This window comes from Malaclemys terrapin, chromosome 16 (genome assembly GCF_027887155.1).
Source record: "Malaclemys terrapin pileata isolate rMalTer1 chromosome 16, rMalTer1.hap1, whole genome shotgun sequence".
In the NCBI taxonomy this organism is placed as follows: domain Eukaryota; kingdom Metazoa; phylum Chordata; order Testudines; family Emydidae; genus Malaclemys; species Malaclemys terrapin.
In genome coordinates, this window is record NC_071520.1 from 6222681 (window position 1) to 6277096 (window position 54416).

The 54416-nt window shown below is 47.2% G+C and overlaps 2 protein-coding genes across 2 annotated transcripts; both read right to left on the bottom strand.

Moving 5' to 3' along the window:
- Positions 1-10470: 10470 nt before the first annotated feature.
- On the bottom strand, positions 10471-38396 carry LRRC74B (leucine rich repeat containing 74B). Its single transcript, XM_054007003.1, has 12 exons — positions 38283-38396; positions 36053-36212; positions 34850-34885; positions 33689-33831; positions 31337-31469; positions 26786-26992; positions 23420-23529; positions 20513-20628; positions 18769-18847; positions 17407-17502; positions 14479-14595; positions 10471-11188 (listed from the first exon to the last, which is right to left on the bottom strand). Exons 1-12 carry the CDS (start codon positions 38394-38396, stop codon positions 11168-11170), a joined length of 1332 nt encoding a protein of 443 aa, XP_053862978.1. The 3' UTR covers positions 10471-11167.
- Positions 38397-42241: 3845 nt separating this feature from the next.
- Positions 42242-52539, bottom strand: LOC128824801 (transmembrane protein 17B-like). Its single transcript, XM_054006713.1, has 4 exons — positions 52434-52539; positions 51229-51332; positions 49586-49699; positions 42242-42556 (listed from the first exon to the last, which is right to left on the bottom strand). Exons 1-4 carry the CDS (start codon positions 52537-52539, stop codon positions 42242-42244), a joined length of 639 nt encoding a protein of 212 aa, XP_053862688.1.
- Between the last annotated feature and the right edge of the window lie 1877 nt (positions 52540-54416).

Genomic DNA, 54416 nt, shown 5'->3' on the forward strand with positions numbered 1-54416 from the left:
ATCTCCACATCCCCAACAGTTATTCTGTGGTCCGGGAAGTAAATACCTTCCTGCAGTCGTCTAAACAGACCAGAGTTCCTGAAAACACGAGCGTCATGAACCTTGCCCAGCCATCCGACTTTGATGTTTGTAAAACGTCCCCTATGGTCCACCAGTGCTTGCAGCACCATTGAAAAGTAGCCCTTTCGGTTAATGTACTGGCTGGCCTGGTGGTCCGGTCCCAGGATAGGGATGTGAGTTCCATCTATAGCCCTACCGCAGTTTGGGAATCCCATCGCGGCGAAGCCATCTATGATGACCTGCACGTTTCCAAGGATCACTACCTTTGACAGCAGTAGCTCAACGATTGCGTTGGCTACTTGCATCACAGCAACCCCCATGGTAGATTTGCCCATGCCAAAGTAGTTCGCGACTGACTGGTAGCTGTCTGGCGTTGCAAGCTTCCAGAGGGCTATGGCCACTTGCTTCTGGACAGTCAGGGCTGCTCGCATCCGGGTGTCCTTGAGCTTCAGGGTAGGGGACAGCAACTCACAAAGTTCCAGGAAAGTTCCCTTCCGCATACGAAAGTTTCGCAGCCACTGTGATTCATCCCAGACCTGCAGCACTATGCGGTCCCACCAGTCTGTGCTTGTTTCCCAGGCCCAGAATTGCCGTTCCACAGCATCAACATGACCCATTGCCACCATGATGTTCACGGCGCAGGGTCCCATGCTATGTGAGAGGTCTGTGCCCCTCTCAGACTTAATGTCCTCACCGCGCTGCCGTAGCCGCCTCGCCCGATTTCTCAGCATCTGCCTCTGGAAAAGGTGGATGATAAGGTGCGAGGTGTTGACAACGGCCATAACTGCAGCGATGGTCGCAGCGGGCTCCATGTTCGCAGTGCTGTGGCGTCCGCGCTGTCACTCACCAGAAAAGTGCGCGAACTGATTTTCCGCTGGCGCTTTCAGGGAGGGAGGGAGGGCGGGAATGATGGTTGGATGACGACAGTTACCCAAAACCACCCTCGACACATTTTTTGCCCCAGCAGGCATTGGGGGCTCAACCCAGAATTCCAATGGGCAGCGGGAACTGTGGGATAGCTGCCCAGTGCACCGCTTTCAATGTCGACGCTTGCCCCATTAGTGTGGACTCACAAAGTCGAATTACTGTCCTTAGTGTGGATACACACGTTTGACTTTGTAATATCGGTTCCACAAATTCGATTTAAGTAAAATCGAACTATTCTCATAGTGTAGACATACCCTAAGGGTAACTAATAAACTACTAACTATATACAACTATATTACAGGTTTTCAAAGTTTGCAAGAACAGAGAATGAAACAATGCTAGTCGACGCAGCAGATATTCCAGCACCGTCACTGGCGGCAAGAATGAACTGAGGCTGGGGGGAGCCAGCGGTGCCCCTTATACTGTGCCATGTGGGCACCACTCCAGAGGGCACCAGAGCCAGTCCCCTACAGGGGACTTCCGGAACCTGTGCATGTGGCGAGCACACACACCTAATATGGAATGGACATGAGCAAGCACTCGAAGTTTTAATGGAAAATTTTCAACCAGCCCTAACTAAAATGCATCTAGAAACAAAGAATGTAGGTCACACTTAAACAATGGGGTACTGTATCCTGGAAAGCAGTGACTCTGCAAAGATCTTAGAGGATAAACAACTAAACATGTGCTCTCATGGTAACACAGTAGTTGAGAGGGCTAATGTGATCCTTAGAGGTATAAGCAGGGATTATCAGGAAGGAGTAGGAGGTGTTTGTACCTCTGCATATGGCATTAATGAGACCAGGACTGGAGACGGTGTCCACACTTTAAAATGGAAAACTGAAAAATTGGAAAGGGCTCAGAAAAGAGTTACAACGATTGAGTCTGGAAAACCCACTTTATAGTAGCAGCAAAGAGACCTGTGGCACCTTATAGACTAACAGACGTATTGGAGCATGAGCTTTCGTGGGTGAATACCCACTTTGTCGGATGCATGTCACGGCTTTATAGTGACAGACTAAAGAAGCTCAATCTATTTAGTTTATCAAAGAGAAGGTTAAGAGCTGACTTGATCATAATCTACAAATACCTATGCGGGGAGGTTTCCGATATTGGGTGGTTCTGATCTAGGAGACAAAAGCAGAACAAAAGCGAATGGTTGGAAGCTGAAACCAGACAAATTCAGCCTAGAAATCAGGTATAGATTTTGACCAGTGAGTGTAATTAACCACTGGAACAATGTACCTAGCCATGTGGTAGATTCTGTCACATCTCATCTTTAAATCAAGACTAATAAAACTCTCTAAAAGATGCTGTAGCCAAAACAGAAGTTATGGGCTTGATGCAGAAATTACTGGCTAAGTTCCTATGGCCATAACAGCCCCTTCAGATCTAAGCATCTCTATAACGGAGTGGTACCCACCTCTCGCAAGTGCCTCCTGGTCGAGTGTGTGCGTGCCTGCAGTTGTTCTTAATGTCTCAGCTTATGATGCCCCCTGTAGGCCACTGTGGTTGTCAGGCGGGTCTTCAGTGACTCAGCCCTCCAATCACGTCACACACAGTCCATGTGCAAACAAATAAACCCCTTCTGGGTTATGAGTCCAAAATGTCTTGCAGCCTTCCCCAGGCTCAGTCCTTTAACAATCCAACCGGGCCCATCATGGTACCCCTCCATTGGCAACATCTCTGTAGCTCTTCATGGGCTCCCTGCCTCAGTCTGATCAGCAGGGCCTATCTCGGTAACCTAGTTGGCCAGCTTATATGCGAAGGTTCCTGCTCTGGGATGGAGCAGTACCCCCAGGGATGCCTCCCCAGAGACTCTTCACCTGCCTTTTAGTCCTCTGACCCTTGCTCTGCAGATGGGTCAGTCTCAGTTCAACCCCCTTCTGGGGGGCTAACAGGTCCATGTACAGCCCCTTCCCTGGGCCTGTCTAAACTCCCTTCTCTCAGTCACAGTCACTTCCCCAATGGCTGTTGGGGGAACCTGGACCTACCCAGCCAAGGGACCCTCTAAGTAGCAACCATGTGCCACATCCCTTTAACTAACTGCATTTCCCTGGGCCACTTCCTGGTAGCCCATCTTAATTGAGTCCTGGCAGCCAGCCAGAAATTATTCCCTCACTTCCTCATCAGCAAATACCCGCCTTAGCCCTCACAGCTCACCAGGCAGACCTCTTGCTTCCCCAGTCACTGCTAGCAGACTGGTCTAGTAAGGCCTTTCAGCTTCTTTTATATGAGCCTGCTGGGCCCTGATTGGCTGCTCCCTGCAGCCGCTCTCATTGGCTGTGTCCCACAAGCTGCTTTACACAGCTTGGAGGACCTCTCTATTGCTCTTTTCTGGGGAGGGGTGAGGCAGGGCAGTGAGGCCTCCAGCAGGGAGCCTCCGGACCTAGTCTAATCTGTCACAATTTCCTATTTAAAATGTTAGTTTTCAAAAAACAGTGTCACTGTACTCATCAGACATGTATTTAATCAGCAGTTACTCTAATAGCAAATAATCCAGTTATGTAACAATACAAGCTCTGAAATCAGGCTTCGGTGGACACCAAGATCAGGTCAGACTAGAGAGGATCATAGAATCAGAAATGTAGGACTAGAAGGGACCTTGATAGGTCATCTAAGTACAGTCTCCTGCACCGAGGCAGGACTAAGTATTATCTAGGTCACCCCTGACAGGTGTTTGTCTAACCTGATCTTAAAAACCTCCTCTGATGGAGATTTTATAATCTCCCTAGAGATAATTTGTTCTGGTGCTTAACTACCCTGCCTCGGCCCCTGAGTACAGCCCAGCTGCGGCTCTGCACCCAGCCCCAGTCTTGGCCCCAGCCCCTGGGCACGGCTCTGTTCCTGTTTATTCCCTACTTCGTGCATTAATACACAGACATCTAAGATGTAAGTTAGATTTCCCCTCTATATTCCCTCATGTCTCCTCTTTGTGCCTGCTATGATTGCCCACTTTCCAACCCTTCACCCGAGACTCCATGTTCTGGGCCTACCTGTGGGCTTTTGTCTCCTGCCCAGGTCAAACCTCGTTTAAAGCCCTCCTCACTAGGTTAGCCAGTCTGTATCTGAAGCTACCCTTCTTCTTCCTTGATACGTGGACCCCATCTCTGCTCAGCAATCCTTTTTCTCAGAAGACCAGCCCATGTTCAAGGATGCTGAAGCCCCCCTGGTGACACCATCCGCACAGCCATGCATTCACCTCCACCATGTGTCTGTCTCTGCCTGGCCCCCTACCAGTGCCATAACAAGGGCGAGGGGAGTGAGGCACTTGCCTCAGGCACACAAAGCGGGCGGGGGGGGGGGCGCAGAAAGAGGTGGAGAGGGAAAAAAAAAAAGCTGCTGGCACAGAGATATTCATAACCCAGGTGATCTCTCCCCCCCTGTTCTCCCCCAGTGTCTCCTGGCCTGACTTGCCCCCCTTCCCTGGTCCGGGAGCAGAGAGTCCCTGTCTTTCCCCTGCAGCAACTGCTGCCACAGGGTCCTAGTGCCCCTGATCTCCCCTTATCGGAGATCGATATATCTCATCTTGTCTAGACGCGATATATCAATCCCCGAACGCGCTCCCGTCGACTCTGGAACTCCACCAGGGCAAGCGGCGGTAGTGGAGTCGACGGGGGAGCCGCGGCTGTCGATCCCGCGCCGTGAGGACGGGAGGTAAGTCGAAATAAGATACGTCGACTTCAGTTACGCTATTCCCGTAGCTGAAGTTGTGCATCTTACATCGACCCCCCTCCCCAGTGTAGACCAGGCCTGAGACATTTCCTTCACTTTCCCCTCATTAAGCCCATGTCAGCAGTCAGGTGGCAGACAATCTCCACAGCAGGAAGCCATCTTTGCTGACACGACCCACAGAACTCAGGGCTCAAATGAAACATCATCTTTCATGGTACAGTAACTCCTCACTTAAAGTCATCCCGGTTAATGTTGTTTCGTTGCTACGTTGCTGATCAATTAGGGAACATGCTCGTTTAAAGTTGTGCAATGCTCCCTTCTAACGTCATTTGGCAGCCGCCTGCTTTGTCCATTGCTTGCAGGAAGAGCAGCCCGTTGCAGCTAGCTGGTGGGTGGTTGGAACCAGGGTGGACCGGCAGCCCCCCTATCAATCAGCTCCCCGCTCCCCTAAGTTCCCTGCCTGCAGTTCAGCTGTCCCTCCCCCCGCCGCCATGTGCTGCTCCTGCCCTCTGCCTTGGAGCTGCTCCCCGAGACTCCTGCTTGGTGTGCGGGAGGGAGGGAAGGAAGAGGGGAGGACTTATGTCAGGGTGTCCCCCTCCCCCCTGCTTCTGCACCCCGCTTACCCCATCTTCCATAGAGCAGGGGGGACACACCAGGGCTCAGGACAGGGAGCTTGCAGCAGCTGCGGTCTCAGCAAGCCGATCTAATTACCAAGGCAGTGTAATTAAAGGGGAAATGCGCATCTCTCTCTCTCACACATAGGGTGTGTGTCTCTGTCTGCCATGTCTCCCCTCCCTCCATTCCTGCTGCCTTGTAGAGTGAGAGAGTTAACCCTTGAGGGCTCAGCCAATTGCTAGTTCATCATTTAGCAGTAAGGGAACTATCCCACCCTCTGACTCCTCCACCTCAACCAAGCTTCACAATCATCATCACTGTGTACCAGTATTAAATTGTTTGTTTAAAACTTATACTGTGTGTGTATATATATAAAATCTAGTCTTTTGTCTGGTGAAAAAAATTTCCCTGGAACCTAACCCCCCGTTTACATTAATTCTTATGGGGAAATTGGATTCGCTTAACATCGTTTCGCTTAAAGTCGCATTTTTCAGGAACAGAACTACAACATTAAGTGAGGAGTCACTGTACATAAACACCTTTCCTTGTATCACAGCAACAACTCTAGCAACTTGCTCCAACTAATCCCTCCACCACTGAATACAGCGATACCCAAAACAGTGACCACAGCTGGAGTGCATGTACTTAAATGCTGGAACACAAACAACATGTACTCTTAGTGCTTCCTCATGTCCACTTATTGCGCTACGCTGCTTCCTGTACTATTGCCAGCTCCAGGGGGCAAAGTTAAGGTTTTGTTGCGGGGACAGCAAATACCTTTGTGACAGAGTGTGTCCCAAAGCAACACCCTGGCACCCCTGTATTCACCATTGTCATAAATTATATGTTTTGTACAAAGTATGCCTTGTGAGGTATCATTTGAAAAGTCTTGGTATGCTGAACATTAATATCCTGTTGGATTGTATGTGCTGTCATTGTATATGTTTTGCTATGTGTGTGTTTCTGAAAGATGTGAAGTTGGAAACACCCACAACTAGTCTTTTGGGTACAACAATAAAGATGCTAGACAGTGCTAATGGCCCATCAACAAAAACAACAGGCCATGGAGATCTTTCCTGTGGACACGTCAGTCAGGGTATGAGTAATGGCTGCTAGGATTCAGCAAAGCATGCAAGGGCATGTGACTAGAATCATAGAATATCAGAGTTGGAAGGGACCTCAAGAGGTCATCTAGTCCAACCCCCTGCTCAAAGCAGGACCAATTCCCAGCTAAATCATCCCAGCCAGGGCTTTGTCAAGCCGGGCCTTAAAAACCTCCAAGGAAGGAGACTCCACCACCTCCCTAGGTAACGCATTCCAGTGTTTCACCACCCTCCTAGTGAAATAGTTTTTCCTGATATCCAACCTGGACCTCCCCCACCGCAACTTGAGACCATTGCTCCTTGTTCTGTCATCTGCCACCACTGAGAACAGCCGAGCTCCATCCTCTTTGGAACTCCCCTTCAGGTAGTTGAAGGCTGCTATCAAATCCCCCCTCATTCTTCTCTTCTGGAGACTAAACAATCCCAGTTCCCTCAGCCTCTCCTCATAAGTCATGTGCTCCAGACCCCTAATCATTTTTGTTGCCCTCCGCTGGACTCTTTCCAATTTTTCCACATCCTTCTTGTAGTGTGGGGCCCAAAACTGGACACAGTATTCCAGATGAGGCCTCACCAATGTCGAATAAAGGGGAACGATCACGTTCCTCAATCTGCTGGCAATGCCCCTACTTATACAGCCCAAAATGCCGTTAGCCTTCTTGGCAACAAGGGCACACTGTTGACTCATATCAAGCTTCTCATCCACCGTAACACCTAGGTCCTTTTCTGCAGAACTGCTGCCTAGCCACTCGGTCCCTAGTCTGTAGCAGTGCATGGGATTCTTCCGTCCTAAGTGCAGGACTCTGCACTTGTCCTTGTTGAACCTCATCAGGTTTTTTTCTGCCCAATCCTCTAATTTGTCTAGGTCTCTCTGTATCCGATCCCTACCCTCTAGTGTATCTACCACGCCTCCTAGTTTAGTGTCATCTGCAAACTTGCTGAGAGTGCAGTCCACACCATCCTCCAGATCATTAATAAAGATATTAAACAAAACCGGCCCCAGGACCGACCCTTGGGGCACTCCACTTGAAACCGGCTGCCAACTAGACATGGAGCCATTGATCACTACCCGTTGAGCCCGACGATCTAGCCAGCTTTCTATCCACCTTACAGTCCATTCATCCAGCCCATACTTCTTTAACTTGGTGGCAAGAATACTGTGGGAGACAGTATCAAAAGCTTTGCTAAAGTCAAGAAATAACACATCCACTGCTTTCCCCTCATCCACAGAGCCAGTTATCTCATCATAGAAGGCAATTAGGTTAGTCAGGCACGACTTCCCCTTCGTGAATCCATGCTGACTGTTCCTGATCACTTTCCTTTCCTCTAAATGTTTCATAATTGATTCCTTGAGGACCTGCTCCATAATTTTTCCAGGGACTGAGGTGAGGCTGACTGGCCTGTAGTTCCCCGGATCCTCCTTCTTCCCTTTTTTAAAGATGGGCACTACATTAGCCTTTTTCCAGTCATCTGGGACCTCCCCCGATCGCCATGAGTTTTCAAAAATAATGGCTAATGGCTCTGCAATCTCACCCGCCAACTCCTTTAGCACCCTCGGATGCAGCGCATCCGGCCCCATGGACTTGTGCACGTCCAGTTTTTCTAAATAGTCCCGAACCACTTCTTTCTCTACAGAGGGCTGGTCACCTTCTCCCCATGCTGTACTGCCCAGTGCAGCAATCTGGGAGCTGACCTTGTGCGTGAAGACAGAGGCAAAAAAATCATTGAGTACATTAGCTTTTTCCACATCCTCGGTCACTAGGTTGCCTCCCTCATTCAGTAAGGGGCCCACACTTTCCTTGATTTTCTTCTTGTTGCTAACATACCTGAAGAAACTCTTCTTGTTACTCTTAACATCTCTTGCTAACTGCAACTCCAAGTGTGATTTGGCCTTCCTGATTTCACTCCTGCATGCCTGAGCAATATTTTTATACTCCTCCCTGGTCATTTGTCCAATCTTCCACTTCTTATAAGCCTCTTTTTTGCGTTTAAGATCAGCAAGGATTTCACTGTTTAGCCAAGCTGGTCGCCTGCCATATTTACTATTCTTTCTACACATCGGGATGGTTTGTTCCTGCAACCTCAATAAGGATTCTTTAAAATACAGCCAGCTCTCCTGGACCCCTTTGCCCTTCATGTTATTCTCCCAGGGGATCCTGCCCATCTGTTCCCTGAGGGAGTCAAAGTCTGCTTTTCTGAAGTCCAGGGTCCATATTCTGCTGCTCTCCTTTCTTCCTTGTGTCAGGATCCTGAACTCGACCATCTCATGGTCACTGCCTCCCAGGTTCCCATCCACTTTTGCTTCCCCTACTAGTTCTTCCCTGTTTGTGAGCAGCAGGTCAAGAAAAGCTTTGCCCCTAGTTGGTTCCTCCAGCACTTGCACCAGGAAATTGTCCCCTACGCTTTCCAAAAATTTCCTGGATTGCCTAACTAGATCATGTGCTACTGGACTCCATCTTGTTGCTTGTACTTTTCCACAAACTGTGCTGGGGGCTTGGCTTGAAACAAAAGTTCCCTCCACATGTAAGAAACTATAAAAGGGGGGAATGACAGCATCACTTGGCCTCACTCCCCCAACACCATGACACCTCAGGAACAAAGACTGAACAGGGAAAAGGAAGTCCCAGGTGAGAAAGAAGGAAGCCTGCCTGTGTATGAAAGCTGGGTGGATTGTGTTATATCTTTGGGGGCAACAGTTTTAGGAAGAAATCACTGGAGACACAGAGAGCTGTGAACCTTGGAGCAGCCATTTATTGCTGCACACTGAACTAACCAACCGCCAGCCCAAACAGGCTGGGCTATCCCCTAATAACCTAACTCAGTTGCCATAGCAACACAAGATTCTATTACCACGACAACCAAATACACAACAGATTGTTTGTACTATTAACAGGGAGAGACACCACTTGATTCAAATCCTTATCTAGTTTATAAGGTTTATAAAGAATTGTGGGAGATGCTGGGGTGCAGAAACAGAAAAATGAATAAATAAGTGATTTAAAATACAGTTTTTACATGAGAAAGTTCCACCAATTTAATTTAAACTGGTTTTTAAACCAAATTAACTACATTGGTGCAAATCCCTGTGTGGACACACTTGTTTTGGTTTAGATCTATTTCCCATGGCCTCAGAGTCTGGAGATCAACCCATGAAATTTTCATATATTAAAGAGGTCAGGAAACAAGATGTCTTCAAAGATATCAAATTTAACCAATATGTTCATCATTCCTAACTAGGGTTGCCAACTTTCTAATTGCACAAAACTTAATATCCTTGCCCCGCCCCTTACCTGAGGACTTGCCCCACCCCTTCTGAGGCTCCACCCCCACTCACTCCAGACCCCCTCCCTCAGTCTCCCCCACCCTCACTCACTTTCACTGGGCCGAGGCAGGGGGTTGGGGTGCGGGAGGGGGTGAGGGCTCCAGCTGAGGGTGCAGGCTCCAGGGTGGGGCCAGAATGAGGGGTTCAGGGTGCGGGAGAGGGTTCCAGGCTGGGGCAGGGAGTTGGGGTGTGGGAGGAGGTGAGGGCTCCAGCTGGGGGTGCAGGCTCTGGGATGGGGCTGGGGATGAGGGGTTTGGAGTGTGGGAGGGGGTTTAGGGCTGGGGTAGGGGGGTTGGGGTGCAGGAGGGGGCACGGGCTCCAGGAGAGGGCTCAGGGCTGGGGTGCAGGAGCGGGTTCAGGGTCTGGGCTCCAGCCAGGCAGCGCTTACCTCAGGCGGCTCCTGGTTGGTGGCTCAGCAGGGCTAAGGCAGGCTTCCTGCCTGCCCTGGCTCTGCCTTGCTCCCGGCGAATAGGAGCTGTGGAGCCGGCACTGGGGGCAGCATGTGGAGCTATCTTGATCGCCCCTGCACCTAGGGGCCACAGGGACATGCCGGCTGCTTCCAGGAGCTGTCAGGAGCCAGGGCAGGCAGGGAGCCTGCCTTAGCCCCGCTGCGCCGCCAACCAGACTTTTAATGGCCCGGTCAGCAGTGCTGACCGGAGCTGCCAGGGTCCCTTTTTGACTGGGCATGCCGACTGAAAACCAGACACCAGGCAACCCTATTGCTAATTCACACTCATTTGATGGACTAGAAATAGACCAGATAGACAAAAGTGAGTTTAAATGACAGTAAATATTTATTAGATATAAAAATCTGAAACCATTCTCACAATTACAGGACAAATTTCATTTAGCTACACAGAATTTTATCAAGCAGTTATATCGCTTATTTAAAAATATCATTATTTGCTGAAAAGTGATAGTAAACAAAATCTCAGAGAATCTCAGGGTTGGAAGGGACGTCAGGAGGTTATCTAGTCCAACCCCCTGCTCAGAGCAGAACCAATCCCCAGACAGATTTTTACCCCAATTCCCTAAATGGCCCACTCAAGGATTGAACTCACAACCCTGGGTTTAGCAGGCCAATGCTCAAACTACTGAGCTATCCTCCCCATGGCACAGATGATACAACCAGATTTCCCCACAACACTGAACAAGACAAACACATTCATTCTGTACCAATAGTGAAGCTTCAACAAAATACAGAATATCAAGAACCTGTTTTACCAGGACAATGGTAGGGGCAGTCTCATACTTTGGCACATTCAACAAGGTGCCTCTTGGAGAAAATGTCATTGTTTGGGGACTGGGGAGGGGCAATTTATAGATGGTAACTGCCCCCACCATTCAATGTAAGATAGATCAAATGAAGGAATAATCAAAGGGTCACATATTTTGGGGTGTCCAAGGCTCATCCAGTTCCAGTCACAAATAAAAGGAAGACCTTTGATTCCACTGAGCACATGTAGTGTTACGAAAATTCCTGGGAAACCTACAGAATAGAAAAAGACCATTTATTCACACTCAGCCCAAACTTTGTTAAGGTGAAGTTAAGGTTGCTATTGTACAGCTGGGCTCGCCATGACCCCAGTTTTTGCGGGATTGTTAGAAAAATTGGACAATGAATCAATGGTTCTACACAAAGCACCATATGGGTCCATAGAACTTTATGCTGATGTGAAGCTGTGATGGGCACAGAGAAATGGTCAGGGAGGGGTAAGGTACTGTTACATTCCCAGTTGCTATTGTTATCAAACGGAGGGAAGAGTTAAGGTTGTGTGCCTGTACTGTTTTATGATTTCCAGGCATTTTGATACCTCCTGGTGCTACAATTTTAATACAGCCAAATGCAAGGTGCAATGGATCTAGGAACCAAAAACATAGCTCACAATTACAGGATGGGGACTGTATCCTGAAAAGCAGAGACTCAGAAAAGGACTTAAGGAATCATGGCAGAAACTAACTGAACACGAGCTCCCAGTGTGATGTGATGGCTAAGAGTGAAGGCACTCCTTGGATGTATAAACCGGAGAATATTGAATAGGAGAAAGGAGGTTACTGGTGAGACTATTACTGGATACTATATCCAGTTCTGGGGTCCACACTTTAAAAATGATGTTGATAAATTTGGGAGAGTTCAGAAAAGAGTTGCAAGAATGATCTGAGATTTGGAAAACCTACCTTATAGCGAGAGACTAAATAAGCTCTATTTAGTTTATTCAAAGAAAGGTTAAGGCTGGGTCTACACTACCCGCCTGAATCGGCGGGTAGAAATCGATCTCTCAGGGATTGAATTATCGCGTCTCGTCGGGACGCGACAATCGATCCCTGAATTGACGCTCTTACTCCACCAGCGGAGGTGGGAGTAAGCGCCGTCGACGGGGAGCCGCGGAGGTTGATTTTGCTGCCGTCCTCACAGCGGGGTAAGTCGGCTCCGATAAGTCGAATTCAGCTACGCTATTCACGTAGCTGAATTTGCGTATCTTAAAATCGACCCCCCCCGTAGTGAAGACCTGCCCTAAGAGATGATGATCACAGCCTACAAGGACCTACAGAGGGAAAAGAATTCTGATAGCAGAGCTCTTATCTCAGAGAAAAAGGAAGAATGAGATCCAACCGCTGGGATCTGAAGCTGGATAAATACAGACTGGAAATAATCTACTTACCTAGGTATTTATACATCCCCCCTCAACAGCATCTGAGCACCTCACACTCATTAATGAAGCCCCTACCCTCCTGTGGGGGTATCCCATCCCTTTTTCAGAGATGGGGAACCAAGACACAGTGTAGAGTAAGGACTGGTTTACATGGGAAAGTTAAACTCTTGCCATAAGCAAGTGTAACCAGGTTAGTTAAGCTGGTGCAAAAAGGTTTTGTGGACACTTATTTTGGTATAAATCAGATTTATTTTGGTTCATCTTAAATCAATTAGGGACAGGTTTAACCTAAGCAAAACCTAAACCAAAACAAGTGTGTCCACACAGGGATTTGCAACAATGTAGTTAATTTGGTTTAAAAACCAGTTTAAGTTAAATTGGTGGAACTTTCTCATGTAGACAAGGCCTAAGTGATTTCCTCAACGTCACACAAGAAATCTCTTCCTCAGCTGGAAACTGAAGCCGGGTCTCCTGAGTCCCAGTCTAGTGCCCTGCTCACTATGCTATCGGTTGGGTCTTTTGTTCTTTACAAAACAAACAAAATATGAAGAATCTGCACAAACACAGCTGAGTCCCAAATAACCATGTTTACTGAATATACACAAACATTCCAGGTCTAGCTACCTATACTGCTTCTCTGGTTAGAAGCTGCCGGAAACCAAAACGCAGAACACTGAGTACACTAGAAGGCCCACAAACTATTTAAAGGGATACTGTCCTATTCCATACACTACACCAGTCTTTTTCTCCAAATAAGGTGTGAGGGCTATTAGCTACTGGGACAACTTACCTAGGGTGTGGTGGATTCTCAAAGCCTTAAGATTGGAGGCTCTTTCTAAGGGCTGGTCTACACTACGGGGGGTGTCGATGTAAGATACGCAACTTCAGCTATGGGAATAGCGTAGCTGAAGTCAACATATCTTATTTCGACTTCCCTCCCATCCTCACGGTGCGGGATCAATGGCCGCGGCTCCCCCGTTGACTCTGCTTCCGCTTCTCGCACTGGTGGAGTTCTGGAGTCGATGGGAGCGCATTTGGGGATCGATATATCGCGTCTAGATGAGACTCGATACATCGATCCCTGATAGATCGATTGCTACCCCCCGATCCGGCGGGTAGTCTGGACGTACTCTAGAAGATCTGCTCTTGCTCGAGCAGAAGATATGAGCTGAATGCAAGAATCACGGAGTGAAATACTAGGGCCTGGGTTATGCAGGAGGTCAGACTAGATTATCACAATGGTTCCTATTGGCTTTACAATCTATGAAAAGTAGTTGCCTGTGGCTCCCTGAATTGGGGTCTGGCTCTATGGTAGTCACGGCCCCAGCATAGATTAATACAGTCTTCAGGCTGCCCTAGTCTATGGCAGCAGGCTGTGGCCCCAAGCAGAAGGTGTAGCTGGGCACTGAGTATTCCAGTCAAGCCCCCTCCCTGCCCTGACAAAGGCCCTGTGCAGAAGGCTGAAGGAGAAAGGTAGTATAAGGAGCTAATTATGCTGGCTCTGTACCCACTGGGGACTGTCCTGCACCAGGAGAACGCCCTGCTGGTGAGATCCAGCACCAGGTCACAACAGCGAATCTAGTCCAATTAATGTAAAGCTACAGCAAGGAGCAGCTTTTAACAACAACATCACTGAGTGAATGGCAAATGTTTCCATGGGAGGCACTTGTAGCACTGCTGCTAGAAATCCTCATGTCAAGGCTTGGAGATGGTCAGTGATATTAGGAGTTTGCCACAGTGCAGGGGCGTAGACTAAGAGTATGTCTACACAGGCAGCCTGGGGAAGAGACTCCCAGCCTGGGTAGACAGACTTGGGTTTGTGGGGCTCCACCTAGTGCTCTAGAAATAGTGGCACAGACAGCACTTTGATGTTGCGGCTCAGGAGGGAGGTAGGTAGGGCTTCAGAGCCGGAGCTCCCAGCCAAGTCGCAACATCAAAGTGCTGTTTACGCAGCTATTTTTAGAGCACTGGCGTGAGCCCTGCACACCCAAGTCTGTCTACCCAGGCTGGGAGTGTCTCTTCCGCAGGCTGTGTAGACACACCCAAAGTGACCTTGAAGAGGTTCCTTTTAGGCCAAGGGATTTTATGAATCACCCTCCACACTGAACCAAGATTGGACCTCAACCTTTGGTTGGTCTTTTTTGTGCAGTGTTGCATTTCCACCATGTCTGATCTGAAGATTTGGGAAAAGCATTTTCACAGCATCACACAGGTCTGCAAAGTCTTTGTTCACAGGGATCTCCTAGAGGGAGAAAGTATCACAGATCAGTGTACAGTACGATTTACCTTCTCTCAAAAGGTAACAGCAAAGGTACGCAATGCATCACAACATGTTCTTGCTCTCAGGCATCCATGCAACTAATGCAACCTCTGACAAAGTTCCTTCAGTTCAATAACCTGAGCCATCGACCAGTTCACCAGCAAGTGGCAATACCACAGCTCTGGTGGATATAAAATAAAACATGAAACCAACTAGCTCCAACTGTCCGGAGAAGAACTGGAAACACAGAGAAGACGAGGAAAAGGGTCAAGAGCAGCTGACAAGTCAAAAAGGGAGGACATGAGATTCCAAGCAAGCAACTCACAACTCTGTTGAGGGCCGTGTCTCTAGAATGATCAGAGCACAAAGTGGCTGAAATGCATAAAACATGGCATAAGGGTGAGGTAGAAAATGCAATACGCAGCCTGTCTGCAGAGTTCACACAAAGCCTGAGGAGGGAGTCAGGAAAGTGCTGGAACAGGAGAAGGGTTTGTAAGAACATGAGGAATAGCATTTGAAAGGGGGTACTGGGACAGGCAGGATAGTCAGGTCTCTCTTTGGCTGAAGAATACATTTCGTCTGTTCTCAGCCAGTCAGAATGCAACAGGTCACTAAATAACAGGGAGCAACTGTTGCTCTATTATTAATAATTAAGAGAGCATTATAACCTGTGTTTTTCCTTTATAAATTAAAAATAAGCCATCAACAAAAACATTTGAAAAAAGGCAGTTTTACAATATCCGCGACAGCATTCACCAGGTGAAGGGGTCTGTCACTTTTTGGCAAAACTTAAACATTAAATAGAAGGAGACCCTCTGTTAAAACCAGATGGTGGTTTATGATGTAACTACACAAGTCAGACAGCTAAGTTATGGGTACCACAATCACAATAGGTCTAACTACAAACATTTGGTCTTTGTTCAATGTGTTATTATGCCATGCTGCATAGATGCAATGCGGTGGAACTATGCTATTTGCAGAAACAATCATTCTGAATGTTCTGACTTTGGGGCCTTCATAATCCACCCTCCTTTTTCAGTAACACATACCTTTGCGATTTCATTTCCCTGTATTTTTACAGGCAAAAATAGAGAAAGATAGAAAGGTGCCACAGTGTCTGTTTCAAATCTGTGTCTGACTTGTTAGTAAATATTAACTTATTATTTTTGTATGGTAAATTGTAATTTTTATATACTAAAAGTCTTTATTTTATGTATCTATGTATTTATTGCCCTATATATAATTGAAAATAAAAAGTTCTTTGCCCTTCAATTGAACCTAATGGGTGAAAGGAAAATGAACTCAATAACAGAGTGCATGTAATCTTTTAACCCTACTTTTTACCCAGACTTTACTAATATAGTCCAGGTATCCAGGGAAGAGACCTCTCAACCTAATGAACACTGTCTACAAAAATATATGAGAAACAAAACCGAGTGGGTTCTGTAATGGACAAAATAATGATGCATTGAAAGATGTTTTTAACTCATTAAGAACTGTTGGTGTCATAGCTGTTAGTAATAATGATTGGATAAGAGATTCCTTTTTACTCTTCAATCAGGTAAATTGAGGATCATAAAAGAAATTCCATCAGCAATTAGGAAAACAGAACATATAGTAAAATTAATTGTGGGAAAGTACTTTTCCCTCCCAAAAAGGAGTTTCATCTCACACCCAATAAAAGGAAAGAGGGTTGGAAAGTTAGTTTGGGAATGAACACTATCAGCATTCCACCAGGTATAGAGGAAGGGACCAAACCACCTTCACTTCACCACCTTCCTTCTGTATTAATCTTTGATTAAATAATTCCATTTGAGTCTGCTATCTGACAATATCAAATCATTATTAAATTCACACATGGAACAGACAGTGCACACTCCCAGTCTAGACAGCACATTCAGATCAACACCCTGCCTTGCAGATGGTCTCGGAAGGCACCCAGCAGCTCTGGTAGCCCAGAGTGCCAATGGACTCTTTTAGCCTTAGGTCACTGTTTGAATGCATCCCAGGTCACTTGTGACTAGAAGTTGTTACTGAATGGTCAAAACTGGCATGGACCAGCTGCCAAACCTTAGGAGAGAGGCTCTGGATGGAATGGACCACAGACTGAAGTCCCATCTCACCTAGTTACAGGGGTGAGGCACATGGACAGGGTACTGTGAGGAAGCTTGCACCAACACTGCCCATGCCATATCCGTGGGCAAAGGCCTGCCTTCCTCAGAGCTGTCAGTTTGGCACTTTTCACCAGTGGGAGAATGTATTCTCAGTTTAAGTTCTTTGAGCCTCAACATCCTCCAGGATTATGAGCGGAGGGCCACTTAGTTTTAACGAAAATGGGACACAAATCTTTATAAAACTATTTGGTTCTTCACAGACCAGGTGCGACAGATTTTTCCAGAGGTTTCAGGATGTGCAGTAGCTCAAATTCCCTCCAGCTTCTGCTGTTTTAGTAGAACAAGGCCAAGTATAGTGTGTAAAGGGCAATGCCTATGCACCTTAACTGGACATCCATATCCTAGAGCTGGACACTCAAAATTGGCATGTAGGCATATGAATCAGGCATTTATGCACCTACGTGCCACTGAGAACATCCAAGGGTGATGTTTGGACCTGTATTTAGGTGCCCATGGTTTCAAGTTGGGGGCCCACCCAGATATGGTCCTTTAGCTCACAGTGGCCTGCAATGATAGCGCTGCAGTAATTCACGTGGATAGCACTGTGTTATTTACAGTTCAGACCAGTCTCCTTTGGAAGGGCAAAACTTGCCCCTGCCCCCCGCTGTTTAACACTTACTGAGAAGTCCAGGATTTCTACCACGGCCCCGGAATTTGCTTGTATAGATTTGAGAATCCCAAAGCAGCCTTCACTCTGCATGGGATTTCTGGCCATCTAAAGGCAGACACAGGAAACAACAATAGGAACAATACAGTTTGCATGTTCTTTTCATTAATGCGCCTTTCTTTGATATCTGGAACTCACACCACAAACTGCAGCTGTCTTACAGAGCAAAACTGTCCCTTTCAAGTGTCTTCAGGCACATGCCATGGGCATGGAACAAAAGCAGGAACTCACAGTGAGAAGAATGGATGGTGATGACTATTTGAAAATCTCATGTCTACAGGAACCAAACTTATTAAAAAAAGGTAGCTTTTTGGGATCATCAGGATGTGCCTAGGCCTCACTAAAGCAACCACATAACCTTATTCTGGTCCTCTTGTCCTCCCTCAGCATCCACAACTCCACTCTCTCCTGGTTCTTCTCCTCCCCGTCCCATCTTTCAATGGGGGTTCCCACAAGGCTCCAGCCTTGCCTTTCTTCCTTTTCTCCCTTTACACACCATCACTGGCTGACTTTACCTATGTGTGTCTTAGGTTCAAGGATGTGTAACTGACCTCGACTGTGTGTTTTACACCAGCACAAGATTCTTTGCCCAGCGGAAGCTGGATGCAGCAATGTGGAAAAAGGGATAAGCTGTCAGGGAACGGGTTATGGAGTCGTAATTCTCTGCTTGACCGTGGAGGCCATTCTACCATAGGATAGCTGCCAGTGGTCCCCAAAGGGCAACACACCAGCTGGGAATATCTAAAATGCAGTACACCTGGTCATACCCACTCTCCACCACTCCATGACCTACTTCACCTGAGCGTCAGGAGCTCCCTTGTGCTGTCTGGGGAATGGAAAGGAAGAAGAACAGAGCAGAGTGTCTTCCCTACTGTGCTGAGCTGAGGGACAGGTCAGACACCCAATGGCCATTAACCACGTCTCCCTCCAGCTCCCAGATATGTGCAGCAAACGTGGCTACCATGTAAGGAGTTGACAGCAGAGGCCAGTAAGATCACCCTCCATATTGAAAGGCGAGGTGCTAGACAGCAGGGCAGAACAGGGAGCAGCAGGCTGCAGGCTCTGGTTCACGTAGGGGGAGGGGTATAAAATACTTGAATTCAAAAGACTGTTGAATACAAGCACTCCTTGTCTACATGAGAACATCTGCACGCCACATTTCACAGGCGCGGCCGGAGACTGACGCTAAAGGCTCCCCTGCTGTTGCTGCAGAATGGCTCATGCAGAATCTGATTCAATGAGCCCTCATGCCAGTGACAGTTTAAATATCTACTTTATTGCCGTTTCCAATGTCTGCTTAAAAAAGCTACTCACATTAAGGCTCTTCAGAGTCCGGTTTTCTTTCAGGCCTACTGCAAAGCGCAGAGCTCCTTCCAGTGAAATGCGGTTATTGCTTAGAACAACAGAGAAAAGGTAGACTTCTTACATTTTTCATTCCGTGTCCCCCCCCAGCCAGGGCCACACTGTCATAGATTCATAGATTATAGGACTGGAAGGGACCTCGAGAGGTCATCGAGTCCAGTCCCCTGCCCGCATGGCAGGACCAAATACTGGACCAAATACTGTCATGGAGACACTTACTACAGTATGGGCAACAGGAGGACAACATGCTTTACAAACTCATGTAAAGGTACAGGGAACCACTTCTCCCACCACTGACACGTGGACACATCTGGAGGGGCATTAATAGCAGCAGGTTAACAGCTCTCTACACACAATTTGAAGGAGAGGAAGTGACAAAGAATCCCATCTCCAGTTGAAGTTGCAGGGAGGAGACGTATCTGTCTGGGACACCTGTGTTAATGTACCTACTCTCACGGAAAGTGCTGTGAGGTCTTTCGTGACCCTGAATGCTCACGGCCTTGGTTTTAAATCTCATCTGGAGAACAAGCGCCAGCAGCCCAGCATTCCGCAGCTACACCACTTCCTGAAGTGCACAAGTTTTCCCTGAAGGTCTCCCATCCAAATACTGACTCGGACTGGCCCTGCTTAGTTCATGTCTATTTCGGAGCATTTGCTTTTATTGTTAGTGTGACAATTAAAACCTCAGTGTTTGTTCCCTGAAATGTTAGTTTCGTAAGTATATCCAGGTAGCCCCTGGCATAGCTGCAGCCACTGCCTGCTCTTCCAGAGCTTAGGTCCCACTGGCACCTAATGCACTGGGATGGGAGGGTCATTGCCAGCTCGCCTGTGGGATTTTACACTGCAGGGAGTACTTGGCACTACCCCCTTGCTCACTGCCTGTCTCATGACCATTTCTGGTTATGTTCATGGTCTCCATAACGGCATCTCTCTGAAAATTACCCGATCTCGGGGCTCTCCCACTAACTTCACCAGCCTCTGTTGTTTTCTTGACTCTCCCTTTGCTGAACCAATCAGCCTCCTCTTTGAATCGGTTCCTAGCATAACATGTCCACTGTACGCCTGATCAAATCGACAGTACGTCTCACACCTAACTATCCTTAGTATATAGGCCAGTCCCAGGCCTCCAAGTACATAGGCCAGTGCTTTGAAGAACAAAGGAACTTGTCCAGTTCTCATTGTGAGCACAAACATGAGATTTCTCTCTCATGCTGCACAAGGTGCTCTCTAAGCTCTGAAGTCCCATTTCACTTTTCTTCTCATTTCCAGAGGTGCTAGTAACCCTGGATCCTTATCACTAGATTTCGTTCCATCCATCCTCCCCAGCCAGATGGAATCAATTTATTTCCTTCCCAATTTAAGATTGTAACGATGTCACCTTGACCCCAGTAATCCTCCTCACTCCTTTACGCCATCGCTTTTTCTGGGGCCACCAGGCTGACTACAGAGCTGGGGACCTGGCAGCCACGACTGAGGGCAGGGCAGTAAATAACAGATGCCAACAGATCTTACCCAGCTAGAAATTTCATGGACAAACTCCCATTACATGGCATTCCTTTTGTCATCTTAGCGCCAGCAAGACCGTCCCTCTTTACACATAAAACTGAGATCAATGGCTGCTCAGGGTTTCAGCACTAGGGGGTGCTCTCACTTTCAAGTGTGGGACGTATTACATCATGACCTGAACCTGACTCACCTAATGTTGAGCTCCTCCAGCACATTGTTGACTTTAAGGGCCTCCCCCAGGGCAGCTGCGCCATTGTTACTGAAGCCATTGTAGGAAAGGTCCAGAACTCTGAGGAATACGTTTGCCTATGGAACAAGCCAGAATTACTGTAAAAAAACCTCACCGTAGCTTGGGACAGAAACAGCTATCTGCATCGCCCTGGCGGAATGACCTTCCATGACCCATGCTTCCAAAACACAGTTAAAAATAAACGCAGAGGGAAAGTGAGCGAGAGGAAGAGAATGAGCAAAGGACATTTCATACCAACAACTAGTGGTGGGTGAACCTCAGAAAAATTCCTTCTCCCTACATGACCCTCCTAAAGTGCCAGGCTTCCCTCTTCCTTCAACCCCTCTCCTCTCCCTTGGAAGATCCCACCTGTAGCTCACAGGTCTGGCAGCTTCTTGACTTAACCGCAGCTGCGGTTTGATCTGAATATCACATGCAAGTAGTTTGTGAGTCTCACGGAGAACAGCACAAAGGATTAGCGCCTGCTAGAGCCCAGTAGCTGGGCCCAGAAAGACTCTCACAAGTGGGGGAGTTGTGCAGTGGGGACACCTATTGGCCGAGGGCGAGCTAGTGGCTAATTAGCACGTTTCGTTGAAGGAGTTACTGGATGGTTCACAGGACGATGGGATTCACACCATTGGCGCCATGCTCAGCGCAGTCCCCAGCACCTGGTCAAACTCCTTGTAAAAGGGGCAGGATGACAGCGAAGGAAGGAGCAGTAAAGGGTAAGAGTGCTGAGTGAACAGTCTGGGATGGGATAGCATCAGTGAGCTCAGGCTGGATACCTCCAGTATTGCTAACCTGTAGGGTGACCAGATAGCAAGTGTAAAAAATTGGGGTGGGGGAGTAATAGGTACCCATGTAAGAAAAAGCCCCCAAAATCAGGACTGTCCCTACAAAATCGGGACATCTGGTCACCCTACTAACCCGGACAGTTCAAGTCATGAGTCACACACAAAAATATCATGCAATCAGCCCCAAAAATCACAAAGTCGGGAAGGATTTTTAAGATGCTTTTCTGGTGGTGTGGGGCAGTTCCTTCAGGAATATCAAAAGCCTGATCTTCTCTGTGCAGGGCAACTGATTCCTGAACTAGATAATGGCAGCCCTCATCGGAAAGGAAAGGGGTGTTGATGTTGAGTGGGCAGCTTGAGTTAAATAGGTATTAACAAAAATAAAAACAGAAAAACCCCACAGGTTTTAAACAATCTGACTAGAAATCTCTTCCTCTTTCAACTGTTTAGGTCTCAATCTCTTGTGATGTCATAAGCTCATTGGTCACTCCACCTCAAATTCTTCCAGCAAAACAAAATCAAAATCGGAGCTTTCCAATGTAAACATCTGCCTATATTTACAAATACACACAGAAAAGCCAGGCAGAATATCTTCATCAGAATGAAACAAACAAACAAAAAAAACCACACACACAAAAAAAAGGAAGTGAACAATTGTGTCTACTCTGCAATTCATTTTTCTCTTGTTGGATCCCCTTCCTCATCAATCTTGCAAGATGCATCATATAAAATGGTAGAAAAAAATAGTACAATGTACCGTATTAGATAAATAATCTGATAATAAAAAACAGCAGGATAAAGCACATGCACAACTGGACAGAAGTAAAGTTGCACACACAGCCTCAACTTTGGCATTTCCTGGCCTACTAATGTACTCACCAGTTTTATGGATGGAATTTTCTAAGGTGGCTTTTTTTTTTTTCTTTTTAAGAAACAAATTCCAATCTGAAATTTAATCTTGAACTATTAATTTAATCTGGAATGGATTTCAATCATCTGATTTAAAAAAAATCATTAAGTCAGGCTCAGGCTTTATAAAACTAACTTGAAAATGTATGCTATATATAAATTTTAATTTTAATTTGCAAGGAATTAAATTATGAATGCTTTTTAAAAAAATGCAACTTCTAGTAGGAGATTTTACTTGAATTTTATAAAACTGCTATAGACAAAAATCAAAATATTGAAAATTAAGGCCCTGATCCTGGAAACCAGATCAAAATAGAACGTTATCAACATTCTACCCATTCACTGGGGCCACTTGTGGTCTTAGCGTTAAGCATATGTGTAAGTGTTTTCAGTAACGGGTTAAAATTGTGTCTGAGTAGCGTGAAGTCTGTCTCACTTCAAAACAAAATGATTCAATGTTAACAATGTAAAATTATTGAGACTTATTCAACACATTAATAAAGTTACTAACTTTTGAGTACACGCAGCCCTACATTTTCAAAACCAGGAGCCTAAAGTTAAATTCCTAAACTCAAATTTTAAGTCCCCTTGAGTGGGATTTTCAAAAGCACCTAAATGACTTAGGAGCTTCAAACGGCATACCCTGAGGGAGCAACACTGCCTTGAAATGTTTCAGCTTTCTTGGCTTGTGGAAATGCAGTATGTCAGCAGGTGGGCTGATTGCGAATATAGCCCAGGTTGGCTTATCAAGCTGTGTGTGAGTTTGTGCTGGTCTCACAGAAAGGATGTTAATAAGGCCCTGGATTGGTCTTTTTCAGCTTCAATAAGCATTTTAAGTGTGAAACGTCACAATGAGAGGGGAGGGGGAAACTCTGTACAATCAGAAATTCTACTAACAGTTGGAAATGATATAAAACATTCATTTCAGCAATTGAAGACTATAAAATGGGAAGAAAGTAATGAACTTCAAACTGCAAATGGAAATAAAAATCAAGATTTAATTTTTTTTAATCGTGATTTTTATCTCCCCGATTTCAAGGCCTATACACTTCCAGATGTCATAGTGTTTTATGTTCAGGTCACGATGGCAGTGTTTACCCTCCCAGATGAAGTTTAACATGAGTATTACAGGGTGCAAAGACAGGAGATAACACAGACTTCTTACCTCGAAGCCTCTGGCTAAGGCAGCTGCTCCTTGGCTACGGAAGTAGTTCCAGCTGATGTTAAGCTCCTTTAGCCCAGTGTTTTCTGCTATGGCCATTCCAAGAAGCTCACCTTACGAAACAGATTAAGAAAATTTTGAAAGACCCAGGAAAGGATCAGGTGGTTCAACTGGGCAGGAAGCTCAGATTAGCGGAGGAAACTTTTTGGGTGAGAAATTAAAACAGAAGATTTTTCTCTTTTATGCATCTTGTGGCTCAAGCACAGAGCAGGGGCTGCAGGAAGAGCCAGAAAACAGGCCCCACATCGTCAGAGACCACTGAGTGCACATAAAAGGTGGTACAAGGACAAATCCCCATAATGCAAAACAGAGCCCAACAGGGCCGTAACCAGAGCAGGGCCATTCTCGTGGGCTGGCTGAAGTCCAGGACCAGTAGTGCCTGCACCACACAAAATAGTTCCACTCTGCTCCTCAACCCTGTGCTCCCTGGTGCCACTCTCAAGTGAGACTACAACCGTTGAGAGGTTTCCTCTGTGCAGAAGGCTCAGTGGGATTGAAACAGATAAGGAGGGGAGGAGGTTTCTGGGAGGAAGAAGACGACATCAGAATCAACTGGGGGGATAAAGCAACAGACCAGGAGGGAAAAAGAGGAAGAGAGTGCAGAATGGCTCGCAGAGAGGATGGGAAAGGGACACACCATCAGCCTGCAGGAAAATAGGGTTACCATATTAAAAATTAAAAAAAAGAGGACACTCCACGGGGCCCTGGCCCCACCCCCGCCCCACCCCCACCCCTTCCCCTACCACCCCTGCCCCAACTCCACCCCTTCCCCACCCCAACTCCGCCCCCTCTCCTGAGCGCCCGCATTCCCCCTCCTCCCTCCCAGCCATGAAACAGCTGCCCGAGCGCTACCGGCTTCGGGCAGCCCCCGTGCCTCTGGACCCTGCGCCCCCGGAGAGGAAGTGCCCAGAGACATGGGGGCTGCCCGAAGCCAGTAGCGCTCGGGCAGCTTGGCTCTTACAGAGCCGAGGAGTCAGGGAGCACAGCAGCCGCCAGAGCCCGCTCTAAGGTAAGCCAGGGATGCCGGAAGCTGGGAGTATTTTTCCCGGACATGTTCGGTTCTTTGGAAATTCCCCCCGGACGGGGGTTTGATTACCAAAAAGCCGGACATGTCTGGGAAAAAATAGACGTATGGTAACTCTACAGGAAAACCAAAGGAGAAGCAGAGCTCACCACTGAGAAATCAGCAGAGACAGAGCCAGTAACAAATGGGTGACCCTGAAAGAAGGAGGAAGGGAGGAAGATGGGTAGGATTGGAAGGAAGGAATCAAAGTAAGGAGAAAAAAAAATCCAAAACCTTCTCCAGTCCTAGAAAGACTCTCTTGCCCCTCAGGGCTCTAAGAGAGGGGAGGGGATTCCCACAGATTTCAGTGGGGGGCTATGGGTGGCAAAGGATTTGAAAGTCAATGGACATTCTTCCCTTGCCCATTAAATTCTATTTAAATGTCTTGCCCTTAATCTCAAGCCCTACATCACACTGCCCAGCCTACATCCCAGACCTGGTCTCCTTTTGTATTCCTTTTGCACCCTCTCCACAAATACCACCAGCTTTAACACCCCTCACTTTCCCTCCACAACTTCTCCTTTGCTTGAACATCCTTCCAAAACTGAGTCTCCAAGCCCTCTCATCTCCACAGTCAAATCCCATCTAACATCCACTTCTGCACCACCCCCCACAAAAACACACATTGAAAAAACAGAGTTACTGCACAGGGTGAGTAACCGTCTCATCTTCGAGTAGCATCCCTATAGGTGCTCCACTCTAGATGATTATTGAGCAGTTCCGTCTACGGAAGGAGGGGGCTTTGAGTCGAGTCTAAGATTGAAGCTAGAACAGTGGAGCCAAATATGGAATCAGAAGCGGAGGCATGAGTGACTGCATAGTGTTCAGCAAATGTATGAATGGATGTCCAAGTCGCGGCTCTACATATTTCTGCAATGGGAATGATCTTAAGAAAGGCTACTGAAGTAGAGAAGGAGCTCGTGGAGTGAGTTAATACTCTAGAGAGAGGTCAAAGGTCATGAGACAGATAGAAGTAGGTAATGCAGCCACATATCCATGCTTAAGATGGCATCATGGTTCATCTCTCCTTCCTGCTTTGCCAACATTTTCCCCTCTCAGAAATGAACTCTCTCTGGTTCCCTCTACCTCTTCCACTCCCACTCCCGTCTTCCATTTTCCCTGTCTTGATCTATCCCGCCTTTCATCCTGCTTCTCTCTTCAGCGCAACCATCTCTTTTACAGCCCCCCCTTCTGCCTTCCACAACCTGACTGATTTGGGTGGGGGGCCTGTGGTGAGAGGTAATAATAGGTTCAACCCAGGCAGTTTTGACCACCATGGAGGGTCAGGGAAGACAGGATAGTCACTCCCATCCCTTAACATCCCCTCCTCCCCTTTCCAGAACTAAAAATGAAGACACATTAAAGGGCAGGAAAGATGAATCAGTATTTGCCCAATGCCTGCAGTCCCAGACAGATCACCTCATTTCATTCCTTATTTCATCAGAAGCAGCGGCCTTTTTATTCTATTTGCTTTTCTTTTCTCTGCTCTGCGTCCTTATTTCTTCCTCTTCTTCTATCTCTAAACAGACTCTGTCCTCCTTCCCCTGGGTTTTCTGTTCTTCCCAATTTTCTCTGCTCTTCTCTTCTCCTAGTTCTTCACTCTGTTCTCAGCGAAAGGCCTCCTGGGAGAAGTTATTTGAAAGGAGGGATTTGAATGACGGGAGGAAGGCCATTCAGCACATGAGGAGAGGGAGGGAATCCCAGCATAAAGAGAAAACTTAAGAGTTGGACAGAGAAAAGATGGTTAAGTCTGGAGAGAGCAGGAGACAATGACAGCAGAGATGGAGGCAGGTGGAGCTTTTTCAGGCCTTTGAAGGTGAATAGCAAGAAACATGAACTTAGTGCAGAAACTGAGATGATGCCAAGTGAAGGAATTCAAAGAAGGGAGTGACATGCTCTGAGTGGCAGGAGGAGGAGATATTTTTGGCTGATCCATTCTCTGTGGGGGACATAATGAAACGTGGAAGGTGGCAGACAAGAGATGACCAGGGTGTAGAAAGATTAATGGTGGATAGAGAGAAAAGAATGGATTTTTAGAGGAAGAGGTGAATGTTTAATGAGCAAGGATTCCAGAGGTTATGAGCCTGGGTGGTAAGGAGGACGGTGGAGCTTTAGGTGGTTACAAAAGTGGGAGGAAGCCAGGAGGTTTTGGGAGAAGAGAGAAATTTGGTTTTCACCACTTGGAGTGTGAATTTGCAGCAGGATAACACTATACAACGTGTGGGTCTACAAAGACACTGCTTTACCTGATGTGTCAGCGAGCATGTTGTGACTCAGATCCAGAGATTCCATTTTATTGTTAGCCGGGAGGGCATCGGCTAGGTACTTAGCTGCATGGTCATTAAACTCATTTCCTGAAAGTTTAAGGGTAACAACTGTCGTATTCTCCAGAAGCATAGCAGAAAGGGCCTCGGCTCCTTTAACTCCAAGTCTGTTGTCAGATAAATCAACATCTGAGGGAGGGGGGGAAAAAAACAAGAACAAAATCACCATTTAGCTAAAGGGGAGATGTCAGAAAAACCTCCAGCTGTCTGCTGCAATGGAAAACTCTTACAGCAGTATTGCCAATCCTCAACGTTCAAAAATTATGAAATTTTTAATTTTTTAAGAAAAGAGGAAATAGTGGCTTTTGCTCTGACTTTTGAGTTTTTAACTCCCCCTGCCCACCTCCAGTGTGTGTGTGCGTGTGTGTCAATTACCCTGTTGTCAGCTCTCCCAAATGTAGAGTGAATAAGGCAATTTTGACCCAGCTGATGGAGTTCTGACTATACCCCATGGAGATCAGGGCCCCAGTGTGCCTGGTGATCCACAAACACATAGGGAAAGACAGTTCCTGCCCCCCAAGCTCTTACAGTCTAGTGCAAAGCTCGTTGGTGAATTTGTGCTAAGGCAGCTAGAGCCGGGACCCACCACACTCATCTCATCTAGGGGCTTTCAACCAGCCAATAGATGGGAAGAACCTTCTAACCTCTGCTGAGCTGGGCAGGATTCACACTGCTGCCCCACAAAGGAAAGACTGTGTAGATCAGTGTTTCTCAAACTGGGGTCGCCGCTTGTGTAGGGAAAGCCCCTGGCAGGCCGGGTCAGTTTGTTTACCTGCCCCATCCGCAGGTCCGGCCGATCGCGGCTCCCAGTGGCCGCGGTTTGCCGCTGCAGGCCAATGGGAGCTGCTGGAAGCGGCGGCCAGTATGTCCCTCAGCCCGCGCCGCTTCCCGCAGCCCCCATTGGCCCGGGAGCCGCGATCGGCCGGACCTGCGGACAGGGCAGGTAAATAAACTGGCCCGGCCTGCCAGGGGCTTTCCCTACACAAGCGGCGGCCCCAATTTGAGAAACACTGGTGTAGATCATTACCAACACCCACAGCATCCAGACCCCATTAGCACTAATGGGACACCTTGGGGAATGAGACTCTTTCTGGAAAGACAGGTTTATTAAACCAAGTTCTGACCATTTTGTGGCTCACCTCCTCTCTGCACACACATGCAAAATCTTTCACATGGGCACTGTCCCACACAGCGTGCCACAGCCTGCTGTTAAAGGGACAGCTCTCATCAACTAAAAAACCAACACACTACAAATGCAACAGTAAAATAAATATTAACACTACATTTGCATTCACTTCACTAGATAATTTCCATCCAAGAATATCAAAAGACTTTTCCAAGGAGCTCTCTGAATCATAAATGTTGATTTTTAACAAACCTTGGCACCAGGGCTTAAATTCTCAGAGATTATCTCCTGGAGCCCCTCTCTCCCCCCACACCCAATTTGGTGCTCCAGGCTTCAACTGCAGAGCGGACAGTGGCGCTGGGGCTCCTCTGGGTTTGAAAATATTTCCCTGTTTTAATTTGAGCCCTGCTTGGCACATTGGGGAAGCTCTGAAAGACTGGAAAAAAGCCAGTGTAGTGCCACTGCTTAAAAAAGGTAAACAAGATGAGCTGGTTAATCACAGGCTACTTGGGATTGTAAATAATGATGGGGACAGATCAGTTCTACAGAGTGATCTGGATTGTTCAGGAAGGCAGTCTTGTTTGAATGCATGAATATCGCCAAATGCAAAGCCATACATCTAGGAACAAAGAACAGAGGTTATGCTTACAAGATGGGGGACTGTAGCTTGGAAAGCAAGAACACTGGAAAGGACTTAGAGATGAGATAACCAATTGAACATGAGCTCCCAGTGCAATGCAGTAGCTAAGAGGGTGAATGCAATTTTGGGGGGTACATGCAGGGGAATATCAAAAAGGAACAAGGAGGTGTTATTACCTCTGTATACAACATTAGTGAAAACATTACTGGACTACTGCATCCAATTCTGGAGTCCACATTTTCAAAAGGATTTTGAAAAATTGGAAAGAGTTCAGAAAAGAGCTACAAGAAGTTATGCAAAGTAATGCACATTGGAAAACATAATCCTAACTATACATATACAATGATGGGGTCTAAATTAGCTGTTACCACTCAAGAAAGATCTTGGAGTCACTGTGGATAGTTCTCTGAAATCATCCACTCAATGTGCAGCGGCAGTCAAAAAAGCAAACAGAATGTTGGGAATCATTAAGAAAGGGATAGTGAATAAGACAGAAAATATCATATTGCCTCTATATAAATCCATGGTATGCCCACATCTCGAATACTGGGTGCTGATGTGGTCACCCCATCTCAAGAAAGATGTATTGGAATTGGAAAAGGTTCAGAAAAGGGCAACAAAAATGCTTAGGGGTATAGAACGGCTTCCGTATGAGGAGAGATTAATAAGGGGACTTTTCAGCTTGGAAAAGAGGCGACTAAGGGGGGATATGATAGAGGTCTATAAAATCATGAGTGGACTGGAAAACCTGCCTTATAGAGAGAGATTTTAAAAGCTCAATCTATTTAGTTTGTGCAAGAAAGAGGTGACTTGATCATGGTCTACAAATACCTACCTAGGGAAGAGATTTCTGAGAGCAAATGGATCTCATTCTGCCTTTTTCTGCTAGATTAAAGACCATTAGCTAGAAGATGAAGCTAGACAAATAAGGACTACACATAAGGTGTAAACTGTTAAAAGTGAGAGTAATTTATCATTGGAACAACTTACTAGGGATGTGGTGAATTCTCCATCAGTTTAATTCTTTAAATCAAGACTAGATAACTTCCTAAATGATGCTATAGCTGAAACAGAAGTTATGGGCTTGATGCAGAAGTTACTGGATGAGTTTCTATGGTCTGTAGTGCCGGAGGTGAGACTAGACAACCTTAAAACTGCCCTTTCTGCCCCTAAAATCTAAGCATCTCCTATTTAAAATGTTAGTTTTTAAGAAGTACTGTTACTGTACCTCAAGAAGAGCTCTGCATAAGCTAGAAAGCTTGTCTCTCTCACCAACAAAAATTGGTGCAATAAAAGATATTACCTCCCCCACCACGCTTAAGAAATTTATTTAATCAACAGTTACTTTTATAGCAAATAATCCAATGATGTAACAATACATACACTGAAATCAGGTTTTAGAGGACACCAAGATCTATTGTATTTCAAGGTAAATATTAATCAAGGGTTAAGTTCTTGAGTCAGTAAATTCTGATGACTGTCTCAACAGATATCAGTATTTGTATATTAAAATGCAATTCCGCAAAGGGACTGTAAAAATGGCATGGAGGATTTCGTGTGTGTGTCTCAATAGTTCCCAGAGCAAATGTACTTAGTTTACAAGTAAAACTATGGCAGCTTGTGCCCCAAGTAAGCTGCAGACACCAATGTCCAGCCCATGCTCCTTGCCTGCCTCCACTGCTTCCTACCTTCCCAACTACTGGGTTGTCAAAGTGATAAACTGGGGGTGGGGGTCAATGGGGTGCATAGAAAAGGGGAGACACTCTTCCCTCACCTGCTCTGCCATTCACACCTCAGAATCCATCTGTTGGGACTAGTGCTACTCCAGCTTCCTGGAACCTCACCCATCCGAGATCTCAGCTATCCGAGGTAGGAGACCTAGGTTCAAATCCCTGTTCCAGATCAGGCAGCCTTGGGATTTGAACCGAGCTCTTCCACTTCGGAGGTGAGTGCTCAGGCTACTGGGTATACTGGGAACACCATCACCACCTCCCTTAAGCCACTTTTTACTGGCCAGCTTCGGCAGCTGCCCACTCAGTTTGCTAGCTTCTGTGGCTCCATTTTTTGGCACCATGCATTGTCTGGAGAGACGGTGCACCTAACTCAGGAATGTGGATTCCAATGGGTGGCAGGGCACCTAAAATTAGCTGTTGCAAAGCTGAGTAAAGTCCACTTTGTCACTCTAGCCCAGTCCTTACAGCACAGAGATCAGCTGGAGCACCTTGGATGGGGCTTAGCGCCGCTTGCCCCTAATTAGAAGACGGTTGTTCTAACTGCCAGTCTAGCAAACTCCACCTGGAATCTGAAAGTTAAGATGGGTTTTTTCTGCCTTATGCATCTTCAACAATATTCTGCAACTGTTCTCTCAAATTCCAGTTCCATTACTGATTCATGAGCCAGAAGAGAATTCAGCTCCCTCTCCCAGAACGCTACTGGCTTTGCAGAGATAACAGGAGTAAAGACATGAATTCATGAAAGTAAAAACTATGAATACACACAGGGAGAGCTGAATAAGAAGGCACTATTTTAAGTAGTCGCTTTTCAAAGTAGGGCCCAATTCTGTAGCCCTCTCTCATGTGAGCAGTGACACTGAAGTCAATGGGATCAGCCAAATCTGCAAACAAGAACTTCCTCCTCTCATAAAACCTTATTGCCACACTCTGATACATGCTTTACAACAGAATTACCTTTGAATTCAGACACAAACCTGAAATGTAACAGTTTTCTTTTAACATCTCTGCAACTGCAGCTGCCCCGTCTCCATTCAGACAATTATCACTCAGGTTTAACTTTACAATGGAGGTGTTAGTCATCAAGGCAAGAGATAAAGCTTTGGCACCCTGGAACACATGACAGCATAATGGGTCACTCACAGGTCTATTCGGTACCATGAGCACTTTTAGCGGTTTGCTTATTTCAGTTTTCCTAAACCTATCAAGAATATAGAGATTGACAAAAGCTTTCCAGACCCTGGATGCATTTCTGAAGAACACAACTGAAAGAAAGGTTTCAGAGTAGCAGCCGTGTTAGTCTGTATCCGCAAAAAGAAGAACAGGAGTACTTGTGGCACCTTAGAGACTAACTAAGACTAGTCTCTAAGGTGCCACAAGTACTCCTGTTCTTCTTTTAACTGAAAGAAAGTACCCCTCCGTGCAGTAGAGGGCTCCAGCTGCATTCAACAGAGCACCACCACCAACAAGTCCCATCCTGCTACCAGTGAAGTCAATGGCAAAATTCTCAACAACTTCAACGGATGCAGGATCTAACCCACTGTCTCTTAAGGAAAGTAGTAAAAGCCCCCTTGTGTGAGTGATTTTAAACTAGACTGGAAAAAGCAATGCAGAATATAATTAGAGTTCAAAGGATGCAATCTGAGTTGGTAAGTGTCATTAATTATTTCTCCATCCACCTAGAAATAATAAAAAAAGTTTACCACCAATATGCATAATGTAGAGAGAGGGAATGTTAAACATGTCAGATTTGTTCAACTCGAGGACACCTGGTGCCTTCACTCATTGTCAGTTCTATCAAGCGATCAGTAACTAATACTAGGATAAGTACCACTTAGGTTTTATTTCTATTATTACTCCTAGGATCTAGAGCAGGGGTGGCCAACCTGAGCCTGAGGAGGAGCCAGAATTTACCAATGTACATTGCCGAAGAGACACAGTAATATGTCAGCAGCCCCCCCTCACCAGCTCCCCCCTCCAGCCCCCAGTGCCTCCCCCTTCCCCCCATGCCTCCCACCTGCCATGATCAGCTGTTTTGCATGCGCAGGAGGCTCTGCGGGGTAGGGGGGAGGAGGGAGGGCACAGCACGTTCGAGGGAAGGGGCAGGGGCTTTGGGTGAAGGGGTGGAGTGGGGGCAGGGCCTGGGGCAGAGCAGGGGGTTGAGCAGCGAGCACTCCCTGGCACATTGGAAAGCTGGCACCTGTTGCTCCAGCCCCGGAGTCGGTGCCTAGACAAGGAGCTGCATATTAATGTCTGAAGAGCCGCATGTGGCTCCGGAGCCACGGGTTGGCCACCCCGATCTAGAGCCATTAAGTTTGGAATAAATGTCTTAACTTGATTAAAATATTTTAAATTTGGAATGGACTGACATTATCCACGAAATTAAATAAAAAAAATCTACACTCTCGAACCTTAAATACAGTGTAAGGAATAAGAGGATGAAGGGATCTAATAGGTCTACTCCAGTTCTGATTTCCCTAATTCTAGCATGTTTATTACCATCACAGGGGAGTATTAAGGCTTGTTGCATTTTACGGCATGAGTCATGCATATGAGCCAAAAGTTCGTGCAAAGTAAGTTGTGTAAAACCAGAAGCAACTACAAGCCCATTGTGGATAGGACCGTGACACTAACCTACATATAGAACTTCTTTAAAAAGTTTTCAAATGTTGTTTAAACTTATGAATTTTAACCATATAACATATAGCAACACATGCATATTATATAAACAAAAAAACTTTGTACATCCAGGGAGGATAAAAATCTTATCACAAAGCCCTGGACATTCTTGTGGGGTGAGGTGTGGAGAAATCTAATCCACCGTCCCACCGAAAGGACGGCAGGTGCTGTGAAGATGACAAAGCTGGCAAATTCCCCTTAAACTGTGCTAAATTTCACGTGGCATCTCATTTTGCTTAAATACGTTTATATTGTTTCACTGCACTCCCTCTCTCGCTTAGCTGAAAGCCCACTTCCCCTACTCGCCATTCTTTATAAAGCAACAACTGCTGAAATTCTTAAATGTATTATTCCTCCTTAGGTTTAAATTAAGTCCCCTTGTTCTGGCCTGTCCAATAACTTTCAATAGATCATCAAGTTTTATTTTGTTCATACCCAAACATGATATATTTAATGCTGGTCTACACATAATATACACCACAAAACCAAGAAAGTGAAAAGCTAATATTAGTTTAATTAGTACATTATTCCCCCACCCAGAGACACACCCCTAGCCACTGGCACAACCACCATATAAATTCAGAGCACACATTGCAGCCTTAATTGTGCCAAAGCGAAAAGTGATGTATTCTATTTTCTGTAACTGTTACCTGTGGGCCAAGCCCATGGTGCTTCATAATCAGTTCAGTGTCCTTCATGTGACGCAGGAAATAGGATGTGGGCACCACTCCATATAGTTGGCAGGCTGCTATATATCTGGTCTTTCCAGTTGGGTCAAAAGGTTCCTTGGTTTCTACATTAGAAACAGCACAACGAACATAGAGAAAACAAGCTGTACAAACAAAAACCAGCACTTCCAAATTAACAATTTTACCAAAAAATGGAAATTAAAGAATTTATATTTCTTTGCAGCACCCAGGGCCGGCTCCAGGATTTTTGCCGCGCAATTGCGATGGTCGGCACTTCGGTGGCAGCTCCACCACGTCGCTTTCTTCTTCGGTGGCAGGTCCTTCCCTCCGAGGGCCGAAGAGCCCGACGTGCCGCCCCTTCAACTTGGCCGCCCCTAGCACCTGCTTGCCGAGCTGGTGCCTGGAGCCGGCCCTGACAGCACCTTCCCCAGAGCCTCCACGCACTCAAAGTGAACAGAGCAGAGTGAGGCAAGACTCAGGAAAGTAGAGTTGACCACACGTACTAGATCCTGCTCGTTGTTATGTAGGCATCCTGATACAGTTTTTAATGACATGATCACACACAATTACTTACACGATCCCTGCTCATTAGAGGCTTGATCCAAAAAAAAAAAAAAAATGACTGACGTCAATGGGAGTCTTGCCATTGATTTCAAATTGGTTTTGGATCAAGCCCTCAGTCCACAAGCTGCATTCTTGCTCAGTGAGCTCTCCGAGGGATACGGATAAAAGCAATGGAACAGAAATTATATAAAGAAAGTTGTAAAAATTTAAGCAATATTTAAGGTAAATGTTTAATTTAAATGAGATTAAAAGCAAGTGTTCTGTGTGCAGACCTCCTCTTCACTTTTATTTCAGGAAGTTATATTTAACTAAAGATTAAAGTTTCAGAGTAACAGCCGTGTTAGTCTGTATCCGCAAAAAGAAGAACAGGAGTACTTGTGGCACCTTAGAGACTAACAAATTTATTAGAGCATAAGCTTTCGTGGACTACAGCATCCGAAGAAGTGGGCTGTAGTCCACGAAAGCTTATGCTCTAATAAATTTGTTAGTCTCTAAGGTGCCACAAGTACTCCTGTTCTTCTTTTTAAAGATTAAAGCCCTCTCTCATTCTGGACTCACCATATAACTCACACAATGAATGAGGTGGCCTTAGATCTGCAAAAATAATAATAATGTATAATGGGTAATTAAGAACTTTAACATAATGAACAAGGGAGCATATGTACTTTACCATAACTTTTCCATCTCCCGACTTTTTAGTCAGGGAATGAGATCACAAACTGTTTGCATAGAGTTTCCTAGGGGCAGGGCGGTCCCTAGCCATTTGGGTGCCCTACGCAGCCCCCCCGTGGGGGGGGGGGGGTGTGTGGGGCCCCAGCCCCCCCAGGGTCCGGGAGGCAGGAGCTGTGGGGGGGCACTTTTGGGGGCCCAGGGGATTAGTGGGGGGCCGAGAGCAGCCCTCTCCACTTCCCTCGCCCCAGCCCCAGCCGTGTCACTTGGGGGAGGGGGTTGGGGGAAGGGATCCCCCCCCCGCCCTCACCGGCAGAAGTGGAGCAGCCCAGCCCCAGCCTGCTCCAGTCCACCAGCTTCCAGTCGCCGGTGAGGGTGGGGGGACCTTTCCCCAACCCTCCCCCAGCGATACAGCTGGGGCCAGGGCAAGGGAAGCAGAGCAGGCTGGGGCCATATCGCTATGCTTCCCGCCACAAGTGAGTGCGGGGGCATCCTTTCCCCAACCTCCCTGCACTCACCGGCAGCGGGAAGCAGAGCACCATGGCTGGGAGCTGGCGGAGTAGAGAGGGCTAGGGCCACGTTGCTCCACTTCCCGCCACTGCCAGTGAGTGCAGGGTCGCTGGGGGAAGAGGTGGAATGGGGGCCGGCCAGGGGCAGAGCAGGGGGAAGGGTAAGAGGCAGGGCAGAGGGAGTTGTCCAGGGCCCCATACACCCTAGGGACATCCCTGCCCCTTGCAATGGATGCAGTCCGCGGGGGGAGGGATAGGGCAGGTCGCTGGGGCTGGTGCTGCCACGTATGCAGCATGCAGCTGCCTAGGGCACCATGAAATTTGGGGCAATTTGGTGCCTAAGGACGGCCCTGCCTAGGGATGTTGTTTATTTTTGGTTTTGCTTTGTTTTGTAAAGAGAAAGAAAAGAGAATTAAGAGTACATTCACTCTTCACCTAGAGAAGATCAGGGAAAATTGTATGTTCACAGCCAGTTTTGAAACTGTTCTACAGATACAGGACAAATTGTGCCAGATCCAACCTGTGTTGTGCTGGAAGAGATTCCTACCACTGGGCAAATCAGGGCAGTTGGGATGTTTTGTACCTTCTATTTCAAGGTCAGTATCCCACTCTTCCTCCCTCTCGCTATCTTCATCACCCTCCTTCTCACTCTCACTCCCCTCTGAATCATCCGGTGTGTTTGTTCCGTAACTAGCATCTCTTTCCTGGTGCACAGAGTGCTCACAAACAGACGTGGGGACAGTCTTAAAAAACATAAGAAAGTTACACAGAAATTCTTTTCAGTGAATGTAAAGATCTTCCTCTTGGTAAGTAACTGCTCAGGAGTGTGAGAGGGAGAGAAACAGAGCTACTTTGTAACTTCTGTTATTATTGAGCCAACTCTTATTAACAGTACAGTAAGAAATCCAATGAGTGATTCACAGGCACCCTGTGGATCTGGAAGGAGCTGGACTAGTAGTCTGAAACTGAAGATACCTAAACAACAGCCCTGAGCTGGAGGGACCACTTCTAGCGATGAGGGGCTGTGTCATGCTCGGTCAGTGCTTGCACTTTCAGTTGAAACTGCCAAAGAGTATGACAACAACAGCACCTGTCCTCTAGACCTGGACAGTCTCCACCACACAATGCATTTCAGACACCTCCCGTGTGTTTTGGGCATCTCGTACTACATCTGAACTGATGACTTAGATGGGAAAGACAACTGGAATCACAACGTTTGGGTCTAAATCCTTTGCACTTGCAGCATCACTCATCCAATGATCTCTAAGCACTTCAGAAACATTAGTTTGGCTAATCTCACACTCCAGTAAGATTAACTCCTATGACTCTTCATCAATTTGGCTACCACCTCTCAGAAAAATCGATTAACTACATCAACAGAAAAATCCTTTCCAGCAATGTAGGACGCATCAATGCTGCTGCAACACTTGTAGTGTGTACATAACAAACTGCAAGGCTGTCTTCACAACTAGAACAGCTGGAGATTCACTTTGAAAAAAGACAGCTCGGATTTTGGAGAGTAGCTGAGACCTACCCATGCCAGCTAGCCCTTTAGACTCCCACTGCACACTGGGAACTTTGCCCTCGGGCCTGTGTAGTGAGGTCCTACGGCTCCCCACCACCCCGGAAGGGGAAGAGCCCATCTGGAGGCCGGAGTGGGTGGAGCTAGGGAGTTCTGAGCCCGCCCCTCAGAGGGTCAGGCGGCGACCTGGAAGTATAAAGCCAGGCCCTCAGATCTCAGTCTGGCTCCAGCAGCCGGAGAGACCAGATGTCTCCAGTCTAGCTCGGGGCTGGGACACCTCCGCGGACTGGAGTGACTGCCAGGCCTGCCCTGCGCCCGCTACCCAGAGGAGCTGCCGAGCCTGCCCGGCACCTACTACCCGGAGGAGCCGCCGGGCCTGCCCTGTGCCTCCTATCTGGAGGAGCTCCCAGACTTGCCAAACGATTCCCTGGGTGGATGAACCCATGGTCCAGGAACCCCCCGAGGCCGACGCCAGCAACCAGGGAGGCCCAGAGGGGGCAGTCTGGAAGTAGCCTGGGGGCAGCCGACCCCAGACTGGCTACAGCACTGCCAGAGCCGATGTCAGTGTGTTGCGGCCAGGATCCCCACTGACTAAGCAGCGGGTCTTCTGCTGCTGCTAGGGCCCTGGGCTGGGACACAGTGGAGTGGGAGGGCCTGTGTCTCCCAGGCCTGTCGAGGCTCAGACCTATTCCCGTGGCTCAGCCCTGCCTGAGGGCCTGAGCTCTGCCATAGTGTTTGTTGCCTGCCCTGACCAAGGGCCTGGGCTAAATATTTCATTTACTGTTGCTCAACCCTGACTAAGGGTCTGAGCCCTGACCTAATGCTGGTGCCCGCCCTGAGCCGGGGTCGGGCTTCCTGGATCTTTCAGGACTGCAAGGGCTGCCGGGCGAGACCCGACACCCAGACAATTCACTCCAGCGCCAGCAGGCAGTGAGTCAGTGTGGCTCCCCGCTGCCCCGGAGCGGTCGAGCCCCAGCCAACTCCTGTACAGTCTGGACCACAGACCAAGGGGAATTCTCTGAAAACACCATCCCGCTTCAGAGCCGGGTGGGGGGAAAGGGAAGGGACCTCGTCGGGACAGGCCGGTCACTGCTGGGCAAACCAGCAGCCTCGTCCCCTTCTGATTTCCGAGGTGAAACGCCCCCCACCCCTTCTCCTGCCACCCCCTGGGGTCCCGGGCAGGGCCAGGGGCCCAGGCTGCCTGCAGACTCGGGCACACGGAAGCAGCGGGGCTGGGGCACAAGGGCGGGGCCGCTGCGCCCCGCTCGGTCCCTCCCGCCCCCGGCCTCACCGCGCCGCAGGAGGCGGCGGAACGCGCGCTGCAGCGGCTGAGCTCCGCCCGGGGCCGGCTGGGCGGCGGGACCCCCGCGGCCGCCGGGCCCAGCTCGCTCCGCAGCGGCAGCATCGGGCAGCGCAAAGCCGGCCGCCGCTCGCGCCGGGCAGGCGGGTCACGAGCCACGCCTATGGCCACGACGACCAATGAGAAGGGGGAACGCGGCGCACGGGCTCTAATGGAACCAATCGGCGATCAGGGGCCGTCTAAAGGGGCAGGGCGGCCGCTCCCGGCGTGTTGTGCTGCTGCCATGGCAATGCTCGGCGCGGCCCCGGGAGGGGCGGGGCCTGGTGCCACGCCCGCCGCGCCTCCCTGGGCCCCGCCCCCAGCCCCGCTGTGCCCCCAGAATCCCGGCCCCGCCCCCACCGCGCCTCCCTGTGCCCCGCCCCCAGCCCCACTGTGACCCAGTGGCCTCCTCAGCCCCGCTGTGCCCCCAGTATCCCAGTCCTGCCCCCAGTGCCCCGCAAACCCTGCTGTGCCCCAGTATCCCAACCCCACCCCTTCTGTGCCCCCAGTATTGTGCCCCCAGTATCCCGCCCCCAACCCTGCTGTGCCCCAGTATCCCAGTCCTGCCCCCAGTGCCCCACCTCCAGCCCTGCTGTGCCCCCAGTGCCCCACCTCCAGCCTGGCCACGCCTCCCTGCCTGGCTAGGCCCTGCCCCAACCCCTGCTGTGACCTCTGTATCCCTTATCTGCTACCCTCCGACCTGGTGCACGGCTGGGCTCGGTCCCTACCACGGCTGGTATAGGGCACCAACTCTTGGCGATATAACTATGTCACTCGGGGGTACGGAAAATCCACACCCCTGAGCCATGTAGTTATACCAACCTACCCCTGGTGCAGAGAGTGCTGTGTCAAGGGGAGGGCTTCTCCTGTCGACATGCTATCGCCTCTTGGGGAGGTGGATTAACTGCATAGGTAGCGTCTTCACTAAACGCTGCATCGCTGTAGGTGTAGACAAGCCTTCAGTTTCAGCTGCACAGCACCTTCCCCATCCCCTACACCAGGGCTGCTGGGGGATGTAGGTGCTGGTTGTGCCTGCTGTAGTCACTTCACTGCCATGCAGATGTAGGTGGTTTTAACACCCTTTGTGCTGCATGAATATTTGCAAGGATCTGCTCTAGGGGAACATTTTCAGAAAAAATTGTTCCAATTTTTAAATAATGGAAATAGTGGTCCATTGAGGCTGGGGAAACAAACGTTTTTATGAAATGGTTTTTCTTTTCCAACCACTTCTACTTTCCATTTGTTCTGATACTAATTGGGAGCTGCCAGAAAAATGGGGGGGGGGGGAGGAGAAGGAAAAATGATTGGCCAACTGGCCTCCTGGCAGTCAAGTGATTTGGAATGATGGCGTTTTCGCCAATAAATAGGGCTTCTGGAGTGCAGGTTGCACTGACAATCGCTGCAGGTGATTTAGTAAGTGATTGTCTCTGCTGGAACACTGTAGACCCTTTGTTCTACAATATCCCGACAGCTTCTTTTTTCATACTAGCAAAAAGAACAGGAGTACTTGTGGCACCTTAGAGACTAATAAATTTATTTGAGCATAAGCTTTCGTGGGCTAAAACCCACTTCATCGGATGCATGCAGTGGAAAATACAGTAGGAAGATATATATACACAGAGGACATGAAAAAATGGGTGTTGCCATACTAACTATAATGAGAGTAATCAATTAAGGTGGGCTATTTTCAGCAGGAGGAAAAAAACTTTTGTAGTGATAATCATCATCTTCTGAGACTGCTATAACATGAAATATATGCAGAATGCAGGTAAAACAGAGCAGGAGATGTACAAGTCTCCCCCCAAGAAGTACAGTCACAAATTTAATTGACGCATTATTTTTTAACGAGCATCATCAGCATGGAAGCATGTCCTCTGGAATGGTTGCCAAAGCATGAAGGGGCATATGAATGTTTAGCATATCTGGCATGTAAATACCTTGCAACGCCAGCTACAAAAGTACCATGCAAACACCTGTTCTCACTTTCAGGTGACATAAATAAGAAGCAGCAGTATCTTCCGTCAATGTAAACAAACTCGTTTGTCTTAGTGATTGGCAAAATAAGAAGTAGGACTGAGTGGACTTTGTTTTATTTTTGAATGCAGTTATGTAACCAAAAAAAAATCTGCATTTGTAAATTACACTTTCACGACAAAGAGATTGAACTTCAGTACTTGTATGAGGTGAACTGAAAAAATACTATTTCTTTTGTTTATCATTTTTACAGTGCATATATGTGATAAAAAATAATCTAAAGTGAGCACTGTGCACTTTGTATTCTGTGTTGTAATTGAAATAATATTGAAAATGTAGAAAAACGTCCAAAATATTTAAATTTCAAGTGGTATTCTATTGTTATACATGCAATTCATTTTTTAAATTGTGATTAACTGTGATTAATTGACAGCCCTAAATATAAGCTATACTAGTACCTCTAATAACCACATCCAAACTTGAACTTTTACCAGTATAGCTATGTCAGCAAAAACTCACGCTCCTAAACAAAGTAGCTATGCTGGTAAAACATTTAAAGTGTAGACCAGGCCTTAGTCACAACCTTAATTTTGCCAGGAGCAGGAGGAAGCGATTTGTGTGGATAGCGCTGGAACTTCACATCACAATGATTCAAAGCACCCACCCTGCTGATAACATAACTGGGTTGAAGTCTGAGGGCCAGGCCCTCAACTTGGGTGAGTCATGGAGCTCCAGTGAATTCAGTACAATAGCTAAAGACCCATCCCTGAGATTTTAGAATGGCCAATGCATTGCCAGCTGGTCGTAATCATGTGTGCTGTGGCCCAGCCTGCCCTGATGCGTCAGGGGAGTGAATGAAAAACTCCCACTAGGAAGAGGACAGTTTTGTCTTTCTTTGACAGGCAACTGCTGCTCTTGTTTCTAAGACCCCCACATATTAAAACTTACCTATGTAACAAGACCATCTACAAGGGTCTGATCTTCTAGTCTTCACTTGTGTAAAGCTCCCCCTGACTTCAGTTGACTAAGTTTAAGCTCAAGTGTAAATGCACCTACTAGCTGAGTCCAATTTTAAGAGCACCTGTGAGCCACTATTTAACTGAAGTGGGGAATGTGAACTGGTGTTTCAGACTAGGTGCCACAGAATGCACTGGCTTGAGGAGACACACCCACCATTGCAACCCATTGCTGTTGCCTCCCACCAGGAACTGCATTCAGGCAGAAAACTACTGACCCTTTGTGTTTTAGGAAAATCTCATGTCATTTGGCACAAATGAATTTCTCAGTATCCTAAAATGCGTTTAACTCCCTGCACGCAAAGCAGCACCTGCCTAGCAAAAAACCTTCCTCTCCATCTAAGGGGGAAGTTCAGCTCACTCTGCTCCAAGCTCAAGCAATTGGGCTCATTTAGGGGCTTGGGGTAGGGGGGTGTCACCCCCTCTGCGCTGGCTGGCTCTGAGGCAGCATGGGGAGTTCCTCTCCAGGGCAGCTAGAGGGTGTAAACCCCTCATGTGGCAGCTCCGCCACACAGTCTGCCACGCAAACTCTTCACAATATAGTAGGGCTGGCATTTTCCAGGCTGCATACCTGGAATTAGGCATCTAAATGACTCTGGCAGCCTCTCTTTGGTGCTGAGCCCCCTGGAGTCAGAGGTGGGGTGCTAAACCCTTCGATCAGTCAAAGCCAGTTTAATTTACGTGCCCAACTTCAGCACCAACATTCTCCAACTTTGGCTCAGTCATCTGAAAATCCCTTGAATTACCCCTGTTAGCCCTGCAGCTCCCACAACTGGAAGGATGTTCATCTAGGCCAGCTGTATCTCTGACATTTATTTTAAAGCATTCCCAGAAAACAATATTTCCAGTCAATGGGCACTTTAATGCAGGAGGATGTTCTGGCGTTGCGGCTTCCTGCATAGGGACCATGTTCACATAGTATCAATTCCCTTCTCTGTCCTGCTGGCCGCTTCTGCCTGGATGGGCTGCCCTGCCCTGGCTCACGCTATGCCCTGATTGCCGCGGTCTGCCTGCATCCTCAAATTGTTTCAGGTAGAACTGTGTAGCAAGCTGCCTTGTCATCACTTTAAGTGCAAAGAAGCCAGCTGTGATCTCAGAAGCAAGAAACACCAGGTAAATGATATGCACAGCTGTCTCCAGGGGCAGCCGAATGATGTGCTCATCCATGAGGAGGAAAAGCAGGAGGGGGAGCTGTATCAGGAAGGATAGGAGCAGGAATCCAGCCAGTTCAGGTACCTGCAGAAGCAAAGGCAGCTGAGAGGAAAGACTGAAAACACCACAGCAAATGCTACAAAGAGCAGCGTGCAGCCGAGGCTTTGGGGCTGTGACCTCAAGAGAATGTGTGAAGTGAGAGACAGAACACTGTGTAGGACTTGGAGCCCAGGCCTGGGAATTCTAGGCTCTAGAACTTGGCCATTCCCCCCTGAGCATCGCCATAAAGGATTCTTCAGCATTTCACTCTCCCTTTGCTTGTCTGCTTAGCCTCCAGTGGGGCCCTGCCACAGATCTTGCAGGACTCCTGCCCCAAAGCGGAATACAGCTGGGTGCATAATGTATTTGACTCAAGTTGTCCACTAACAGGTCTTGCTGAGCTAGGGCAGTGTGGCTCAGTGGGTAGGATATTAGCCTGCCACTCAAAAGACCTGTGTTTAATTCTCTTCTCTGCCACTGACTTCCTGTGTGACCTTGGGCAAGTCACTTAGGGCTTGTGTGGACAAATAGTGCAAGATAGCTATACGCTCGGGTTTGCTGAGCACTAAGTGTCCACGTAGCCCCTGCTGCTGTGCACTAAAAGTTTCATAGTGGGCTTTGAAATACAAGTAGATCAAAGCTCACTAGGGAACTGTTAGTGCACGGCCCCAAGTCCACACCATCAGTGAATGCATGGCAGGCTAATGTGAGGTAAGTTACACCCTCGCTTGCCACATGCTGTCCAGACAAGCCATCTGTCTCCGTTCCCAAGCTGTAAAATGAGGATAATAGTGCTTCCTACCCCACAGGGGTGTGTGCAGATGAATACATTCAAGACTGAGAGGCGCTCAGGGATCAATCCAGACCAATGAGTAGCTGGGTCACCCTTGCCCTCCTACCTGGGGTGCCCTTTACAATGCCTTGCTGCTGTAGCCTCTAGCCTGGACTGGTCACAAACAGCCTCTAGCATGCAAGTCACACCCAGCTGTGTGTGTGTGTGTGTGTGCGCGCGCTTCAGATAGCCAGCCACACCTTGGTTCTTACTGCAGAGTGACCCCAACACCCCCCCAGCCCTAGATTTTTCCCCCCCAGATATGTCTGTCCTGTACGGCCAAGCCCTCTGCTGCACACTACAAGTCTGTTGTTTCTTTAATAGAAATAACATGCACACTACTTGCCACCCCAAATGGGGTTTCCCAGGCACTTCAATTTAAACTCACTGGATTAGATAAAACAAGCTTTACTCACAAAGAGAGAGATTTTAAGTGAGTACAAGTCATGAGGCATAAAAGTCAGAAATGGTTACAAGAAAAATAAAGATAAAATGCAACTGGTGCCTAACAAATTCTGTTAAATTCAAAGCAAAGTTTTCTCATCACATGCATTCAGCAGTCTTGCTGCCCACATTTCTTAGGTCAGGACCCCTTCTCCCAGAATCCAATTAATGCTTTCTTTGTCGCTTCAGGTGCTGTGAATGCAATGGACAGGAAGAGGCAGGGATCCTTGGGATGTTTGTCTCTCCTTTTTATAGTTTCAGTCCCCCTCTTGAAAACAGTTACAGCTGAGATTTATGTGGAAGGAAACCCTGCTGTTTTCCCCCACCTGGTTGAACTTTCTTTGTCTCCCCCTCTTTGTCTGCCTCACTTGATGTGTTTATTGCTTAAATGCAAATTAAGCAGAGCACACATTCCTTTGTTTGAGACCGATCTGTTTGCCAACCTCTGTTTGGAACATGTGTTAATAACACCATGCAGTGGAATCTGATAAACTTCACATACAATGTTGCCACATATTTTACCGGGACAATAATGATCAGCAAATTATGATTTTTCAAATGATGCCTCACAAGGCATATTTTGTGCAGAGTTTATTACAGTGGTGTGTAGGGTGTGGAAAGGGGTAGATTCTGTCACACTCGGATACTATGATGAGGAGAGCTAGATAAGTGCCTTAACCTAGACTAGACTGAGCTCAGCAAAGGATCCAGGGTATGTAGGAAGGGGACTCTAAACCACTTTTCCGCTCAGGGGGTAGGGGGAGGAGTGCAAAATTCCTGGCATAATTTAGGGCAGCCTAAGGGCTGCTGTGAGTTGCACCAGTCACAACAGCTTCCCCACCCCGTGACTGTTTCTCCAGCTAGTGATCATGCTATAGCTCCACTCCATCCTACCCTTGGGAACACCTACACCCAAGGGGGGAAGGAGATGATGTAAAGGCCACTATACCTGCTTTATAGCAACTGGGACTCTCCCTACTCCACGGGGATCCCAGGCTGTCTTCTGAAGACAGAGCTGTTTTCTTTACAGTGATGCAAAGGAGTTGGAATTGATGCCAGGTTTATTATTCAATTAATCCAAAATATTGGCCAGTTAATTCCTATGAATTATTCTTGGGCTTCAGGTCTCAATATCAATCATAGTGAGGACCACCTCTTAACCTATTTCTTCTCATAGGCATGTCCCTGCTACTAGTTGGCACCTGGCCACTCCTTCCCTCCATTTGCAATAACATAACTTCCCTATGGCAACTCCAATGATCACTTTCATGGCAAGAAAACATTGGGATGGGGGCAGGGGCAAATGATTTTGTACTTTAAAAATACATGAAATACTTTCCCAATTTATCATCTTTTCATATAGTCACAGAAATGTTGGGCTGGCAGGGACCTTCAGAAGTCAAGTCCAGCCCCCTGCCCTGAGGCAGGACCAAGTAAACCTAGATCATCCCTGACAGGTGTTTGTCCGACTTGTTCTTAAAATCCTCCAACGGTGGGAATTCCACACCCTCCCTTGGAAACCTGCTCCAGAGCTTAACTATCCTCATCACTAGAAAGTGTTTCCTAATATCTAACCTAAATGCCCCTCGCTGCAAATTAAACCCATTGCTTCTTGTCCTACTTTCAGTGGACATGGCTAATAATTGATAACAGTCTTCAAATCTGTTAAGGGAATGTTTAAAGAGGACTATGATCAGGTCCCCCCTCAGGCTTCTTTTCTTTAGATTAAACATGCCCACTTTTTTTAGCCTTTCCTCAGAGGGCAGGTTTTCTAAACCTTTGATCATTTTTGTTTCTCTCCTCTGGACTCCCCAATTTGTCCACACATTTCCTAGAGTGTGGTTCACAGTACTCCAGCCGAGGCCTCACCAGGGCTGAGTAGAGTGGGACAATTACTCCTGTGTTTTACATATGATATCCCTGTTAATACACTCCAGAATGATATTGGCCTTTTTAGTAGGGCTCTCGATTAATCACAGTTAACTCACACGATTAACTCAAAAAATTAATAGCAATGAATTGCCGTTTTAATTGCACTGTTAAACAATAGAATACCAATTGAAATGTATTAAATATTTGTGGATGGTTTTCTACACTTTCAAATATTTTATTTCCATTTACAACACAGAATACAAAGTATATAGTGCTCCTTTATATTACAAATATTTGCACCGTAAAAATGATAAAAGAAATAGTGTCCAGTATCCGAGGGGTAGCCATGTTCGTTTGGATCTGTAAAAAGCGACAAAGAGTTCTGTGGCACCTTATAGACTAACAGACGTATTGGAGCATAAGCTTTCATGGGTGAATACCCACTTTGTCAGATGCATTCACCTACGAAAGCTTATGCTCCAATACATCTGTTAGTCTAAAAGAAAGCATTTTTCAATTTTACCTCATACATGTACTGTAGTACGATCTCTATCGTGAAAGTGCAACTTACAAATGTAGATTTTTTTTTTGTTACATTGTTTTGTTTTTGAGTGCAGTTATGTAATACTTTAGAGCCTGCAAGTCCACTCAGTCCTACTTCTTGTTCAGCCAATCACTAAGACAAAAAGTTTGTTTACATTTATGGGCGATAATGCTGCCTGCTTCTTATTTACAATGTCACCTGAAAATGAGAACAGGTGTTTGCATGGCAGTGTTGTAGCTGGAATTGCTAAGTATTTGTGTGTCAGGTATGCTAAACATTCGTATGCCTCTTCATGCTTTGGCCACCATTCCAGAGTGTGATGTGACGCTGCATATTCTTTATAGAAATATGCTTATAATATGAATATGGCATAACTAAGATATATTTTATGCAAGATGGGCCTTGTAAGATATCATTGGAAAGGTTATGCTTTACTGAATGTGATTATCTAATTTGTATGCATGTATCACTTCTGTATCTAAAGGTAGGAATATTGACTACGTAACAATTACAAATCAGTGTGTACTTGGGGAAACACCCACCAGACAGCAGGCCATCAGCCTGGAGGGAGGAAATAATAAGACTTTGAAGATACTAATCTGTCTCCTTCCTGAGAAGCGTCCTGGGATGTTGCTTTGACACTGCAAGGTCAAGTGATAGTCACCTGGTGTAAAGTACGACCTCAGACACTGCTGGTACTTTTGCCCTGGAAACAGAGGCTTCCCACCTTATGTAAATTCTATTTAAGACTGGGAAGCAAGTCAATCCAACACTCTTGTCCTTTGCCTTCCCACCCAAGAAGAAAGGCTGCTGAAAGTACTGAAGAGACAAAGGAACTAAGCTGGGGGAAAGGAAAGGGCTGAGTCCAGACTAAGACAAGAGTCTACTCTGTAAAGAGAAATAACTGGAACTCTAAGCTACAGAAACTCTGGAACCTGCCTAAACAACGTTTAGAGTGAGAAACTACATTTTGTAACCTGTGTGTTTAGTGTATTAAGCTTAGTTTGTGTGTTTTGTTTTATTTATTCAGTAATTTGCTTTGTTCTGTTTGCTATCCCCTATAGCAACTTAAAATTTACCTTTTGTAGTTAATAAAAACTTATTTCTTGTTTATAACATAACCCAGTTTGTGCAATTCATATCTGGGAGGCAGGGAGAAGCTGTGTAGGGAGAGGGAGAGGGCAAATTTTTATGAGCTTGCGCTGTGCTGATCTTTTTTTACAGTGCAAGACATCATCATCTTGGGTGTACTCTCCAGAGGGAAGCTGCACTTGAGTGCTGGGCAATTTCCTAGCCGAGTCTTCCCATAGACCCATTGCAGCCCCTGTGTGATTCTACAGCTGGTGCATCTCTACCTGTGTGTGCTGCTAGAGGCCGGAGAGCCTGATTCAGCAAAACAGGGAGAGGGAGCCTAGGCTGGTGAAACAGGAGGAGCTCAGTGAAACCCCAGTACATCAGTTGACATCCCAGATGGGGGTCCAACCCATCACAGAGGACATGCTTCCATGCCACTGATGCTCATTTAAAAACAAAATGCATTAATTAAATTTGTGACTGAACTCCTTGGGGGAGAATTGTGTGTCTCTTGCTCTTACCTGCATTCTGCCATAGATTTCATGCTATGACAACCCAGCACATGTTCAATTTAAGAACACTTTCACTACAGATTTGTCAAAATGCAAAGAAGGTCCCTGTAGCAGAGCGTGGCAGGGCCCCCTTGGCTCCTGCCTCTGCTAAATCCACAAAATCGCTCAGACCCTGGGGTGAGTCTCCACTGGTGAAGTTCATTCACAGGCTTGCTCTTACCACTGTTTCACCATGAACAGTTAGCCCTTCACCATTGGAAGGCAGAAAAGAGCTACCTCCCTGCTTCTACTCCCTGCCTTTCCCCTTTCTTTCTGCTCCCTTCTTGGCTTCCTTCCCCCGAGGTTTTTATGCAGCCCCAGGCTAATAAGGCGGCAGCTGTCTCTGCCTCCCCAGTTAGGGCCAAGTTATCTCCAGCCAGCTCTAATCTATCCCCTTAAATGGAAGCTGGCGCGACAGAGGGCTGAATCAGCAACCCTTTGCCCAGCACCCTGTCACCAGACCAATGTGAGATTTCTAAAGAGAGCTACAGCACTCGAACCAAGTTTAAAAATCTGAAGTGCCTTCCAAAAATCGGAGAGGGACGAGGTGTGGAGCATGTTTTCAGAAGTCTTAAAAAAGCACCAGCCCAATGAGGAAACCACAGAACCTGAACCACCAAAAGAAAAATCAACCTTTTGCTGGTGGCATGGAATCTGACTCAGATGATGAAAATGAACATGCGTTGGTTTGCACTGCTTTGGCTTGTCAACAAGCAGAACCCATCATCGGCATGGAAGCATGTCCTCTGGAATGCTGGGCAAAGCATGAAGGGACATGAATCTTTACCGTATCTGGCACCTAAATATCTTGTGACTCCGGCTACAACAGTGCCATGCAAATGCCTGTTCTCACTTTCAGGTGACATTGTAAACAAGAAGCAGGCAGCATTATCTCCTGCAAATGAAAACAAACTTGTTTGTCTGAGCAATTGGCTGAATAAGAAGTAGGACTAAGTGGACTTCTAGGCTCTAAAGTTTTACACTTATTTTTGAGTGCAGTTATTTTTTGTACATAATTCTACATTAAGTTCAACTTCCATGATAAAGATTGCACTACAGCACTTGTATTAGGTGAATTGAAAAACACTAATATAAATACTAAAAATATTTTTTACAGTGCAAATATTTGTAATAAAAATAAATATGAAGTGAGCACTGTATACTTCATATTCTGTTTTGTAATTGAAATAAATATATTTGAAAATGTGGAAAACATCCCAAAATATTTAAATAAATGGTATTCTATTATTGTTTATCAGAGCTATAAATCACAATTAATTTTTTAATCGTTTGACAGCCCTACTTTTTACCAACTGCATCACATTGCAAACTCATTTTCAATTTGTGATCTACTATAACCCCCCAGATCCTTTTCAACAGTACTACCAACTAGCCAGTTATTCCCCCTCTTGAAATTATGCATTTAATTTTTTCCTTCTTAAGGGAGTATTTTGCACTTGAAATTTCATCTTTTTAATTTCAGACCAATTCTGCAATTTGTCAAGGTTGTTCTGAATTCAAACCCTGCCCTCCAAAATGAGTGCAACCCATCTTAGCTTGGTGTTAGCCACAGATGCTATAAGCATATGCTCCACTCCATTATTCAAGTCATTAATGAAAATATTTGACCTTACCCCTGCAAGGGAGCTGTGACCAGCACGCTTTCCAGAGCTGAAGTGATGAAGCAGAGTTTGATGGGGAGCTGTAGCTTCCATGCCCTGGCCACTAGCCTGCTCAGGCCTTGAATCAGTTCTTACCTTTCCTTGCAGATTTCCAATGTATCCAAGATACAAGCGTAACCCTTCAGCTAATGCGAGAATCAGGAAGGCAGCAACAAGGAGGAACTGGTAGTAACAGGGCAGCAGGCCGTACTGTAACAGGAGGGCATTAGTGATAGACCATCGCCATTTCATCCCACCAGCCCCACACCTGGCACCAGCCCCAACACAAACCCCTCCCACCCCATCGCTCCATATATTCACTCTCCATCCACTTCACCTGCCTCCCTTACTGCTACCGTGCCACTGCTGTGCCCCTTGTCAGGGACTGGGACATGGGCAGTCGTGACCAGTGGTTAAATCCAGAGTCAGAGGCCAGGTGCCGGAGCCCAAAAAAATCAGAAATTGGAGCCAAGAGTCAGAAGTGGGTTAGCTGGAATGAGGCAAGGCAGGACAGGGGCTCTCGCAGCCATGGGCAATTGCTTCAAGCAGCCAATGACGACGACAACTGCTGCTGCTGGGCTTAACAGCTGGTCTACTGACTTTCCAGCCCATCAGGCAGTGTACTACAGGCCAGCTGTGCTCGTTAGGTTGCCCTGAGTCTGGCTCTGCTGCCAGCCCAGTTTCATGGATTCACAGAGTCCAAGGCCAGAAGGGACCATTGTGATCATCCGTCTGACCTCCAAAATAATTCCTAGAGCAGATCATTTAGAAAAACATCCAATCCTAATTTAAAAATTGTCAGTGATGGAGAATCCAGCATGGCCCTTGGTAAATTGTTCCAAGGGTTAATTACTGTCGCAATTAAAAATTTGCACCTTATTTTCAGTCTGAATTTGTCTAGCTTCAACTTCCTGCCATATTAGACCTTTCTCTGCTAGACTCCTTCTGTCTCTCCAGGGCTGACCCGTGGCTCATTTTGCAGACTCTGCCCACCCTGGACCCAGCTCTAACCAATAGGCTGAACTCTCACTCCCACCACTAGGCCTGACTGCCCATGGCCCAGGACACTGCAGAGGAATGCTTCTTGCCCATGGGATGGATCAGGCAGAAACATCTCTTGGACCTCCCCTGGCCTGGGATATTTAAACCAAATGGAAACATAAGAAGCGCACAAGAAGTTTTGCCATTTGACAGGAGTTGCCATTTCTCAGGGTTTGAAATGGACCCATCTGGTGTTTACGTGTGTTTTGGGAAATGAAGGATTTTGATGGCTGGCTTGGAAACGGGTTCAAGAAAAGTTTTGATAAAAATCTCATGGAAAAAACAAACTTTCTAGAAGGTCAGTTTGAGAAAAGAGTTTTTGGAAAATGGCTGTTTGTCGACAAAAACCCTTTCTGCTTGATAAACCCTGACCTGAGCACAGCTTGGCTGGCAGACTGCAAGAAAGGGCAAGCGTGCAGTTACTTGGGCACTGAAGGAACGCATTAGGTGGGACCAGGGCCGGCTCCAGCATTTCTGCCGCCCCAAGCAAAAGAAAAAAAAAAAAAAAAAAAGCGCTGCGATTGGCAGCGGCAGTTCAGTGGCAGATCCTTTGCTCCTAGAGGGAGTGAAGGACCTGCCGCCCCCGAATTGCTGCAGGTGCCGCCCCAAGCACCTGCTTATTAAGCTGGTGTCTGGAACTGGCCCTTGGTAGGACTTCACTCATCTTTCCAGCTCTAACCTCCCTGGTTATATGGTACCTTTAATGCCAGCATTATCCCCTCGCACAGGCACCAGAATGGGAAATAGAAGACATTGAAGAATAGCATCATCTGGAGAGGCAGGCTGGACAGCACCTCATGCCCTAGGCAGCAATGAAAAGGCACAAGGTAAGCAGGTCTCTCCCATCATCACACTGCAAATCCCAGTCTCACAGGGGAGAACCTGCCCCACAAAATGGGCATTTTACTGAAGAACAAACCTGAGAATGCAGCCTGCTCTGTTTCTGAGCATGGCCCCTGCCCAGGGGCCCATGCAGCCCAGTCTCCTGTTGCTGGTAGTTGCTAGCACCAGCTGTTAATGCGGAAAGCGCAGGAACTCCCCCAGGGTGATCCTGACGGGGTTTCACTGTGACCCCTTTCAAGGTTGGCTTGTGGGTTTAGATCCCTTCCAATTTTTTTAATCCTCTCTAATGTAAATGTGGGTTTTCACATTATCCACATACATGGCTGATGCTTTTAGGATTCCCACCAACATCCTGGCATCAGCAATATCAAATGATTAATCTGCAGAGCCCCCTGCCATATGATGGTGTAAAACAAATTCCCTTTTTAGCAGTTTTGTATTTGCTGCCTCAGTTTCACTAAATGCCCCTTGTTCTTGTATTAGGAGAAAGGTCAGTAGGGTTAAGAGATTCCAAGGCCACCACTGTGATCATCTAGTCTGACTTGTCTAACACAGGCCAGAGACTTGGCCCAAATAAGTTCCTGATCGACCTGTCCACCTCTGTCCTTATTCCCGGCCTCTTCATCCTAAACAATCCCAACCTTTGCAATCTCTCCACCACCCACCTGGCGGGACAAGGATAATACAAAGAGACTCCTGGCCTGTACACCCATCCCACTCCCTTCCTCGCTTGGAGCCCATCTCCTTCACTGTGCACCGTATTGTGTCAGGCCCCTCCGAGGGAACACACAACACATGGGGCAGGCCAGGAAGGCTGGTGCTTGTGCTGCTCAGAGTTCTGCCTCTCTCTGTGTAGGAGACAAAAGCGTCTATTCATAGCATAAAGCAAAGCCCATTTTGACTTTGCAGCAGTAAAAGCAACAGCAAACACCCAACCACATTCCTGAAGCAGAGCCCCTGTAAGCTGTGCTTAATCCACCCTGGCTCTGGGGCAGGCAGAGCCGAGAGCGCACAGCCCCTGACCTGGGCTCCGGGATTACTGTACTACTGAGTACTGTACCTGGATGGTAGATCTGGACAGCGCCGCAATCCCTAGTTTTATTGTTGATGAACAGCGATCCACTGAAAGTTGTCAAGCCCCTTCGGACATTGTGAGGCAGAGCCATCGGCACCAGCTAAGCGCGCTCTCCCTCCTGACCTGGATCAGATGGTATTAAAGAGAAGCTCTCTGGCTTTAATTAAATTAGAGGGCTGGCCTTCCAAGCGGCAACTGGGGATAAATCTGCTATGCTGTGGTGGGAGATTTCCCTTCTGTGCTAAGAAAGCCCTGGGCAGGTGTTGCCTGATCTATCCATTGTATAGTCATTATATTACGGATTTCGTTTCCCCAGTTAGCACTTGGAAATTTGGTAGGTTCTGCTAGATCAGGCCCTATATTATCAGGGTGACTGTTCAGTGGGAGCCTAGATGTGCATGGCTGTAACACACGCTTTGGAAATCACACACTGTTTATAATGTTATTAATACAGTTCACAAAGTCATGAATGCTCTAACCCAGCAAGGCAGCTAGAGAGAAGACATAGACCTACCCTAGCCCTTGCTGAACAGTCTGATGGGTCAGTTATCTTCCCCATCACCAGTGGCTGTCATCCAAGCATCTCCCCAGGCATGCAGGCGGGGATACAGCTGTTGTAATGTGTTATACTGACGCCACTCTGCCTAATGCATATTCAGGAGGGGGTTCAGCCCCTTTTCCTTATTTGTAGTTCCTCCCCCTACTGATGCTGGGGTGCCCTTCTCCCATAGCTTATTAATCCTTTTACCTCAAGCTTATTAGCATATATGTCAATCAGTTACCATGGTATTCTTGTGGTCAGACATCTGCTGATGTTCCTAACTTTAAAAGCCCCCAAGCTGGTATAAAGTAGCATCGTGTGGTTACCAGTCAGCAGTTTAGTCCCTACAGCTCTCTGCCTTGTGCTGTCTTATGATCTAGGGTTACCCCCGGTTAGCTACTCCTGTTAAGGCTTTTTGGGCCTTGATAAGTTTAGCTAAGCTACTGCCTTACAGTTGAGGAGACGCTAGTGCAATGGCACATATATACTGAGCGTTCTGAGCTTTGTTATTGCAAATGACATTACAGGAGAGAAGAAGGTGCCAATATTCGTAAGTGTTGTAGGGGCTAAGACCTACTCCCAGCTACGCAGCTTACTCCACCCTGTTAAGCCAGAGACTAAATCTTACAGTGACATTGGGGAAATCGTGGGGTCCCATTTTTCTCCAAAACCACTGGTAACTGCTGAACGATACAGGTTCCACAAAAGAGACCAGAAAGAAGACAAAGCAGTTGTACAATTTGTAGCAACTTTGAGGAAGCTTGCAGAACACTGTGAGTAGGGTTACCATACGTCTGGTTTTTCCCGGATGTCCGGCTTTTTGGTAATCAAACCCCCATCCGGGGGGAATTGCCAAAAAGCCGAACATGTCCAGGAAAATACCGGCCGGGCACTTCCCCTCCCACGGCTGCTCTGCTCCTCCCCTGACTCTTCGGCTCAGTTTAAGAGCCGAGCTGCCCGAGCGCTCCGGCTTTGGGCAGCCCCCTTGCCTCCGGACCCCAGCTGCCGGAGGCGCAGGGTCTGGGGGCTGCCTGGCAAACCAGGAAGCCGGTAGCGCTTGGGCAGCCCTTTTCGCGTGGCTGGAAGGGAGGAGGGGGAGTTAGGGTGGGGACTTTGGGGAAGGGGTGGAGTTGGGGCAGGGAAGGGGGTGGGAAAGGGGTCCCGTGGAGTGTCCTCTTTTTTTATTTTTTAAATATGGTAACCCTAACTGTGAATTTAAGGAGATGTTAAATGATGCCCTGCGTAACAGGTTAGTGTGTGGCCTGCACAGTGAAGCTATACGGAAGTGCCTATTGACAGAGGCTCAGCTTACCTTACAGAAGGCCATTGATATTGCTGTCTCCATGGAACTGGCTACAAAGGAGGCACAATCCATCGGTGCATCCCCTAGGGTGCATGAGGTGTCACAATAACCTACCCACAAAACT

Excerpts from the sequence above, each read along its gene's own strand:
- LOC128824801 (XM_054006713.1), bottom strand. The coding sequence starts at position 52,539 with ATGGCTCTGCCTCACAATGTCCGAAGGGGCTTGACAACTTTCAGTGGA. Across the intron at positions 49,700-51,228 it reads GGATAATGCTGGCATTAAAG|TACGGCCTGCTGCCCTGTTA; the intron begins GTACCATATAAC and ends CTCCTGTTACAG. Across the intron at positions 42,557-49,585 it reads TTGGAAATCTGCAAGGAAAG|GTACCTGAACTGGCTGGATT; the intron begins GTAAGAACTGAT and ends TTGCTTCTGCAG.
- LRRC74B (XM_054007003.1), bottom strand. The coding sequence starts at position 38,396 with ATGCTGCCGCTGCGGAGCGAGCTGGGCCCGGCGGCCGCGGGGGTCCCG. Across the intron at positions 18,848-20,512 it reads CTGGAGGAGCTCAACATTAG|CAATAACCGCATTTCACTGG; the intron begins GTGAGTCAGGTT and ends TGTTGTTCTAAG. Across the intron at positions 17,503-18,768 it reads GGACTCTGAAGAGCCTTAAT|ATGGCCAGAAATCCCATGCA; the intron begins GTGAGTAGCTTT and ends GTCTGCCTTTAG.